A 72,089-nucleotide genomic window follows, 5' to 3' on the forward strand; every position below is an offset into this window, starting at 1 on the left:
GAAATGATTTTATAAAATTGTCTTGAAATTGAATGATGGTTTTGAAAATGGAGTAATTGGAGACTAATTGCTGTGTTACAAATCATGGTTTGAATGAAATGGCTTATGATAATATTGGCATGAATGGTTGAATTGGTAAATGTGCTGAAAATGTACGAACTGTTGATTTGCCTTGAGAGGCTGTAAAACAAAATAATTGCCATGTCATGCTATTGAATTTTATTGAATTGGTGGGTTATAAATTGGTCGCTGCAGTGGACGGGTTCTGTGGACCAGCCTATTAGAGGGGCACGGTAACCCTATTAAATTCATACCTCAGTATGAGAGGCACGGTTGGATAACTCCTGAGGTTAAAACTTTAGAGTTCACTTCATGCTAAACCACCACGTGAGAGTGAACTCAGCCAATGCCAAGGAACGGCTATGCTTTCAAAATAAAAACATAATTTATGCGTACATGACTTTTTAACAGCCTTGGCAGATTCGGTTGGGATAGCCCCAGGCCAAGGTATCCCTGATAACTGAGTATGAGAATGATTTTGGCACAAGCCAAACTTTTCAGGAAATCATAAGCCTCGTTCTTTATTTGGGTGAAATGAATCTACTTTATCTTATTAAAATGAGTTCAAAATGCTGTGAATCATTTTTATGCTAATCTATTTTATCTGTCTCCATTTACTCAGCTTTAGATATTTTAGATGATATTTGTTTACTCACTGGGATTATATAATCTCACCACCTTCCTTTCCACCCCTTTCAGGCTTAGGATAGTCGGTAGATAGCTCATTTTGTTGAGGGCTACAGTTGGACTTGCATACTAAAAAATTGTAGGTTTACGACTTTTGATACTTTTGGTCATTCGTGGGCCCACTTGTCACTGTAAATTAAATCTTATGCTTTGGTTATCTGTATTACAGTATGTATGAATTTATTTAGCTTTTACATTACAAAAATTATTTATCGGTAACTCTATAAATATTGTTTTATAAGAAAATAGAATATTTTTATTATAATCAAATAGGCATAGTTTCACTTTAAATGAATGTTTTAGGTATCTAAACTTATTTTTAATTATGAAATATGTGTTTTCCACTCCTATACTACATTTTTAACTGATTTCGAGATTTTTGAGGAAAAATGACCAAAATGCCCTTGTGAGAAAAAAATTATTTTTCTATTGTTTTGATTTGGAAATAGTTTATAATCTCTCAAAACATGATACTTAACAACTGTTGCTCACAAGGGAGGTGCGAAAATTGATATTAAAGTCTTGCGGGGTTCTGGTTGGCATTCCGACAATGAATGTCTATCAAGACATCGCGACGGTTGTCACGGGCTCGAGGGGAGTATCGGGTCATGACAATTATAGTGGTATCAGAGCTTTTGGTTTTAAAGATCAGAGCTTTTGGGTTTAAAGTTGTTTTAAAGTTATTTTAAAAATTTACAGTGTTAGTGTGGCCTCGAGTTAAGTTAGGTTAGACTAAATAGAATGCATGTATTTGCATATAGAGCCTGAGGTTGTTTAAACTTACCTTATTCCTTCTTATAGATTATCATGCCTCCTCGACGTGAACACCCACCTCTCACTAGATTGGCTGGGAGAGGAAGAGGTCGTTCTCAACATCGTCAGCTAGATCCTATAGAGGGGGAATCGACTGCGTCTACTATTCGGGCAGCACCTGCTGCTGAGCAGACCAAGACTCCTCTACATCCTCCACCTCCTCCGCCACCTACTAGTATTCCTGCCATGCCTCCTGAGGCAGTTTAGGCATTGGCAACGTTCTTTACTACTATTGTTGGTCAGGCTCAGGCTGGTCAAGCTCTTCTTACAGTTCCTCCAGCTACTCCTTCAGTACCACCACCCCCACCTCCTGTCCCACCACCAGTGCTAGATGTTTCTATTTCTAAGAAGCTTAAAGAGGCCAGGCAACATGGTTGTGTTTCTTTTATGGGTGAGTCGGACGCAATCGTAGCTAAAGCGGTGGTGCAAATGGCTTTAAGAGCTGATAAGCTTGCGAATGAAAATAGGAGAATGCGAGCTGAGTTAGCAAAAAGAGGAAATTTGAGCGTATATTCTAGTTAGCCACCAAAAAGGGGCAAAGACTCATCTATTTCAGGAAGTACTATTACTGTTTCAGTAACATCTTCCCGACCTCCATTTTCACAGACACAGCAGAGACCTCCGAGATTTAACAGATCTGCGATGACTATTTTTGGGACGAGTTTCGGAGGTTCTGATAGATGCAAAAATTGTGGGATATATCATGTCGGGCCATGTAGAGGGCCAGTACGATGTTTTTATTGTGGTTAGCCGGGTCATATTAGGAGAGATTGCCCACAGTTAGGACAGGCTACGATAGTTGCTCCATCTCCACCAGCTCGTACGGATATGCAGAGGAGAGATTCCTCTAGATTACAACCGAGACAGGGATGATTTTGACATACCACCAAGGGTAGATTAAATATGTTGAAATTAGTGTTCTAATAAAGTACATATGATAGAAAGCTAGTTTTGTAAATTGTAGTTTCCATGATCATGAAACTCTTGAACTAATAATAAGATAAGCATAAGATGTTGATTCAGGTGGATTAATTTCATGATGATTTTAAGTTGAAGTGATTGAACTATATGAGTTGTAAGACAAAGAAGACCAGTAGTTGTGAATACTAAGGAATTGTGGAACACTAGAAAACAACGAATAATTATGTGTGTGGTGTCATACGTATATGGTGAAGTCACTATACAATATGGAAAGAGTATTGTCAAGTGGGATTTATTGACTGATGATAAGTGATGTGCAACTTGAGATACATGTAGCTATGAATAAATTTGGAGATTTTTGCTTAAGCAATCTCGTACTAAATGTTATGGTAAAGATATATGAATGTTAATGGCAAAATAAATACGTTAAATCAATGTTCTGATCACGCACTTGTGATAGAAAGTTAGTCTTGCTAATTGTGGTATAGACTCAGAGGGAAGCCACACGATTGTGAATAATTGAGGTAGTAGCTTTAAAGGTAGAAGAGTTGTTGGGATAAAGTGAATTCAAACAGTTGCAATGCCACAGTACTGACTATTAAACGCTGTCGTGTTAAAAACCCCTAATGGCTAGGAAGCATGAGCAAACTGTGAACGGCATAAAGATTGGACTCACGAGTTGGAAAATGGTCATTGGTTTTGATGTCGAGTTTCGTTATTGGGAGTCTTAAATGCATTGGGGGAGTGTTAAGATGAATAATATGTTGACTAAAGTCAAATCTTAAGAAATAAAGTAAACCTTGTAAAAGGTTAAAGAGGAAGTGAAGGAAAAGGCAGATGAATGTATGAGATATTGATAAGAGATGTCAATACCAAGTGATAAAAGTGTGAATGAAGATTTCAATAATGATATAGCAAATGAGTTTATATAGAATATTGTTATGAGAATATACTAATCTTGTCTTGACTTTGTTGAACGGAAAGAATTAGTAACAACACAAGTAAACTAGGTGACATGCTTGAAACCCTTGAAGATAAATTGAAGCATGAGTAGTTGGGCATGCCTTTATGAAAATGATATGCTCGGAGTATGAAAGAGTAAATAAGTGATTAAGTGTTTCAAGAATGTTTAAACGCCTTTGAAAAAGAATTATAAGTTATACGTGATGAGCATAAGATGCGTGACTTTGAAACTTGCTAAGGAGCCAAACGGCTAAGTTTTGGGTTAAGTGAACACATGCTGTGAGACATAAGTTTAAAATAGATATCCCCAAGGAAATACTAAAGAGAAGTTCTACCATGGGTCTCGTGAAAGCAAACACTAAGTTATGTGGTTATAAAAAAGGAAGTTGTAAGCTGAGAGTGATATTAGTATTAATATTGAAAAGTACTTGAGGAGAATCTAGTTTCAAGTCTTGCAATTTCAAGTACAATTTGTAAATTGGTTAAAGAAGAATGATGTTGTCAAGCCCAGCTCTACAATACGTTTATTATGCCATTCTTATATAAGAATGCATGTTTGCTTACTTGGGTATCTCAAAAATCGTTAAAGGACGACAATGTACCAAATGGTACAATTAAGTTGAATTAAGCCTTGAACTAGTCCAAATAGAGATTTTAAGATGAAATTGAGAATTTTAAAACCCCAAAATGACTTAAAATGGTGATTCGGAGTTCGAGGACCGATTTAGAGTCAAATTGGAATTTTCATGACTTAGGGGCAAAATGGTCATTTTGCCACCCGAGATTAAAATTGGAATGTTGGAAGAAGTTTTTGATCAAGATTGACTATTTAGAACATAATTTGAGTTTGAGAAGTGAAAATTTTTAATTCTAACATTTTTCCGAGCATTAGGGCAAAAGAGTCATTTTGCTATCCAGGGGCAAAATTGTAATTTTACACCACCCAACACTTGTCCAGCACATGGATTTTACCCAATATTATCATGGATAATTGAGAAAATTTAAGTGGTGGAGAGAGATTGCTTAATGGCTAAGTATGACACATGGACCAATGGAATGGTGACATGTGTCAAAATCTCATCCATTTATTATTTTCCTTATAAATTAGCACAAAATCAGCCTATTTGTCAAACCCTGTTCTATAAAATAATTACGACGTCATTTACATGCTCAATAGAATGGTTGCATATTTAGAAAGTTTGAGAAATCGTTAAAAGATGATATTGCCCCTAATGGTATCATTAAGTCGATTAAGCCTCGAACTAGTTCAAATAGGAATTTTAAGGTGAAATTGAGAGTTTCACGGTCTAGGGATGACTCAAAATGGTAATTCGGAGTTCGAGGATCAATTTAGAGTCAAACCGAAATTTTCACTATCTAGGGGCAAAATGGTCATTTTTCTCCTGGGGACAAAATGGAAATTTTAGAAAAAAATTTTTTGGCCCCATCTGACTTATTGGAGTATGATTTGAGTATTGGAGTATGATTTGAGGTTTAGAAGTGAAAAGATTTAATTCTGGTATAATTTTGAGTATAGGAGTAAAATGGTAATTTTGCCACCCTAGGGGCAAAATTATAATTTTCCAGCACTAGGACATTTGTCCAGCACATGGTCTTTCCTTATCCTTATTTTGACTTTTGACTAATCATGTGGTGGAGATAAAAGGTTTAAAATTTTTAAAGTTTTAAAAATGGACCAATAAGAAAATGACAAGTGTCAAGCTTAGGATATTTTATTATTTAACTTAAAAATCAGCATAAATCAGCCCATTATCTCTCCAAATATTCGGCCAAGCAAGGAAGAGAGGGAAAGAAAGGAAAAACAAACCCTAGGTGAAGACTTTCAAGAGAAAAAGTGTGGAAAATCAAGAAAAACAAGTGAAAAAGGTAGGATTTTTCAACTTAAGCTTGAAATCTATTTTCCTTAAGCATTTCTCCTTATTTTTCATGTTTAAATTACATGTTTTCATGATGAATTCATGGCTGGTCAAAATGGGTAAGGAGAGAGAAACATGTTAGATTGATTTGATTCTAAGTTATGTTAGTGTTTTTAGTTAGTTAAGCATGTTTAGAAACAAAACAACAAGAAAAGAATCCATTTTCCCCATGAACCTTCAATGGCGGAACCCTATGTGAAGTGTAGAAGTAATGAATTGATTTTGTGATCAAGTGAATTGGTTGAAAAATTGATGAAATGATGATTTATGGTGAGAAAATGGAATGGGAAAATTTTTAGTGATAGTGTACCACGATGGCTGAAATTTTCAAGAAGAATTGTGAGGGTTGTTAGGCTGAATTTTAGATTATTGGAATTGTATTTAGTGAATTGAAATATTAGAAATGAAATGGAGCAATTTGGAGCCAAATCGGACACAATTGTCATTTAATCAGGTAATAGGTCGAATTAGGTCAACATCGCATTTAAGCGGTAGTCGGATAAGTTGCATATCGTATCATGCATATACACCGAGCCTGAATTGATTTTATAATGGTCAAGCATTAATGTGGTGAATTATGTATTGTACATTGTGGATAGGTGGTGAGTAAATTACACTAGTAAAAGTACAGAGATTGTGTTTAAAGATTGGGATTAGGAGTACATCGACTCCTAGAACTGTGAGTAAACTTATTATCGTTTTAATTATCTAGAGTAGTTTTATTCAATTGTTGGATTTTATAGAAAATGGGTTTAAATGGTAAATTGCTATGTTTTAGGAGAAATTATGATTTTATAAAATGATTTTATAAATTTTATGGAAAATTGAATACTGGTTTTAAAAATAGAGTAATTGGAGACTGCCTACTTGTATTATAAATTGTGTTTTAAATTATATGGCTTATAGTAGTGTGTGAGCATGAATGGCAAAGTCGGTATTTGTATCAAAATTGTATATACTATGTATTCAGCCTTGAGAGGCTAGATTACGATAAATTGCTATGTCATGCAGATAAAGATTTTATAAATCAGGTGGTAGATAAAATAATCCATAGTCACTGCAGTGGTGGGGGTTTTCGTGGACTGCCTATGAGAGGGGCACGGTAGCCCAATTATATATTTACCTACGGGGGGAGATGTTGGATGAAGTATCTCTTGAGGTAAGGATTTGAGTGCACTTCACGTGGACCACCGCGTGGGAGTGAGACTCAGCCAACGCCAAGGCATGGCTAAAATTTCATATGTAAAGATATTTAACCACCTTGGTGGTCTCGGTCAGATGCCTAGGCCAAGGCATCCCCAGGAATGATTTTGGCAGGAGCTAAGTTTTGTGAGATATATAAGCCATGTTGATTAATTGAGTAAATTGAATATTCATGTTATGAAACATGTATTGGAAAAGAATATTTTAATTCGTCTCCATTTACTCGCCTTTAAATAGTTTAGATGGTGTCTGTTTACTAACTAGGATTTTATAATCTCATCACCCTCATTTCCTCACATTTCAAGCTCAAGGAATTCCATAGTTAGCTAACTTTGACAAGGACCTTCATTTGAACTTGAATCGGCAAAAGCTGTAGGTTTTTAGCTTTCGATGCATTGTGGTTAGATGTGGGCCCACGTGTCACTGTAAAAGTAATTTTATGTTTTGGTTATTTACTTTATAGTATATATGAATATAATTAACTTTTACACTACAAAAATTATCTACGTATAACTCTAAAAATATTATTTAATAAGAAAATAGAATATTTTACTTAATATTTGTTTTATTTTCTTATTATATCCAAAAAATCATAATTTCGTTTTAAATGGAGGTTTTAGACTTTTAAACTTATTTTTAATCATGAATTATGAAATACCCCATACTTTGATATGGTGATAAATAAAGTTGATCGAATGCAAATTGAGGTCAATTAAAATGTTTAGAAGTGATAAAAGACGAAAGGAGTAGTTTACGATAAAATGTTTCGCAAGTGAGAAAATAATAATAATTTTATCAGAGGAGAATTTGTGAGATAAAAGGCGATTTGGAAGTCAAGTGAGGCATAATAAGGTATTTTGGGTACCAAGGAGACAAGATAAAATTTTTAGAATAAAATAATATTTTATTAATAAAGTATTATTAAAATATTAATATTTAGCCGAATGTCGAAGTCAATCAAGAAGAAAGATCATATGGTTGATCCAGGTGGGGGAGAAGATGACAAGCTCGACTCTATAAAATAATTTATCATGACATACATGTGATGGATAGCATGTTTGCATGCTAGGAGAGTTCCAAAAAATTTACAAAAGTCGGTATTGTACCTAGAGGTACAATAAAGTTGATTTAAGCCTCGACTAGATCAAATAGAGAATTTACGATGAAATTAAGAATTTTAAAGTCTCATAATGGTTTAATATGGTGATTCGGAATTCGAGGATCAATTTGGAGTCAAACCAGAATTTTCACTATCTAGGGGCAAAATGGTCATTTGCCACTTGGGGACAAAATGAGAATTTTAGAAAAGATTTTTTTGGCCCCATTTGACTTATTGGAGTATAATTTGACTCATTGGAGTAAGATTTGAGGTTTAAAAGTGAAAAATTTTAATTACGGTATAATTTGGAGTAAAAGGGTAAAATGGTAATTTTACCATTCGAAATCGAAAATTTAATTTTTTGAAAGGATTTTGATCAAATTTAATTATTTGGAGTGTGAAATGAGTATGAGGAGTGAAAATTATGCATTATGGAAAATTTTCAATTTTTGGGGTAAAAATGTAATTTTTGAAAAGTTCAGGGGCAAAAGTGTAATTTTGAAAAATTTGCTCCACCAAAACTTTGGAAAAATCTGGGAATTTCACTTAAGACTTGGATAAGTCAAAGGGAATGCATGGTGAAAAAAAATAGGACAAGTGGATGGCTAGAAAAAAGAAATGAATTAATAAAATATTTAAAATATGAATAAAATAATATTATTTCATTAAACAATAAAAAGGCATAAAAAAAATCAGCCCACCCATTCTTCTTCTTCAACATTCGGCCAAGCAAAAAACAAGAGAGAGAAAGGAGAAAACAAAACCTTAGAGAGAGAAAATCAAAGAAAAAGTGTGAATTTTCAAGGAAATTAAGTGAAAAAGGTGAGATTTTTTCTATTAAGCTTGAGTTTTCTTATTCCCAAGCATTTCTCTTTATTTTCCATGATTAAATTACATGTTTTCATGATGAATTCAATTTTGAAAAAAATGGGTTAGGAGAGAGAAAGTTGTTGGATTTATTTGATTTTAATTTATGGTAGTGTTTTTAGTTAGTTTAGCATATTTAGAAACAAAACAACAAGAAAAGAATTTATTTTCTCCTCCAACCATTAATGGCTGAATTTACCATGTAGTGAGTGAGGATGAGTTTGATTTTATTCTAGGAGAATTGGTTAAGGAATAATGAATTATGAGCCTAGAAAAATAATGGGAATTTTCGGAGCAAAAATACGAATTTTTACCCACTAGGGGTATTTTCGTAATTTACTGTTGGGACTGATAATTTGCATCACACTGAGGGACATTAAGTTAATTTGGGTGCAATTGAGGTATAGAAACTGAAAAGAATTAAATTGGAGTTTAAACGAACCCGTTAGGAATTTAATCGGGTGATAAGACGAATTAGGCTAATACCGGATTTAGATAGTTACCAGTGCATTTTTGCATTCCATATCATGCATTGGTAGTTCAAATTAGTTTAATTTTGATTTAGTACCAACTTAGTGAAATTCTCGATTTTGTACTGTGTCAAGGTGGTGAGTCCTCCAATAAAGGCAAGGAAATTGCATTCGAGGACCAGTAGACAGAGTGCTTCGAAAGTCTGCATTCTAGACATTGTGAGTAAACTTATTATCGTCTTAATTATCTAGAGTAGTTTTATACAACTATGTGATTTTATGAAAAATGGGTTTAAATGGTAAATTGTTATGTTTTAAGGGAAATTGTGATTTTATAAAATGATTTTATAAATTTTCTGAAAAATTGAATATTGGTTTTGAAAATAAAGTAATTGGAGACTGCTAGTTTGTGTTGCAAATTTATGGTTCTGAATTGAATGGCTTATGACAATAAATGAGCGTGAATGGCTAAACTGATTTTGGTGTTATAATTATTTATACTGTGTATTCAGCCTTGAGAGGCTAGGTTGTGATAAATTGCCATGACATGCTAGAATGAATTTTATTGATTGGTAGATTATATATTAATTATTTACTGCAGAGGGGGTTCCGTGGACCAGCCTATTAGAGGGGCACGGTAAACTCCATTATATTATTACCTCGAACGGAGAGGCGCGTAGGGTATCTCCTGGGGTATAGCTTAGGGTTCACTTCACGCCAAACCACCACGTGAAGGGGAACTCAGCCAACGTCAAGGAACGGCTGTATTTTTTTGAAACAAAAATATATTTTAAGTGTACACAAAATTTTAACAACCTTGGCGGACTCGGTTAGATGCCCTGCGCAAGGTATCACCGAGTATGAGTTTTGGCACGAGCCAAAGTTTTAAGAAATTCATAAGCCAAGTTGATTACTCGATTTTTATGGATTGATTCTATTTGGTTGAAATGAGTTGAATGGTAATGAAATTACAGTATGATGATTTATTTTAATTATCTCCATTTACTCGACTTTAGATAGTTTAGATGGTATCTGTTTACTCACTGGGATTTTATAATCTCACCACCCTCATTTCCTCACATTTCAGGCTCAGGGAATTCCGTAGTTAGCTTACTTGAACAAGGACCTTCATTTGGACTCGAATCGGTAAAAGCTGTAGGTTTCCAGCTTCCGATGCATTTTGGATAGATATGGGCCCACGTGTCACTGTAAAAGAAATTTTATGCTTTGGTTATTTGCTTTATAGTATATATGAATATAATTATCTTTTACGCTATAAGAATTATGTACCGATAGTTTTATGAAAATTATTTTACAAGAAAATAGTTTATTTTATTGAATATTTTTATCATATTCAAATGGTCAAATTTTCACTTCAAATGAACGTTTTAGATACTTAATTTTTTTTATCATTAAATATATATTTTCGGCTTACCTACTACATTTTTAGCAAGTTTGGAGGTTTTCGACAAAAATGACGAAAATGTCCCTGTGAGCCAAAAAAAAAAACATGTTATGTTATGATTTGGAAACGATTTGTAATCCTTCGTATTTTGATTATTTGATAACTATTGCTCACCGGGGAAGTGCGAAAGCTGATACGAGAGCCTTGCGAGGTTTCGATCGACATTCGGGGTGAAGAATGTTTGTCGAGGCTTCGCGGCGGTTGTCACGGGCTCGATGGGGAGTTCCGGGTCGTGACAAATTATGTGTTTTGTACTTGTATTCTATATTTTAGCTGGTTTCGAAATTTTTGAAAAAAAATGACCAAAATACCGTTGTGGAAAAAAATTATTATTTTATTTGTTCTAAGTTGGAAATAGTTTAAAATCTTTTAGAACATGATATTTGGCAACGGTTGCTCATAGGGGAAATGAGAAACTGATATTAAGCCTTGCAGGGTTTCGGGTTGACATTCCGAGTAATGAGTGTCTACCGGGACATCGCGACGGTTGTCACGGGCTCGAGGGAGTACCGGGTCGTGGCACTATTTCTCTTCATATGGTCGGCCAAAGCAAGAAAAAAGGAAGAAAAAGGAAGAACAAGAACCCTAGGGTGAAAATTCAAGAGAAAATTGGTGGATTTTAAGTAATCAAGCAATCAAAGGTAAAATTTCTTGATTTTGACTTGTGATCTACCTTTCCCATGCATTATTTTGCATTTTTCATGGTTGAATCACAAGATATCATGAAGGATAGTGTGCTGATCAAACCCTAGGAGAGAGATTTTGATGCTTGATTTCGTTAGATTTCAATGTATTTTAGTGTTTTTAGTTGATTGGTGATGTGTAGCATGAAAATCAAGCAAGAAAAATTCATGTTCTCCCATCACCCATCATTGGCTAAATTCTCCATGTGGAATATTGAGGATGATTTTGATTTTATTTCAAGTGATTTGATTAGGAATTTGTCACGACCCCGAACTCCCCTCGAGCCCGTGACAACCTCGTGGTGCCCCGATGGGCACTCATCTCCCAAAATGCCAAACGGAACCCCGCAAGGCTTAATATCAGTTTCTCATTTCCCTCGGTGAGTAACCATTGCCAAATTTTATGTTCTAAAGGATTTTGAGCTATTTCCAACTTAAAACTGATAAAATAAAAAAAATTTTCTCATAGGGGCATTTTGGTCATTTTTCATTGAAAATTTCGAAACCAGTTAAAAATGTAGTAAACAAGTACCAATCACATAATTCACAATTAAAAATAAGTTTAGGCATCTAAAACCATTATTTAAAATGAAATTATAATTATTTGAATATAATAAGAAGATAAAACAAAATATTCAATAAAATATTTTATTCTCTTATAAACAGAAATTTTGGAGTTATGCGTAAATACTTTTTGTAACGTAAAAACAAAATAAATTCATTCATACTAAAACGCAATAAACTAGAGTATTTAAATTAATTTAAATTTACAATATCAAGTGGTCCCACAAATAACTAGAAATAAAGAAAACTGTGAACATACAGTGTGGAGGACGCTAATCCACTAGAAGCCCTCGATGGATTTAGCTATCTACAGCCTACTCGAAGCCTGAAATGGGTGGAAAGGAGGGTGGTGAGATTATAAAATTCCAGTGAGTAAACAAACATCATTTAAATAAGCTAAAGCCGAGTAAAATGAGACAATTAAAATATCAAATCATTTTAAGTATTTCACAATTTGAAAATTCATCCCAACCCATGCAAATGATTGTATTTCATTTAATTTCTCATTAAGGCTTATGACTTTCATAAACATTTTGTAAAACCCGACCCTATAAATACATGTCATGACATACATGCACTGAGTAGCATGTTATTATGCTAGGAAAGCACCTAAGAAAAGACGAAACCCGATATCGTACCTAACGGTACACTTGAGTTGATTTAACCTCGAATTAGTTCAAATAGGAATTGTAGGATGAAATTTAATATTTTATAGTCCAGGAATGACTAAAAATGATTGTTCAGAGTTCGAGGGTTCATTGGGATAAAATTGGAAATTTTGATATTCAAGGGCAAAATCGTCATTTTGCCACCTAAGATAATAATTTGATGATGGAGTGAAATTTTTGATCAAGATTAACTATTTGGAGTATAATTTAATGATAGGAAGTGAAAAAGTTTAATTCTGGTGATTTCTGGAGTGTAGGGGAAAAATCGTAATTTTACCACTCACAGACAAAATTTGAGATTTTGAGAGAATTTAGATCAAATTTGACAAATTGGAGAATGGTATGAGTATAAGGGATGAAAAATATGTCTATGGGTAATTTTTCAGTTTTTTGGGCAAAAATGTAATTTTTCACTTTTACGGGGGTAAAAGTGTAAATTTCAAAAATTACTCCACCGAGACTTTGGATAAGTCTGAGAATTTTATCTAAGCTATGGATATGTGAGACAAGTGTATGGTGAAAATTTGGAAACAAATGGATGAAATTTTAAAAATGGGCCAATGGGAAAGTGACACGTGGCATTTTTAAAATAAAATAATATTATTTTAATGAAAAGTCAGCCCATTTAAACCCCATTTTAAGTGCTGGCCGGCCATAAGGAAGAACAAGAGAGGAAATAGAGGGGAAAGGAAGAAAAAAAGAAAAACCAAAAAGAAACAAGAAAATTCAAAGGGAAATTCACGATTTTCGACCGTTTACGCGTCTAACGGTAAGATTTTTCGATTTTAGCTTGATTTCTACCTTTCCTATACCTTTATTTCCATTTAGCATGCTTGAGGAGAGAGATCAAAAAGTGATATCAAGGCCTGGACGAAATTCTAGGGGAGAGAAATTGAAATTTTTAGGTTTTGATTTTTAGTTAAATTGATAGTTTTAGTTAGTTAAATGTGTTTAGAAATTAAATTGGGCAAGAAATCATTAAATTTTCACAATACCCACTCTTGGCTGGATGCTCAATGCTGTACAATGATGATGAATTGATTTTATTCTAAGGAAAATGAAGAGAAAATGATGAAAAACAATTAAACGTGATAGAAAAACAAAATAGAAAATTAACCGAGTTAATGTCCCATTTTTGACTGAATTTTTCAAGGAAGGGAGTGAGCTAATTTTGTTGTTTTTAGAAGGTTATTGGCTGATATTTAATGGTTAGAAATGTTGGAGAGAGAATGGGATGATTTAGAGCTAAAATGGAGCGCGTTAGCACTTTATCGGGCAAAGTGCCAAAAATAGGTTAATACCGCGTTTAAGTCGTTTTAGGCTATTGCATTTCATACCATGCATTAGTGTAGGATTTAAGTTAATTATATAGTGATTTAGCATCAATGTGATGAATTGTGTAAATTTTTGTAATGTGTTTAGGAGGAGAGCCTTTCGGAAAAGGCAAAGAAGTCGTACCCGACGAGTAGTGATCGGGGCGCTTAGAAAGCTTTTAGTTTGTACAAACGGTGAGTAAACTTATTATTATTGTAAATTATCTAGAGTTTATTTTTAAATACCCTTTATGTATTTTATGAAATGAGAACGAGATTAAAACGAGATTTTTGATGTTTTAGGAATAAATGTGACAAATAAAAATATATTGTATTGATTATGAAATTGAGTAATTGGAGGCTGCAAATTGACTTGAAAAATATATATTTTCTTAGGAATGGCTTATGAGAAATGAGTATATGTGGCTATCTTTTGTGAGTGCATTGAAAAATTTATGTAAGTTGTTTTTACTATGCAGGCTGGATAAATAAATAAAAGCCACGTTATACTGTCCAAATTTTATTAAAATTGGTGGGTTAGTCACTGCATTGACGGGTTTTCATGGACTGCCTATTAGAGGGGCACGGTAAACCTAGTTATATAATTACTCCGGTTGTAGAGGCGAGGAGGGTAACTCCCGGGGTAGTATTAGAGCTCACTTCACGTCGAACCCCCACGTGACTGTGTAACTCAGCCAACGTCGAGGAACGACTGGTTCTTTTAAAAAAAAATGTGTTTCACGTGTGAATATTTTAACACCCTTGGCGGACTCGGTTAGATGCCTAGGCCAAGGTATCCCCGAGGATTAGTTTTGGCTTGAGCCTTGTTTTAATAAAAGACATAAGCCTTAACAACTGTTTTGGTAGATTACAAATATTTTATGGTTTAAGAAATAAATTGAAAACATTATGAAATGGGTTGAAATTTGTTGTTTAAACTTGCCTCCATTTTACTTGCCTTTAGATATTTATGATAATGTCTATTTACTCATTGGGATTGCAAAATCTCACCCAACTCCTTTCCACCCATTTCAGGTTCAGTATAGACTGTAGATAGCTGATCTCATCGAGGATTACCATTGGATCTACATTTCCAAACCGTAGGTTCACAGTCCTCTTTACTTTTGTTTATTTGGGGGCCCTTTGTTATTGTAAATTAAATTAAATATTTTGGCTTACTGTATTTCAGTATGTATAAATTTATTTAGCTTTTACGCTATAAAAATTATTCACATATAACTCTATAAATATTGTTTTATAAGAAAATAGAATATTTCCCTTAATATTTCTTTTATTTTCTTATTATATTCAAATAACCGTAATTTCATTTTAAATGAAGATTTTAGACTTTTAAACTCATTTTGAATATGAATTATGTGTTTTGTACTTGTATATTACGTTATAGCCAGTTTCGAAATTTTTGAAAAAAAAATGACCAAAATACCCCTGTGTGGTGAAAATTTTATTTTGATTGTTTTTTATCTAAAATAGTGTATATTCTCTAAAAACTCGATATCTAACAACGATTGCTCACAGGAAAGGAAAGAAATTGATATGTAAGCCTTGCGGGGCTCCGGTTGGCATTCTGGATAATGAGTGTCAATCGGGGACGTCGCGGCGATTGTCATGGGCCTGAGGGAAGTTCCGGGTCGTGACACATTTGGCTCATGCCATCAAATAGTACTCGATGATACCTTGATCAGAGACGTACACTCGAGCCCGCCAAGGCTGTTAAAATTTCGTATACACGTAAAACATATATTTAGTTTGAGAAAAACACAGCCGTTCCTTGACATTCGCGAAGTTCATCATCACAAGGTGGTTCGACGTGATGTGAACTCTGTCCATACCTTAGGAGATACCCTACGCGCCTCTCCGACCGATGTACATATATATATATCCGGATTCTGTGCCCCTCTAATAGGCTAGTCCACAGAATCCGCCCACTGCAGCAAGCTAAACCCACCATAAAATAAAATTCAATAACATGATATGGCAATTGTTGTAATTCACAGCCTTTCAAGGCTAAATACATATTTCATACATTTCAACACCAATATCAATTCAGCTATTCATGCAAATATTATCATAAGCCATTTGATTTCAAATCACAAATTTACAACATAATAAGTGGTCTCCGATTACTCTATTTTTCAAAATCATATTCAATTTCAAGACAATTTATAAAATCCTTTCATGTAAATACATTTTGTTTGTAAAACACAAAGATTTACCATTGAAACTCATTTTCATAAAATTTCACCAAAACCGAATAAAAACATACTTTAGATAATAAAAATGATAGTAAGGTTACTCACCTCACAATAGCAGGATTTCTACGTCGCTATTGATTCGTATACGAGTATAATTATACTTAGTTGCCCGTCACCTACTTCGTTCAACACGCTTTCCTAGCAACCATTTAAATTCAATACATTTAGTGAATCAATTCTATTTTTCTCTCTCTCATTCTATTATAAATTCGCTCACCTAATTCATATCTTAATATATTTTTACTATAATTAATTACATCATTCGTTCACGTAATTCTTTAGATTATTAAACACCGGTAACTTATTTATGGTATTAAGTGCCTATTTCAACCTTCTAAGCAACTTAAATTTACTTCATATCACCAACTAACTAATGCATAATTAAATAAAATAAACTAGCCTCCATATAGTCCAATTTTAAAATAAATCATGGTGAAGAGTAAAGAAATTTTTACCCAATTAAACTAGGTTGGCCCAAATCTCCACCTTCCTTTTCTTTTGGATTTTTCTTCCTTTGGTGTTTTTGGACTCTTATTCATGGACTTCTCCCATTTCTTTTTTTTTTAATTGGGTCATGCCCATTCTTCCTTTATTGAGCCATGTCAAATTTTCTATCTTGTTATTTTCTTTTCCTTTCTTTTCTTTTCTTTTCTTTCTTTCCCACCGTCCAGCAACCCTTGTTGTCTTCCTTTTTCTTCTCTTCACATGCACAAACCGTCCCACTTTCTTCCTCTCTCTCCCTCTCACCACCGGTTACCCTTTCTTGCCTTTCAACTTTTAATTTTTCAGCAACTAAGGCTGCTTATTTTTGGCTCCAAAATCAGCAGCTATGCTGCTCTGTTTTTCCTCAAAAATTCAGTAGCTAAGCTGCACTTTAACCTAAAAAAATTTGTAGCCAAAACAACAAAAATTAACCATCAAAACAGCACCTCAAAACCTTTAATTTTCTGCTGCAAAATTTTGCACTTTTTGGCCTCCAAAACTAGCAAAAAAATGGCACTTTCCAACCTCCAAAACCAGTAGAAAATGACACTTTTCAGCCTCCAAAACCAATCCCTAAATGGCTCTCTTTTCCTTCTTGAATGGTAGCAAAAACAGCCCCCAACTCAGCTCTTTCCTTCCTCTCACTTTCTTTCTCATGCATGATTTTCTCTTTGTTTTTCTTTCTTTTCATTTCTTCTTTGTTATTTGGTTTCTCTTTTACACTCCCTCAAACGACCTTTCTCTTCTTCTTGGTCTTCTTCACTTAGCTTGGTCAATTACACATATATATATATATTTTTTTTCTTGAATGTTCCACAAACTTCCAACCGGCCACTTCACAATTTTTTTTCTTTTCTTCCTTTACTTGTTGCTTCACATTGCCGGCCCCCCCCTCCAATTCACCAAGTAAAGAGTCTTTGACTCTTTTATTGACCACATGGGCGGCTGCCCATGTTGGTCTTCTAATATTTTTTTTATATATACTATTATTATTTTACTCTATGTTCATTTTATTTCTATCATTAATTCCACTACATATCCTTTAACTTGTATATGTTAAATTTGATCCTTTTAATACGTCTAAAAATTTCAATTTTCATCTAGCTTCCTTCCTCGATGTGTGTACCACTGAAATAGAAAAATTGCACCTCAACGCAGTATTACCACAATATTTAAATATTTACTTATCCGCGTTGGTTCGACTTAACAAAACACACGTATTTCACTTTTGTCGCTTATTTCTACAAAAATTTACTTGTATTTCTTCCCCCACTTGGATTGACCATATGATCCTTCTTCATGACTGATTTCGACATCTGACTAAATATTAATATTGTAATATTATTTTATTCTAAAAATTTTATTTTGTCTCCTTGGTACCTAAAATACCTTATTATGCCTCACTTGACTTCCAAATCGCCTTTTATCTCACAAATTCTCCTCCGATAAAATTATTATTATTTTTTCGTGTGCGAAATATTTTATCCTAAACTACTCCTTTCATCTTTTATCACGTTTAAACATTATAATTAGCCTTGATTAACATCTGATAATCATTATTTATCACCATATCAAAGTATGGGGTATTTCATAATTAGTGATTTATGGTTTGAGAATCAAGTAGCAAAAATTGTAGTGTTGATGCACTCACCAAGGCCGAATTTTTCAAGAGAAAATGTGAGGATGATTTTGCCATATTTCAAGTTATTTAATTTGTGTTTGATGATTTGGAGTATTGGGAGAAAAATGAAATTATTTGGAGTTGAATTGGACGCATTGGCCAATTAATCGAGTGATAGATTAAATTAGGCCAATACCATTTAATTTAGGTACACAATTGAATTTGTGTAGAACACCGTGTTTAGACAATAATCCGAACAATTTGCATCCCATTTCATAAATTAGTATAAAGCCTGAATTTGTTTTATAACAATTTAGCACAAATGTAGTAAATGGCTTATTGTGCATTATGTCTAGGTGGTGAGCATTTTGGCAAAAGTAAAGAGATAGTACCTGAGGATCAAGAATCAGAGTACTTGGAATTCGACTCCCGAAATAGTGAGTAACCTTACTATCGTCTTAATTATCTAAAGTATGTTTTATTCGATTTTGTGAATTTTATGGAAAATGAATTAAATGATTAATTTTTCGGTTTTATACACAAAATGTGATTTTATGAAAATGATTTTATAAAATGGTTCTAAAATTGAATGATGGTTTGAAAATAGAGTAATTGGAGACTATTTTTGTGTGTTGTAAATTCATGATTCTAATTGATTGGCTTATGGCAATATTGGCATGAGTGGTTGATTTGATAAATGTGTTGGAAATGTATAAATTGTTGATTTGCCTTGAAAGGCTGTAAAACAAAATAAAATAATTGCCATGTCATGCTATTGCAAATTTTATTATATGGTGGGTTTAACTTGCTACAATGGGCGGGTTTTCTATGGACCAGCCTATTAGAGGGGTACGAAATTCCTTTATATTTTACCTCAGTTGGAGAGGCGAGTAGGGTAACTCCCGAGGTATAACTTTATAGTTCACTTCACGCCAAACTACCTCGTGATGATGAACTCCACTAACTCCAAGGAACGAGTATGTTTTTAAAATAAAAACATGATTTATGCGTACATAACTTTTTAACAACCTTGGCGGACTCGGTTAGGATAACCCTCGATCAAGGTATCCCTGATAACTAGGTATGAGAATGATTTTGGCATGAGCCAAAGTTTTAAGAAATTCATAAGCCATGTTGATTACTCGATTTATATGAATTGATTTTATTTGGTTGAAACAAGTTGAAAAGTGATGAATTACAGTATGTTAAACTATTTTATCTGTCTCCATTTACTCGGATTTAGATATTTTAGATGGTTTTTGTTTACTCACTGGGATTATATAATCTCACCACCCTCCTTTCCACCCATTTCAGGCTCAGGATAGTCTATAGATAGCTGATTTCATCGAGGCTACCATTGGATTTGTATCCTCCAAACTGTAGGTTCACAATCTTTCTTACTTTTGGTTATTCGAGGGCCCACTTATTACTGTAAATTAAATTAAATACTCCGGCTTACTGTATTACGATATATATGAATTTATTTTGCTTTTACGCTGTAAAAATTATTTATGCAGTATTCTAAAAATATTATTTTATGAGAAAATTGAATATTTTATTCAATATTTTATTTTATTCTAATAGTCATAATTTCATTTTAAACGAATGTTTTAGACATCCAAATTTATTTTTGATTATGAATTATGTGTTTTGTACTCGCATACTACATTTTTAGCAGATTTCGAGATTTTTGAGGAAAAATGACCAAAATGCCCTTGTGAGAAAAAAATTGTTTTTCTATTGTTTTGATTTGGAAATAGTTTATAATCTCTCAAAACATAATTTAGTGACTAATACTCACAGGGGAAGCGAGAAAAACTAATGTTAAGCCTTGCGAGGTTTTGATTGACATTCCGGGTAATGAATGTCTATCGGGGATGTCGCGGCGATTGTCATGGGCTCGATGGGAGTTCCAGGTCGTGACAGATTTTATATTCGTATGAAAGAGTGGAACAAAGGATGATAGAAGTTGACCTTGATAATGAAGTCAGATAATGAAACTTTCCTAATATATTATGGAAATTGGAATTCGAAATGCTTGAGGCATACATGATTCAAATGAGTCTGAGTTTTATGTGACAAATCAATATCGGAATGCAAGAAGGATACAAGGTAATGTAGAGGCATGAAGGATAATCGAGGAAAAAGGATGACTCTTAGGAATTGTGGTATTGCATAAGATGCAATGATCAAGTTAAGATAAATCTTTAAAGCATCAATGGGATTATAAAGCATACACGCATAATAGATTATAATTCAATGGAGATGACATTGTGATGCAATGATATATAGTACAAGGAAACTTAAGCATATAATTGGAAATGATAAGAAGAGAGTATAAGTATGTAAATGATGTGGAATTATGCACAAGCATGATGAGAATTTGTATGAATTATGAAGATTATTCTATTGAATCTTGGTTATGGATGGGAATGAACAAAGAGAAATTAGTCTGAAGGCATTTGAAAACAGAGACCCCGTATACATAATGAGGAATATGGACATTTGAATGTGCGTGTATACGTATGTGTGGAGTTAGTGATGTACCCAACTAAAATGAAGAATGGTTTTAGTGGTCCGAGATTTAAACTTAATATATTTGATGAGTTGTATAGATAATGTAACAATCAAGAATCTTATCAGAAGTCGATTTATAGCGACCTAAGGAATTTTGGGAAAATAGTTAAGGAAATGTAATCTATAGTGCAATTAAGGCATATGAGATGAATTAATAAGATTAAGAAGATTGAAATTTCCTAAATGCAAGGTAAACATGAAGTATGTGGAAATAATTGAAGCCATTAATCTTCCCTAACGCTGAGAATATGTACATGAATGAGTATGGCATGTTAATGATGCCGTAAACTACACAATAGTGTATAAGGATAGGATGAATGAATGAAAGTTGAGAAATTTGATATGGAATGAAGTAATAAGATAGTGATTGGTATACCTAAATAAGTATAAAATGCAATCGAAATTGATATGATTGAGATGGAGTTATGGTTCAAGTTTAATGATAGTAATAAAAACATGCTTGGTGTCTCGATATAAGAGATCATAATTGTGAAGGTTACTGTTGATCTGATGTTAAAGGATAATAATAGACATAAGTGAAGTACTCGAGTTGAATTGGAGGTAAATGAGGTGAACAAATTGAAATTCCCTATAAATGGGAGGACATAAGAAGTCGAGCATTAGATGAGAAAACAATGCCCTCACATTTTCTCTGAGTTCAGTAAATGAATTTTTGAGGTTAAAATTTTATTTTAAGGGGGGTAGTGCTGTCAAGCCCAACTCTACAATATGTTTATTATGCCATTCTTACATAAGAATGCATGTTTGCTTACTTGGGTACCTCGAAAATTGTTAAAGGATGATAATGTACTAAATGGTACAATTAAGTTGAATTAAGTTAAAGGATGGTAGTGGACGGGTTCCGTGGACCAGCCTATTAAAGGGGCACAGTAACCCTATTATATTCATATCTCAATATAAGAGGCACGGTTGGATAACTCCTGAGGTTAAAACTTTAGAGTTCACTTCATGCCAAACCACCACGTGAGGGTGAACTCAGCCAACGCTAAGGAACGGCTATGCTTTAAAAAAAAAACATGATTTATGTGTACATGACTTTTTAACAGCCTTGGCGGACTCGGTTGGAATAGCCCCAGACCAAGGTATCCCTGATAACTGAGTATGAGAATGATTTTGGCACGAGCTAAACTTTTCAGGAAATCATAAGCCTCGTTGTTTATTTAGGTGAAATGAATCTATTTTATCTTATTAAAATGAGTTTGAAATACTGTGAATCATTTTTATGCTAATCTATTTTATCTATCTCCATTTACTCGATTTTAGATATTTTAGATGATATTTGTTTACTCACTGGGATTATATAATCTCACCACCCTCCTTTCCACCCCTTTCAGGCTCAGCATAGTCGGTAGATAGCTCATTTCGTTGAAGGCTACAGTTGGACTTGCATCCTCAAAAATTGTAGGTTTACCGCTTTTGATTTTTTTGGTCGTTTGTGGGCCCACGTGTCACTGTAAATTAAATCTTATGCTTTGGTTATCTGTATTACAGTATGTATGAATTTATTTAGCTTTTAAGCTATAAAAATTATTTACCGGTAACTCTATAAATATTGTTTTATAAAAAAATAGAATATTTTTATTATAATCAAATAGGTATAGTTTCACTTTAAATGAATGTTTTAGATATCTAAACTTATTTTTAATTATGAAATATGTGTTTTCCACTCGCATACTACATTTTTAGTTGGTTTTGAGATTTTTGAGGAAAAATGACCAAAATGCCCTTGTGAGAAAAAAATTATTTTTCTATTGTTTTGATTTGGAAATAGTTTATAATCTCTCAAAACATGATACTTAACAACTGTTGCTCATAGAGGAGGTGCGAAAACTGATATTAAAGCCTTGCGGGGTTTCGGTTGACATTCAGACAATGAATGTCTATCGGGACATCACGGCGGTTGTCACGGGCTCGAGGGGAGTACCGGGTCGTGACATATGTAGTTTCTATCAATGTTTGATCATGCATTGACAAAGAATTTTGTTGATGCTTTGGGCTACAACCTAGCTTTGTCTTTTGTTTGATCTTTGCAAACACTAGAGAGATATATTTTGTTGTAAAAAGTAGATGTATAGACCACCATTATAATGGTTGGGTAATGGTGATTTATTTTAGATGTGAACTCTCGTTGATAATATCATTACGTCAATTTTTTAGTAAATGTTTTTCTTCTAATAATACACTACTATACCAATTTTCCTCATTAACTATTTACTAAACTTAACTTTCCATTTAATTCTTTTATACATGCAGAGGATCCTCCAGGCCAACTCATACACCAAAGAACACCCTTCCTAAAGCGTTTTTAGGTGCCCTTTGATGCTAAGAAATTCATATATAATATAATCTTGTAAATTTTGTAAAGGTAATTTTGTAAATTTATATTACATTCCCAGTAAAGTGTTTTCAAACCAAACACTACAATATAATCTTCCCAATAGTCGCATTCCCTGCAATAACCACTTTTCCATGTTATACCAAACGGTGCAAAGTTATTTTACCAACAGTTACATTCCCAATAATCATATTTCCTGCAAGATACCAAATGCCACCTGAGTCAGTTTACGAGTAGAGGCAATGGACTCCCAATTATTATTATTTTCTATCATACAAAAATATATTTACTAAAATGAAAATAAAACAAATTAAACTTTGAAGTTGATCCTACTAGAAGATATGGAAGGGTAAGTAATTTGTTAGCTTTATTAGTTTTAAAAATATTAGAGTTTTAAAATGATAAAAATGGTCAAAATTTTTTGTTTGAGTAATCCTTGGTTACTTTTGAAGTGCCTTAGTGTTTTCTTACTTAAATGATCTTTGAAGTTGTTGTTTGAAGTTGTTTGTAAAAAGAAAGAAAATCTTTTGAATAGTTTAAATCTCAAGTTCCAACTATAAAGAATCAACTCTTTGAAAAAGGAAACATTGATTCTTGAAGATACAAAAGCCACTAAAAGAGTAAGAATCGACATCTCAAGCATCAAGTAATCGATTCTAGAAACTACAAAAAGAGAGAAATAAAAAACTTAGCGAAGGAGAAAAGGTTGGAAAATGGACAAGGATGAAGTAGGCAAAAGCAAATTTGAATTTTGAGTTTGACATCCAAAGTGAAAACAGAATTGACTTCTAGAGAGGCAAAGATCAATTATTAGAAAATTTGGGATGAGAAGAATAATGCCTTAAGAATGTATTAACTGATTCTCAAAAATAGAATGCTCTAGAGATAAAAAGAATTGGCTACTTAGGAATGCGATGATCAATTCTCGACAAATAAAAAGCTCCAAACCAAGAAGAATCGATATCTCAAGAAGAGAAAGTAGATTCGCAGACTCTAGAAGTAGTCATTGACACGAAAAGAGAAGAAAAATAGTTAGTTGCTCCACTAAATCATCCTCAATGACTCTAAACTTTTTTCAAGCATAAAAAGGACTTCTCCAACACATTTTAGAAGTGAAAAGAGTAGATAAGAACATGATTTGATCAAGAAGCAAGCAACATGAAGAAAAAGAAGAAAAAGAGAGAGAAACCGAGTTAGAGCAAACAATTCACATTCTTTCACCTAGCTTTTAAGCTTTCTTTGAGCTCCAAATTTTTTGTGCTACCACTCCTGTTCTTTGTACACATCTTTGTATTAATGATACTCTATCTTCATTGTTCTTAGAAAAACCCACTTTCTGGAAGTATCCTTGTTACTCAAAATTATAAAAAAGGAACAAAGTTATACCTTAGCTTTTAAAAAGTAGTGTTTAGAGGTTATGCTTAATCCTTGAAAGGTAGAGAGGTTATACCGTACCCTTTAAAAGGTAGTGTTTAGAGGTTGTGCTTGAACCTTGAAAAGGCAATAGTTATGCTTGATCTTTGAAAGGCAATGGTTATGCTTAATCCTTGAAAAGGCAATAGTTATGCTTGAACCTATAAAAGTCATTGTATTGAATTTATTCAATAGTGGATTTAAATTCCTTAACTTGGTAAGGGAAAGGATGTAGGCACCTAAAGAGATGGCCAAACCTCTATAAATTCTGTGTCTTTTCTCTCTTCTTTTTAATCTTTGAAATTGTGCATTTGATCTTGAAAATGTTTTAGAAATTTACAGCTCACTATTAAATTTTACACTTGTGCATTTTACCTTGAAGAGTTTTGAAAATTTGTTTTTAACTTATGTGTTCATTAATTTGCTTACTAAATTACTTTTGGTATGTTTTAAAGTGAAAACAAATTTGAAAAATTATCTTCAAGCTTGCCTTCATTAAATTTTTAATTCATTGAAAAGAATTTTTATAAATCCAATTTACCCCCACTCTTAGATATTTCCTTATTATTATTGAGCTAATATTCCTAACAAAATTAAATAACTAAACATCCTTTTTTGCAAATGTTTGGTTTTTGCTTTCTACATTTACTTTTCTTCATTGTTTTTTCTAAGAATTTAAAGTTTTGATTTTGATGATTTTTTTATTGCAATATAATGAAATTCTTGACAAAGGTGCCTCAAAGATTGTATGAATTCTCTTTTACTTCACTTTCTTGCAAAGTCACATTTTAATATTTAGATGTTGTTGGTTAATTGAATGGTGTGCATTGGTTTGCTTAATTTTCCAGTTATAAGGCTTTTGATGAGTATGAAGAAATTGAGGAAGCTTGGAATCAAGGGAAGCTTCATGATTTCTTGGAAAGTTCTAAAGATCTTGAGAGTTTGTACTGTGAAATTTACCTTTTCAAAACCTTGAAACATGAAAACATCATGAAGTTCTACATTTCTTAGGTTAACACTCTTAACGAAAACATCAACTTTGTGACAGAAATGTTCACCTTTAGTACTCCCAAACAATAAGCATTATGCCATGTTAGCAAATAATGCGTCATCATTTCTGGCAACATAATCATTCTTTGCCATGCTGGCACAAAACCTATTATCAATCTTGTCAATGTCACATCAACATGGTCAATGCCATGTTAACTTGGCCAAATGTCTAATCAACATACTTGACTGTGAAATTTTAACAATGTTAGGATTCAAACTAACATAAACAAATTTAAAAGGTGTAAGGACTCAATTTTAAAAAATTATTACACAAGGACTAAATCTATTTTTTTTATAGAGTAAATGGACTAAAAACACAATTTGACATTTTAAAAAGCTTTTAAACTATTGAAGAATATTTAAATAAATTCTTATTTTTTTATTGGGTTCAATCAAGCTCTTGCATTTTTATTTTGGGTCAAATAGGCTTTTATGACTAAAGATTGATTACTTGTCATTAATCAAAATGTTACTTGTTAATTATATCCCATGTGACATTGATATGGCATGACCATGTTGTTTGTATAAGCCCTTCAAGCCAATCTGTGGTTGTATGGGAACTGCAATTTTGAGATATTCATGTATGACATTTTGTTATTCATAATAACATTGAGGTAGTTCTTTATCCATAAGTTTGTAACTTAATTACTTTTTGTACTTATGTAGATAAAGCCCATGGAACTATATATGCCTTGCAAATGAATTGTATTGGGATACAATTATGAGATACTTATGCATTAAAGTATTATTCCTAAAAGTTCCTGATCATTATATTATTGAGACAGGGCATCAATAATGCTCAAAGATTGGCACATGATAGGTTCCTTACTTGTGAAGTAAGCAATTGTTTTCATAGGTTGAAGTATAGAGATACTAGAAACTAGCATGTGGGTGCTTGCCATAGGATAACGAGTTCACTGAACATGACCCGCCATGAGAAGTGCATTTGATATTTCACTAAAGTGTCTATGCAATACTTCCCATGTGTCAGTTGTGTAACTACTCCCTAGACTTGAGACATCAGGTTGTTTTGTATGTGGAGTACTATGCTTTGATTTCATCCTTATGGGTGCCTAATCAAGGATGCCAAAACAGGATGTTTTTGAGTATAGTATAAAACATATGAAGGCAAATGAGTGGTCAAGATAGGAATCATCACCCTAAGTGATTCAAGGGGAAATATCTCATTAGTTCTGGGTTGATATTAGCTTAATCAAATCCTTGGCCAAGGTGATTAAGAGATTATGAAATGAGTTTCATAAGTCTCTATAAAACTAATGATCTAACTGCAAGAACAAATATGGAGATCAATAAGAATAGGCATTGCATCGAGCTTTTATCATCTTTTGGATATATGATGAGGGAATGAATTGCACTGAAAAATTATACATTGAAAGGTTGTCAAAGAATCCTTTGACTTTCCTAACAATTGGGTGACCATGATGCATTGCTAGATGCCAATCATAGCCTATGGAATTGAATTAGTTAATTTAAAATTGAATATGATTTATTTAAATTAATTAATTAATAATATTATAATTCAATTCCATTGCCAACATGTTAGGAACCTAATGGGTCACATACAAAGGTTGCAATTTGGATTAAATTGAGAGTGTGATGATTTAAGTTAGACTTAAATCAAATTCTAGGTTTTAACTACTAAGGACCTAATTAAAAGAGTTTAATTAGGTATTGGTTAAATATTATAATTGTTATAATATTAAGGACTTATTATGCAAATTTCAATAAGTTAAACCTAGTTAGAAATATCACATTATAGCCATTCTTTTTTAAAGAGAAAAAAAAAAAGAGAATTTTCTCTTGAGTGTTGCCACTCTTGAGAAGTTTATTTTCTTTTGAAAACTTCTCCTTGATTCTTTGCTGGAAATCAAAGAAGAAAAGACGACAAATCATTGTCCACTTGATAGCACTAGCCCATGGCATAAAGCTCTCTCCTTGAAAAGGATCCGTTGTAATCGTGTGTGCACCATTGGACGCTAAGCGATTGAGTGACTGGGATTCTTTCACACAAAAGGTGTTCACGTTTTGTCAACAAAAGGAATCCATTTGATTACGATATCATTTGGAAAGGTAAAACTTTTTTTTTGATTTTATGTGATGCTTAACTTTGCATTAAACAACCAAGGTGATCCAAAGGTAGGAGGCATGGGTTTTATTTTATTTCAATTTTTTTATTTATTCTGCTGCGTTGATGCTCTAATCATGCCGTTCCTAGTAGTGGTATCAGAGCCTCCCTTGGCTCGTTTTAATGCAAAGGTATTATAATACTCTATACTTTTATATGGTGACTAATAAAGATTATCGGATGCCAATTGAGGTTAATTATAATGTTTAAAAGTGATGAAAGATGAAAAAAAAAGTTCGGGATAAAATATTTCGCACACGAGAAAATAATAATAAAATAATAATATTTTTATCAGAGAAGAATTTGGCGAGATAAAAAGTGATTCGGAAGTCAATTGAGGCATAATAAGGTATTTTGGGTACCAAGGGGACAAGAGGAGACAAGAGGAAATTTTTAAAATAAAATAATATTTTATTAATAAAATAATATTAAAATATTAATATTTTATCAGGTGTCAAAATTTTCTATGAAGGAGTATATGGTCAATCTAAGTGGCGGAGAAGAAGAATGAGAGAATTTTGGAGAAAAATGACGTTAATGGGGCCTCGTGTCTTTATTAAGTAAAGATAGCGCAAGCAAACAAATATTTTAAATATTATGGAGACACCGCGTTGGAGTACAAACTTCATACTTTGTTTGTACATGTGTAGAAGAAGGTAACAGAAGGAAATTGGAGTTAAATGAGTGTTGGGAGGACTAAATTAAAATGGAAGGAAACAAAAAGGGTAAAACGGTAATTTTATGTGAAGTTTGGTCAAAGCTTCTAAAAGAAGCTTTCACTTTGATTTTTTTAGGCTAAGACCGACCTTGTCCTTTTCCCCACCAGATTTTTCTTCTTCTTCATCCATGCTCCACGCCATTCTTGAAGCTTCCATGCCATTTTCTCTTTATCCACCATGAAATCAAGTTTTCTTCACTTTCCTTTCCATGTTTTCTTTTCCTTTCTTCTCTAAACTTCTTGAGCACTAAATTTACAACCTTTAACCCCAATTTCCAGCACATCTAAACCTTAGGAGGAGAAGAAAGAAAAAGAGAGAAAGGAAGAAAAAAGCTTGGTTTTGGTGATTCAAGCAAGGAACGGTAAGAATTCTTGTTCTTGGCTTGAGTAGTCTTTGAAATGAGTTAGTGACTTAGAGAAATGTCTTGTGGAAGCAAAGATTGGTTTGATTGGAGAAAAATTGATAACATGTAAGCCAATAAACCCATGGGTACATGAAGGTGTTGGTCCCAATAATATGTGCTAGAGAGGGGGTAAATAGCATAAATCAGCTCTTGATAAGATGAGGAACTAATTTTTGGAACTTAAGAAATAAAAATAGAGTAGACAATGCACAACAATTTAGAGTGGTTCGGTCCAAGACCTACATCCACTACCTTGATTGTTCAACCAAGGATTTTCCAAACCAAATCACTAAAAACAGTGGAATTCACAAGCTTTCACCTAGCTCTTACAATGGCTTTTCGCAAGCTCAGCCACAACCTTTAGCAATGGTTTTTCACAAGATCAACCAAAATCCAAAGTGGTTTTTCAAGGCTCAACCATAACCTTTTACACTAGTTTTTCACGGGCTAAACTAAAACCCAAGGTGGTTTTTCCAAGGCTCAATCACAACCTACAACAATTGTTTTTACTAGGATCAACCAAAACCCAACAACCAATTTTTCTAGGCTAAGTTGGAACTTTTACACTCAATCAAGCAATCCAAGCTTGAATAAATCCCTTAGAGTGACTCGCTTACCCTAAGTGTACAAGAAGAGAAGAAATAAAGAAGTACCTATGATCACTTACTTGATCTAGATGGTACAAGATGAAGTGCTGAACTGTATTACAAAGATTGGCGTTTAAGTGCAATAAGGTGCAGAGAGGATTTTCTGGTTTTTCAATTTTATATCACTTGGAAGCCTTCAATTCTCTCCAAAACTGATTTCTAACCATTGGAAGACCCTTTTATACTTAAAGAAGCAACTTTGATGGCAATTTGATAGTTTATGACCGTTGAAAATAGTTGAGGATGAGTTTTAGTCGTTAATCTGTCTTGTAGTGCTCTTGTCACGACCCGATACTCCCCTCGAGCCCTTGACAACCGTCGCGGTGTCTCGATCGACACTCATTACCCGAAATATCAACCGAAACCCCGTAAGGCTTTAATATCAGTTTTTCGCACCTCCCTTGTGAGCAACAGTTGTTAAGTATCATGTTTTGAGAGATTATAAACTATTTCGAAGTCAAAACAATAGAAAAATAATTTTTTTCTCATAGGGGTATTTTGGTAATTTTTTCTCAAAAATCTAGAAACCAGCTAAAAATGTAGTATGCGAGTTGAAAACACATATTTCACAATAAAAAATAAGTTTAGATGTCTAAAACATTCATTTGAAATGAAATTATGACTATTTGAATATAATAAAAATATTCAATTATAAAACAATATTTATAGAGTTACCGATAAATAAGTTTTGTAGCATAAAAGCTAAATAAATTCATACATACTGTAATATAGATAACCAAAGTATAAAATTTAATTTACAGTGACACGTGGGCCCACGAACGACCAAAAGTATCAAAAGTGGTAAACCTACAATTTTTGAGGATGCAAGTCCAACTGTAGCCCTCAATAAAGTGTGCTATCTACCGACTATCTTGAGCTTGAAAAGGGTGGAAATGAGGGTGGTGAGATTATATAATCCCAGTGAGTAAATAAATACCATCTAAAATATCTAAAGCTGAGTAAATTAAGATAGATAAAATAGTTTAACATACTATAATTCATCACCTTTCAACTCATTTCAACCAAATAAAATCAATTCATATAAATCGAGTAATCAACATGGCTTATGAATTTCTTAAAACTTTGGCTCGTGCCAAAATCATTCTCATACTCAGTTATCAGGGATACCTTGGCTGAGGGCTATCCCAACCGAGACCGCTAAGGCTGTTGAAAAGTTATGTACGCATAAATCATGTTTTTATTTTGAAAGCATAGTTGTTCCTTGGCATCGGTTTAGTTCACCCTCACGTGGTGGTTTGGTGTGAAGTGAACTCTAAAGTTTGAACCTTAGGAGTTATCCAACCGCGCCTCTCATACTGAGGTATGAATATAATAGGGTTACCGTACCCCTTTAATAGGCTGGTCCATGGAACCTGTCCACTACAATGACCAATATATAACCCACCAATTCAATAAAATTCAACAGCATGACATGGCAATTATTTTATTTTACAGCCTCTCAAGGCAAATTACCTGTTCATCCATTTTCAACACAAATACCAATTCAGCCATTCATGCAAATATTATCATAAGCCATTCAATTCAAACCATGATTTATAACACACAATTAGTCTCCAATTACTCCATTTTCAAAATCATCTTTCAATTTCAAGACAATTTTATAAAATCATTTTCATTTAATCACATTTTGCTTATAAAACATAAAGATTTACCATTTAAACTCATTTTCCATAAAATCACAAAATCGGATAAAAACCACTTTAGATAATTAAGACGATAATAAGGTTACTCAGTATTTCGGGAGTCGAATTTCGAGTACTCCAATTCTTGATCCTCGGGTACTATCTCTTTACTTTTGTCAGAATGCTCACAACCTAGACATAATGCACAATAAGCCATTTACTACATTTATGCTAAATTGTTATAAAACCAATTCAGGCTCTATACTAATGCATGAAATGGAATGCAAATTGTTTGGATTATCGTCTAAACACGGTGTTCTACACAAATTCAATTGTGTACCTAAATAAAATAGTATTGGCCTAATTTGATCTATCACTCGATTAATTGGCTAATATGTCCAATTTAACTCCAAATAATTTCATTTTTCTCCTAATACTCCAAATCATCAAACACAAATTAAATAACTTGAAATATGGTAAAATCATCCTCACATTTTCTCTTGGAAAATTCGGCCATGGTGGGTGCATCAACATTATAATTTTTCAAGCTTGATTCTCACACCATAAATCACTAATTCCTAACCAAATCACTTGAAATAAAATCAAAATCATCATCAATATTCTACATGGAGAATTCGGCCAATGATGGGTGATGGGAGAAAATGAATTTTTCTTGTTGGTTTTTCATGCTACACATCACTAACTAACTAAGAACACTAAAATAAATTGAAATCTAACCAAATCAAGCATCAAAATCTCTCTCTAAGTGTTCGGCCAGCAAGATACCCATCATGAAATCATGTGATTCAACCATAGAAAATAAGAAAAAATGCTTAAGAAAGAGAGATCTCAAGCTTAATTGAAAAATCTTACCTTTTTTTCACTTGTTTCCTTGAATTTTCACACTTGTCCCTTGAATTTTTCCACCTAGGTTTTTGTTCTTCCTTTTCTTCCTTTGTTCTAGCTTTGGCCAGCCATATGAAGAGAAATGGGTTGATTTTGTGCTGATTTATAAAACGCTACGTGAATAATTTTTACAGTGTAAAAGCAAAATAAATTCATATATACGATAACACAGATAACTAGAGTATGTAATTTAATTTACAATGACGTGTGGGTCCCCGAATGACCAAAGGTAACAAAGGCTGTGGACCTACAATTTATGAGGAGGTGAGTCCAATAATAACCCGCGACGCAATCAGCTATTTATTGACTATCCTGAGCCTGGAATGAGTGGAAAGAAGGGTGGTGAGTTTATATAAACTCAGTGAGTAAACAAACATCATCTAAAATATCTAAAGTCGAGTAAATAGAGACAACTTAAAATAGTTCATCGTACTATGATTCATAACATTTCAAACTCATTTCAACTAAATAAAATAAATTCATTTCACTCAAACAATCAACATGGCTTATGAATTTCTTAAAAACTTAGCTCGTGTCAAAACTCATTCTTGGAGATACCTTGATCAAAGGCATCCAACTGAGTCCTCCAAGGCTGTTAAAGAAAAGACATATATCCATAAATCATATTTGTACGTTTTAAAACATAGCCGTTCCTTGGCATTGGCTAAGTTCACTCTCACGTGGTGGTTCGAAGTGAAGTAAACTCTAAAGATTTACCTCAAGAGATACCATCCGCGCCTCTCGTATTGAGGAAAAATATAACCGAGTTTATAATGCCCCTCTCTAATAGGCTGGTCCACGGAAACCCACCACTGCAGTGACTAATCAATATCCCATAAAATCAATAAAAATTTCAATAGCATGACATGGCAATTATATTACTACCCAGCCTGTTAAGGCAAAACAAACAGTTCATACAATTTCAACACAATTTCCAATTCAACCATTCATGCCAATATCACTATAAGCCATTCAATTCAAACCATAAATTTACAATACAATCAAACAGTCTCCAATTACTCAATTTCTAAAATCATCATTCAATTTCAAAATGATTTATAAAACTCATTTCATTTAATCACATTTTACTTATAAAACATAAGGATTTACCATTTAAACTCATTTTCTTGTAAAATCACAAAAACTAATAAAAACTACTTTAGATAATTAAGACGATAATAAGGTTACTTACAATATCGAGAATTGAGGTACTCTTAATCTCGATCTTCGGGTATAATCTCCTTACCCTTATTGGAAGTTTCACTACCTAGACATAATGCACAACAAGCAATTTACTATATTTGTGCTAAACCGTTATACAACTAATTTAGGCTCTATATGAATGCATGAAATGGGATGTGAAATGTTCAGATTATTATCTAAATACGATGTTCTACGTAGGTTCAATTCTGTATAGGGCTGAAATGGTATTGACCTAATTCACACTATATGCTGGTTAATTGGCCAAAATATCCAATTCAACTCCAAATAAATTCATTTCACTTCCAATACTCCAAATCATCAAATATAAGCTAGATAACATGAATTATAGCAAAATCATCCTCAACATTTTCTCTTGGAAAAATTCAGCCATAAAGGGTTCATAAATAATATGTGGTTTTTCATGCTTGATTTTTTTTACACTTTACATCATAAAAGAACTAAAAATACCTAAATAGCATGAAATTCATCAAAGTCCATTTTCCAATTTCTCTCTTGAAAAATTTAGCCAATGGGTGTGGGTGAAGGGCATGAAATTTCTTGCTTGTTTTCCATGCTAAAAATCACCAAACAACTAAAAACACTAGAATAACATGAAATCTAGCTAAATCCAAGATCAAAACCCCTCCCCCCATGTCCGGCCAGCAAAGGTATCTTCATGCAAACTTGATTCTCAACCATGGAAAATGAAAAAGAATGCATAGGAAAGGTAGATCACAAGCTAAAATCAAGAAATTTTACCTTTACTTGCTTAATTCCTTGAAATCCACCAATTTTCCCTTGAATTTTTGCTCACTAGGGTTTGTTCTCTTTTTTTTTCTCTTTGTTCTTGTCTTAGCCGACCATAAAGAATGAAATAAGAGAGGTGTGTGCTTGTTTTTTTTTTTAAAGGAAATATTAAAATAACTAAAGCTTGCCATGTGTTACCTTTTAATTGGTCCATTTTTAAACTTAATAATTAAGCATTCTCCCACCACCACATCAAATATCTCAATCATCCAAAGTATAATAGGTAAAATTCAAGGGCTTGACAAGTGTCATGGTGGTGCAAAATTTCAAAAATTCCAATTTTGCCCCCATAGACACATAAAATGACCGTTTTGCCCTTATGCTCAAAAAAATGTCAGAATTAAAATTTTTCACTTCTCAAGCTCAAATTATGTTCCAATAGTCAAACTTGATCAAAATTTCATCGACCATTCCAATTTTACCCTCGAGTGGCAAAATGACCATTTTACCCATATGTTATGAAAATTCTAATTTAACTCTAAATCAATCCTCGAACTCCAAATCACCATATTAAGTCATTCTAAGGTTCAATAACTCTCGAATGCATCTTAAAATCTCTATTTGGACTAGTTCGAGACTTAAATCAACTTAATTGTACCATTAGGTACAATATCGTCTTTTAACGATTTTTGAGGCATTCAAGTATGCAGACATTCTATCAAGTACCTATACAATATGGCAAATATATTATAGAGCTGGGCTTGACACTACGGTTAGTTGATTATTGTGAGGAATTATGGCTGTGGAAAGGATCTATTTGCATAAGCTAGTTGAAAATTGTTAAGATTGTATGGCATGTTGTTTGAAAGAAATGAAAAAGGAATATTGTGGATGGAGGATTGGGAAACAAAGTATTGAAAGTTCGATAGATAACGATGCATGTAAACTAGGAAATAATTGAGTGAAAGTGAGAATGATTGTTGCTGCCATATATGTGGATTATGTGTGGAAATATAAGATGGATATAGGCGAAAAATATTTAGAAAGGTTGAAGTAGGCACGTGACATCATAAATAAGTTACCGGAGATATAAAATAAGGAATTACGTACGCAACTGATATAAGTAATTTTAGTAAAAATGTATTAAGATGTGAGTTAATTAAAGATGGTTTCATGATATGGTGAAAAATATAAATTTAAGTAAGGATTAATTGATTGAAGTGCTACCCCGTTTACGTATGTAATTAAATATATTGAGTTGGTATTATTGCTAGGAAGTGCAAAGGCAAGGTTAGAGTACTGTGGTGGTGTGCCAGAGTAAATAACGAGTGACCGGCCAGTGAAAATAGTTAGAGACACCTCTGAACAAATAACGACTTAATATTTTGTTGTTACAAGGTGAGTGAACTTGCATTTCAAAATTTCTTTGGGAAATATAATTGTATTTGGATGAAACATTTGAATGATTTTATCCAACTTTTCTTTAAAAATGTGTGCCCGGGAACAAGCCCTTGATAAAATGTTTTGATGTTGTGAAAATGTGAAATGTGCGAAAGGATGAATCCATGTGCTCCTGTATTATGTTGGTATGTATATATATGAATATATATTGTGCATTGATGAATAATGTTTTATGATGATGATGACCTTGCTATGTACGAGTAGGGAGTGTGCATAAGCTGATGATGACTTGGGTATGTGCGAGTAGGGAGTGCGCATAAGTTGATGATGACCCAGCTATGTGCGAGTAGGGAGTGCACATGAGCTGATGATGATGACCGGGCTATGTGTGAGTAGGGAGTGCACATGACGATGAATGAAGTGGGGGTGGTGGACGTGTTTATATATGTTTATATAGGTATATGTGATAGAAAGTTTATGATTCTAATATGTGATTGAAATGAATAACGAGAAACATTCTGTTTATACTGCCTTGCTTGGTTAATTGTTGGAAATTTCCTTTCTTTCCAATTTCATGTTGAATACGGTTCCTTCATCATTAAATGATTTTACAACCAAGTGTTTAATAGATGGATTTTAATAAGAACTTGAACTAAATGGCATTGTTTTCAAATAAGTGCATCATGTTTCCTAAACCATTCCTTGTCATTGCTTGTTCCCTTCCTATGCTCACTCACTGAGTTTGTACTCATGTTTTCAAAATTCATGTTTTAGGTTTCCTGAGTCAAAGGTGATTGGATCCTAGGACGAGGTGTTCCTCCCTATCCATTGCTCGGTAGGTTTACCATGACATTAAATGTTAGCAACCGTGTCCAGAGTCACTCCGCTGATGGTCAAGTTCTAATTAAGTGTATATGAATACTTGTTGTGAAATGATGAGGTTCATTTGTCAAACTATATATGTGTATTATGGTTGATGATGCCATTCTGATTGCATAGTTGGGGTTTATGAATTGTTTTCAAAGAAATTATACTTGAACGCTACAAATTTTAAATTTTAAAAGAGTATGGATTAATGTATAAGATTCTATAAAGAGGCTTGCTTGGGCTTAGTGGGCTGAGCCCATTGGGCCCTTGCACCGGTCATGGCTCGAAAATTGGGATGTGACAGGTATGTCTTGTTATTGTTTAATTTCAATTCTAATTGGATGTGAGGTATTTGGAAGAGAGCAAGTAAGTGTTAAATTTCGATTATGTTTTAAAGTAGTTTATCACATATTAGAGTTTTGATTTTTAATACTTATTTGTTTCAGCAACTAATCTTGTTTAAGTGTCTCAATTTTGTAGAACAATATGTGCATGAGATGCACAAAAGAGCTTGGCAAGAAAAGGATTCGAATTCATGGGAAACAAGATGCGGTTTGGTGATAGAATTTGATTCTGTCCTGATTTGCATATGGTTTGATTTTCAGTTTTTAACAGGGGTCTAAAAGCCTCCAAAAATTCTGAAAAAATTTGAAAGTAATATGCATTGAAATTGTTTTAATATGATTAATTACCAGCTGAAAATGGTGAAGGAAATGCTAGGAAATCATGGCTGAAACCATTGCTGCCAGAAGTAGTTTTAGGTCACGATTTTCCTGAGAAAGTCATCTTCAAAGAGTCCTAAAATTGTGCAATTGTTGTCCCTTTTTGGATAAATTATGAAGTTTGAATATGTTCAAAAGATGCCTGGAAAGATCACTAAAATTAAGGGATTTAATCCCTTGATTTATGCCATCATAATGCCACATATGCAACCCAAAAACTGCAGCTATGTACAGGATACATAGGCTGCGTTTTTTTGGAGTTTTGACCAGCTAAATCAAGTCCAAAAATTATGAAATTTTAATATGGAAAGGTTCCATATGTTAGCTGACCATGGTTAAAATTTTGGAATTAAATTTCCTGATTTGATGCCGCATCAAGCCATAAAACTGTGACTGGTACACTGCTGGCAGAATTTTGTAAAGTCATGGTTTTTGGGATTTTTGTGTCCATATTTTCAGCCTAAATTGGTGCAATTAAAAACTCTAATTTACTAAACAACATCTTATATAAAAGTTCTAGAAAGATAAATTTTGATATATTTAAATTAGGGAATTTGATTTATTAAAATAAGGATATCAGGATTTAATTAATCACATCCATAAATTTAGGAATTTGATTCCTACAAATATGGGAGTGTGATAAATATGGACAAGATAAATATCATGAATTAATTTCCTTCTTTAAAAATAATGTTGTCTTAAATATTACATTTAAATTATCAAATGAGATTAGATAATTGAAGACACATAATCTTTAATTTAAAAGGATTAGTAAAAGTTACTTAAAACGTTTAAAGATTGCAAATTAAAAATGTTTTAATTTGTAATAATATTTTAATTCTAATCCTAATGAGATTAGGAACGGATAATATTGCTAATACTGATTAGTAAAGACTTTCCATATATGGAAAACTGTTTCGATACATGGAATTAAAAAATGAACTCGAAATTAGATGTACACTAATTTCGGATGCCTCATATGATAAACAATTAGAATAAAACATAGTTTTAATTTTATGTTCATGTGGATGGATGAATGTGGATGATTATGGACTAGGCCCAACATGATTGTGGATGTATGGTTAAATTGTATCATGGTATTTATTTATTACATAGGGTTTGCGCACCCTGCCTTTCTCTTGATTTTCAAAGATTGTAAAATTCTTTGCTCACTTAGTTTAGGATTAGTTTTAATTCTATCTACCGACTATCCTGAGTGTAAAATTTCATTTCATTTCATACATACTGTAATACAGAAAACCGAAATATAAAATTTAATTTATAGTGACATGTGGGCCCACGAACGACCAAAAGTATCAAAAGCTGTAAACCTACAGTTTTTGAGGATGCAAGTCCAAATGTAGCCCTCAACAAAGTGAGCTATCTACCGACTATCCTGAGCCTGAAAGGGGTGGAAAGGCAGGTGGTGAGATTATATAATGCCAGTGAGTAAACAAATACCATCTAAAATATCTAAAGCTGAGTAAATGGAGACAGATAAAATAGTTTAGCATACTGTAATTCATCACCTTTCAACTCATTTCAACCAAATAAAATCAATTCATATAAATCGAGTAATCAACATGGCTTATGAATTTCTTAAAACTTTGGCTCGTGCCAAAATCATTCTCATACTCAGTTATAAGGGATACCTTGGCCGAGGGCTATCCCAACCGAGACCGCCAAGGCTGTTAAAAAGTTATGTACGCATAAATCATGTTTTTATTTTGAAAGCATAGCCGTTCTTTGGTATTGGCTGAGTTCACCCTAACGTGGTGGTTTGGCGTGAAGTGAACTCTAAAGTTTTAACCTCAGGAGTTATCCAACCGCGCCTTTCATACTGAGGTATGAATATAATAGGGTTACCGTGCCCCTCTAATAGGCTGATCCACGGAACCTGTCCACTGCAGCGACCAATATATAACCCACCAATTCAATAAAATGCAACAGCATGACATGGCAATTATTTTATTTTACAGCCTCTCAAGGCAAATTAACAGTTCATACATTTTTAACACAAATACCAATTCAGCCATTCATGCAAATATTATCATAAGCCATTCAATTCAAACCATGATTTATAACACAGCAATTAGTCTCCAATTACTCCATTTTCAAAACCGTCTTTCAATTTCAAGACAATTTTATAAAATCATTTTCATTTAATCACATTTTGCTTATAAAACATAAAGATTTACCATTTAAACTCATTTTCCATAAAATCACAAAATCGAATAAAAACTACTTTAGATAATTAAGACGATAATAAGGTTACTCACTATTTCGGGAGTCGAATTTTGATTACTCCGATTCTTGATCCTCGGGTACTATTTCTTTACTTTTGCCAGAATGCTCACCACCTAGACATAATGCACAATAAGCCATTTACTACATTTGTGCTAAATTGTTATAAAACCAATTCATGCTCTATACTAATGCATGAAATGGGATGTGAAATACTCGGGTAACTATCTAAATACGGTGTTCAATATAAATTCAATTATGTACCTAAATAAAATGGTATTGGCCTAATTCAATCTATCACCCGACTAATTGGCCAATACGTCCAATTCAACTCCAAATAATTCCATTTTTCTCCCAATACTCCAAATCATCAAACACAAATTAAATAACTTGAAATATGGCAAAATCATCCTCACATTTCCTTCTTGAGAATTTCGGCCATGGTGAGTGCATCAACACTATGATTTTTCCTACTTGATTTTCTCACCATAATTTATCATTTCCTAACCAATTTACTTGAAATAAAAGTAAAATCATCATGAATATTCCACATGGAGAGTTCGGCCAATGATGGGTGATGGAAGAACATGAATTTTTCTTGCTTGATTTTCATGCTACACATCACCAATCAACTAAAACCACTAAAATACATTGAAATCTAACCAAATCAATCATCAAAACCTCTCTCTAAGTGTTCAGCTAGCAAGATACCCATCATGAAATCATGTGATTCAACCATGGAAAATGCAAAAGAATGTATGGAAAAGGTAGATCACAAGTCAAAATCAAGAAATTTTACCTTTAATTGCTTGATTACTTGGAAATCCACCAATTTTCTCTTGAATTTTCACCCTAGGGTTCTTGTTCTTTCTTTTCTTCCTTTGTTCTTGCTTTGGCCAGCCATAATGAAGAGAAATGGGCTGATTTTATGCTGATTTTTAAGCCAAATAATAAATGGATATAAATTTGACACATGTCACCATTCCATTGGTCCATGTGTCATACTTACCCTTTAAGCAATCTCTCTCCACCACTTAAATTTCCTTAATTATCCATGATAATAATGGGTAAAATCCATGTGCTGGACAAGTGTTGGGTGGTGTAAAATTACAATTTTACCCCTGGGGTGGCAAAATGACTATTTTACCCCTATACTCGAAAAAATGTCAAAATTAAAATTTTTCATTTCTCAAACTCAAATTATGTTCTAAATAGTCAATCTTGATCAAAAACTTCTTCCAACACTCCAATTTTTAACCTTGGGTGGCAATATGACCATTTTGCCCTTAAGTTATGAAAATTCCAATTTGACTCCAAATCAGTCATCGAGCTCCAAATCACCATTTTAAGTCATTCTGGGGTTTTAAAATTCTCAATTTCATCTTAAAATCTCTATTTGGACTAGTTCGAGGCTTAATTCAACTTAATTGTACCATTTGGTACATTGCCGTCCTTTAACGATTTTCAAGGTACCAAAGTAAGCAAACATGCATTCTTATGTAAGAATGGCATAATAAACATGTTGTAGAGTTGGGCTTGATAGAAGCTCACTTTGATTAATGAACTATGTGACTTGGATTTTGAAAGCTCTATACTAGGATCTCATTAAACCTAGTATAGAAATATCAACAATTAAAAAGGGTAAAATACTCTTACCTCCTTAACTTTTAGCCGTAATTTCACGTGAGTCTATTAGTTTTCAAAATGGATAGTCTAACCCAAAAGAATATCTTTTGTTGGACACATAAGTCCAGCCATTAGTTAACCCGTTAATGTTTCTATTAATTTGATGACGTGACAATATTGAAAAGATAATTTTACCTTTCATTAATTTTAAAAATTACTACTATATAAATTATAATTTTTTCTTTTTTAAAATTTTTCTCTCTTCTTAAAAAAATAATTCTCTTAAGTCACCCCACGACCAGCGTTATTCAGTGTTCTTCAAGGGAAAAGAGCATTGATTTGGTGCTTCTAATGGAAGAGAGCACTATATTAGTGCTCCCAAGAGAGAGGAGCACTGATCTAAAGGAGGGGAGCATCGATCTAGTGCTCCCAAGGGAATGGAGCACGAAGATCTGTGCCCCTAAGGGAAGAAAGGATCAATTTTGTGCTCCCAAGGGATGGGAGCACTAGATCAGTGCTCCTAAGGGAAAAGAGCTCCTTTAGGAGCACAGATCTAGTGCTCCCCACCCTTAAGAGCACCGAAAGGGGAGCACTAAATTGGGGAACACCAAATTGATGCTCCTTTACCTTGGAAGGACCATATTAATACTCCCTTCCTCTCATTTGGGGAGCACTTGCTGTAGGGTGTTCGATAGACAAACGAGAGTGCCGCCAGCCGACCATATTGTTTAAGAGGAAAAAAATAAAAAAGAAAGAAAAAAGGCATTTTAGTCCTTTCATATTTTTTCTTAACAATATTTGCACTTTTAGGTCTTGTTGTCATTTTAAAAATTAATGGACCTGCATGGAGTTATGACTAAAAGTTAGAGGGTAAGAGTATTTTACCTCTTTAAAAAAATATTGTGTATTTAAATATAATGTCTTATATGTCTCAAATTTATTTGATTAAATCAAAATGAGTATCTCAATTCTCTCTATAAGTATACTTTCAATCTTTTATTTTTCCTATTGTAACTTCCATTCAATTATGTTAGAACTCTCAAAAGTGACATAATAGAGTGATCTTGGATATAATCCATAAATGCAATATCAAATAATTTTCTCTTCGTCCTTGTTCCATTTAGTTTTAAAAAGACTGGTCTCTTAGTAATATCTTTATAACCAAATCATCCATTGTGTTTTTAACATGCCAAAGTAATAAACGACCATTCCTCACCTTATGATAGTAATTAAAATCACAAAAGATGTTAGCCTTAAGTTATATTATTTTTTGATTTGACAAAAATTACATGATATCTTAATTTTAATGTCAAGCATTTGAAATTGTCTTAATCATATTTTTCATCCCCTAAAGTCGCATAATTGTTTAAAAAGCCATGCATGATTAGAAAACAAAACATAAGCTTTCAAACAATGAATTTTCAGCTAAGTAAATATAAAGTAAACATGCCTTGAATTAATATTTGATTACAAGAAAGAGGCAAGGAGGAAGTAGCTGAAGAAAGGCATTAAAAAGTCAAGAAATCTTGAAGACACAAGGAAAGAGTTGAACCTAGAGAAGCTCAAGTTGATCTAGTGATGAAATGAGTGGAGAACTTGAAAAACACAAAGCCATAGTCGACCTTGAGGGACATATAGTCAACCTTGAGGCAGAAAGCTCGTGGAAATGAAGTTTTTCAAAGCCATAGTCAACCTTGGCATCCATATATTTGACCATGAGGAATTTGATGCTAAAAAATGAGGATTTTTGAAAGCCATAGTTGACCCTCAAGCTACCATAGTCAACTACCTAAGCTTGGATTTGAAAAATGCAAGCTTTTGAGAATTGGATCTAGTAGAAAAAGCTTATACTTAACTATGGAACCCTAATTTGAGATTTTTAAAGAACATAGTTAACCCTAAGAGCGTTGTAATCAATCCTCAAGCTTTTACAATGGTCAGATTCAATTCAAACTTGTGTTTAACGGCTTCAAACATCCTTGTGACTATAAAAGCGACCATTGAGTCATCTCGAATCATTGAGTCACTTGCAAACCCTAGAGAGACTCTAAAGCTTATCCTTTCTCTCTAACCTTCATTTTTGTCTTCCATCAAGCTTAGCAAAGTTCTAGACTTGCTTCATTTGAGTTGATAATTCTTCTTTTCACACTGAAGCAAAAACTTCTAACACCCAGCCTTTGTAAAGGCATTCTTGCTATACTTCATACTCATTTTGTAAAGGTTCTAGCTTAACCTTAAAAAGCTATTTTAAGGGTTGTGCTTACTCTAGTGAAAAGGAATGTTGAGGGTTGTGCTTGCTCTCATGAAAAACATTGTTGTGGGTTGTGCCTACTCTCGTTAAAAGGTATTGTTAAAGGTTCTGCTTGCTCTTGTTAAAAAGCATTGTTGAGGGTTTTGCCTGCTCCCATGAAAAAGCATTGTAAGGGTTGATCATGTAAAAAACACATTTCTTTGAGTGGATTTGAAATTCTTGAGTTTTTAAAAGAGTGGATGTAGACACTAGATGTCACAGCCCAAATCCCGAGCCATGACCGGAGCATGGGCCCAATAGGCATAGCCCACTAAGCCTAAGCAAGCCTTATTATGCAATCCCGATCATCATTCCCAACCATCATTTCTAAAACCACATATTGTAATTCTCTACTAAAATATTTCAGTAACATTTTATAGTGACCCAATACTTACAATTTTATTATGTCAAAAAAATGTCACCCGTTTGCCAACTCCTAGTGGCATCAGCAATCAAATATACATATTTGACTTATAACATAGATAGTAGCGGATTTCATTACATATGCGTGTTCACAGGCAACAGACCCTTGACCGTCAGCCGAGTGATCGTAGGTGAAGGTACAGCTACTGAGATGCCATAGTAACTATCAAGAAGGTGAGCATACGTGGACAACTCAATCTAGGTCCCAACTACCTCTAAATCTGAAAACATGAAGTTTAAAAACGTAAGTATAAAACAAAGTGAGTGAACATAAGAAGGGAACAAGCAATCAATAAGGAGAACTTGGAAATCATGATGCACTTGTTTCAAAAACAATGCAATTGATTTAATTTCTTACTAAAAACCCCTCATTTCAAACTTTGATTAATAACCTCATAGTGTTTCAAAAACCCATGATCAATCCATGAAATTAAATGGGTGAAAAATATGTCAAGCTTAAGCAAGGTAGCAAGCAGGACAGCAAGTTTCTCGCTGCAATTGACCTAATTTTTAAACCATTCGAAGTCTAAGAGGCTGGGATACAACTTTTATGTTTACCACTTTGCCCAGTTCTAACTAGAATGTGGTCAAAATTGCTGTCAAAGTGGAAGCACTGCACCAGGAATTTAGAACTACTCGAGAGTTTCTAGCTACAGCGAGAAACAAGGCTGGTTTGTGCCCCCACCACCCCAGAGTTTATCGATGCAGCAAGATTCAGGGCATATGACAATTAAGGGGTTTTCACATGCCACAAAATCCATTCCTACCATATTGCACATCAAAGTGAACACATTGACAATAATCAAGTTTCTCATTATTCATTTCAATCACATATTATAATCATAAACTTTCTATCACATATACATATATAAACATATATAAACACGTACACCACCCCATCTTACCCAGCTCATGTGCATCCCCCCACATCATGCACATAGCCAGAGTCATCGCATGCATCCCCCCACATCGTGCACAATTAATACCATCGTGTACACCCCCCCACATCGTGCACGCGGGCAATATCACCATCCATCTCCCTCACCACCATCATCACCGGTAGGTGCACACTCACCCCGTACATGCACGATTGCATTTGTCACGCAATGGTACCATTTATGACATAGTATATATATATATATATATATATCAACATTATACAGAAATATATGGATTTGTCACACTATCCATTTTCACAACATCCAAACATTTTATCAAGGGCTTGTTCCCATGCATAATTTAATGAAAACCAAGTAAAATCATTTAAATGCTTCATCCCAACACATATATAATTCCCAAAAACATTTTGATGCAAGTTCACTCACCGATATTTCTTGAATCTTTAATTGACTCTAACTTCGATTATTGCTTCAAACGGATATGTGAGGCCTCGTTGGAACCTATCACACACAATATAACTATAAAAAATATAATAGCCCACAATTCTAATTATTAGCCATCTCTAACCACATAAAATGAACCCTAACTCATCTCTCACCTTAGTGGACTTATAGTTGAACTCCTTTTCAAGAGTTTTCAAGCTACTATGGCAAGTCTCTCTTTCTCTCTCTAAAATTTCCAATTAGTGAGAGAAAATGCTGAACAAAGACTTTTTAAGGGTTTTAAGGTGAGAGTGAAAGAGCATAAAAGGTTCTATGAAGAAGTGCTCAAAAGCATGAAAATTGAAGCTAGAGAGAGAATGTTATGGAAGCTTTAAGGGAGGCTTCCATGGAAGATGAAGAAATGTGAGATGGGAGGAAGAAGAATAAGAAGCTGCTGAAAAATGAGGAAGTTGTTGGAGAAATGAGATATTTATAGCCTAAGCTTATCCAAACTTCACTTAAATTACGAAAAATGCCCTTAACAAGTTGGCTTTGTCTTCCTCCAATCCTTTATGCAATCTTTTTACTCTTTTAACACTAAGATAAAGTCCATAATAGTCTAGAAATACTCGGGTTCACGAAAACTTAAAAATGTCGACTCGAGATGAAAAATGACCATATTGCCTCTACCTTGGAAATCATCATTATTTCAATTTCCTTTATCATTTTATCCTTATTTTCATCATTCATTTATGTCTTAGGCCTAATTAGGCCTAAATAATATTAGAAAACCCACTTTTGAGAGCTCGCCAGGAAAATGACCAAACTACCCCTACTCCACATCATAGGGTTTACCTTCGCTACATGTTTGTGAAGGTTGAGGTCTCACATTCTCCCCCACTAGAAGAAATTCAATCCCCGAATTTGAATCAAACTATAAGATAATGCATCTATATGCATTGAAGAGGTATGGATACTTTGTCCGCATCTCCTCTTCGACCTCTCACGTTACCTCTTCACTAGTGTGGTTTCGCCATAATACTTTCACAGAGGCTACATCCTTTGAGCAAAGCTTTTGACTTGTCTATCAAGAATAGCAACTGGTTGCTTCTCATATGTTGAATCATTATTAACAAAGTTAAGTTTCATCTTCTGAATCAATTCCTCCAATTGCTCGCATTAGGGTACTATCATCGTTTATTCTCCATCTATGGCACTAGTGCTTCTTAGAAGTCTAATTTAACTATGATATAACACTTTGTTAATCCTTACATCTTAATCATATTAATCCATTGGTATGGCTCAACCATGACATAGATTCCAATTCCTTAATATTCTTTTTCGCTCCTTTGCTCTCGAATTCTCCTTTATTCACATAGCTCAATTTCTAATGGTAATTCTCATCATCGTGTCATCTATACAACTCATTAAACATGTCAAATTCAAAAATCAAATCACTATAAATAATTCTTCACTTTAATTAATCACATAATCATCTCCATATATATATGTATGTACATACACATTTAAGAATCATCATTCATCACTATATGTAGGAACCCTTGTCAATTACTTTGAAGTAAATTTCCTTTATTCATTCTAATCCATAACCAAGGTCCATCATCATATTCTTATAGCTCATGTTTCCCTTTTTACTTTCCCATTTCATTCCCATAGGTCAAGTTTAATCCATGAATATTAGGGTATAATCAACTTCAGATTACCCCTTCGAATGTTTAAATCACTATTTACTTTACATCCTACCATAAATTGGTTCTTATGTAATCCACACAGATTCTCATTGTGCTTATGCTAACTTCACATAATTTGCATGCTTATACTCTTTTCTTATCATTTTTAATCAGATGTGTAAGCTTCATCTTATCGCTCATCCTTGCGCCACATTGTCATAATCATGCCACAATCACTAATTATAATTTTCATCAAATTACCCTCTAGTATCCATATATGCCTTACTATTTTGTTGATCTTTCAAATTTATCTTTGCTTGATCATTACATTTATGCTATACCATAATCCTTAAAAGTCTTCTTTACTTCTTAATTGTCTTTCGTACTTCCAACATATATGTTATATTCTTATGTCATCTCGACATTACTTAGTCCTGATTCATATTTTTGTTTCCTGACTCTAAATCATGGCTTATTACCAAAATTTTTACTCGTACATTCTTACTTGAAATATCAAATCATCATCTATTTCCCAAGTAGATCTCAACTAATCCCGTTGTGTACTGCTATTCCTCACCAAGGGTAATATCGATTAACTAGAGCATATCGCCATTATTCACTAAGCATTTAAAAGCATAGTTCAATCCTTGCTTACCCTTATCAGGTACTCTACTTTGATAATTACTCAAAATGAAATAACACATGTGAGGGAAACACTTTTTTTTCCATTGTATGCTCTGCCTCCACAAACGTATCAATACCATAGCATTATCGGGTCTACATATTGGCAAGACAATCATTGTCTCAAACCAACATTTCCAAACATTCTTGACTTGTAGGGTACCTTGTACTACGTGACATATTAGTCACGAACACCAATGTCACTATATAACTATTAGCTCCTTGAGCTTTAATGTTTTCACATTGCGAGAACTCTTTCGAATTATTTCACCAAAGTATTCACAAAGTGGATACAAGCCCATAACTTATGGTTCATTGCCTAAAGTAGTGAGCGCTATCCCATCATTAAAGTTTTTACTCTTATCTACCAATCATAGCTCCCTTGCACATTTACCTATACATTGCCTGGTTACTCATGAGCCTCTCATGGCCATACCATTTCGATCTTTTTATGGCAAGTTAACTAATGTATTCTCTTATGCTTTTCAATACACTTCCAAAACACTTAAACACATACTTTGGTGGAATTCAGTTGAGGACTTAAACAATCAAGAGCTTACCTTCAAAACCACTCATAACTTTAACAATCCAATGTATGCCTAATGACATTCCACCTCATCGGTTCCAACGGACATTATTTTCAAATCTCCTAAGGCGTCCTTGTCCTTAATTTGGACCACACAACTATCTTAGTATACTTGCATTGATTATTCTTAAAATTCTTATGTTCATCATAGCAGCATCCATATTTCTCCCATTATTTACCTTACTTTTCATTCACTCTTTCCTTAGCCTTTAACAAGGCTTAATCTCTTGTCTCATTTACCTACATGTCAATATATAAGGCAATAAAGAAACTTTCCAATTCATTCATATAAATACTTTTCCAAAACCTTAAAACTCTAATTAATGAATCTTAACATCAAGTCCAATGACCATAATTCAGCTTGTAAATTCAACTTCATGCCCTTTTCATCTTATTCATGCGTCCTAGACATATGGTGCTCCTAGCATTGTGGCGCGGTGGCTACTGGAGTTTACTTAATCAACGTTATTCATCTACATTTAAGGTTACTACATTGATTGTGAGACCTTGACCTTTATAGACTCGTAAAGGGAAGTATACGCGATATCCTTGATCAGGGGTAATTTCGTCATTTCCTTAGTAAGCCCATAAAAGTAATATTTTTAAACAATATTATGACCTAAGTAGGCCTAAGGCATAAATGGATGGTGAAATTAGGGGTAAAATAGGAAGGAAACCAAAATTTTGATGATTTTCATGGTAGGGGCAAAATGGTCATTTTTTACCTCGGGTTAAAATTTTAAGTATTCATGAACCTGAGCATGTCTAGACCATTATGGATCTTGTCCCGGTGTCAAGGAGTAAAAAGATTGCACAAAGGGCTGCATGAGAACAAGCTAACTAGTCAAGGGCAGGTTAGTAATTTTAAGGAAATGGATAAGTTTGGCCTATAAATACTTTCTTACAGTAGCTTCTTCTCCCATTTTCCAGCAGCTTGTCTTCTTCTTATTCTTCTCTTTCACTTTGCTTCAAAACCTCCATGGAAGCTTGATATGTAGCTTACAAAATTTTCTCTTTCTAGCTCTAGTTTTCATAATTTTGAGCCCTTTTGACTAGAACCCTTGTATTCTTTCACTCTTTCACTTCAAAACCCTTGGTAAAGCTTAGTTCCATACTTTCTCTCACTAGTTGGGCATTCTAGAGAGAGAAAAAAAGAATTACCCCATTGATTTAGAAGCAATTGGAAGAGAATATGACTACAAAAGAGCCCTAGGGTAAGTGATGAATTAAGCTTGGTTTTTAGCTGTGAATAATGGCTGGTAATTGGGAGTATGAGCTATTTTATTGTTGAGTACATTCATTGCTTTTTAGTAATTAAGATAGTGAACATAGATAGCTATTTAATGTGGCAATTGAAAGCTAGCTAAAAGATAGCTTTTAGGGTTCATAGTGTGTGAATTGACCTATTGCTTATGCCAATGTGATCCTAGGTTATAATGAAGTCCCATCATTCCAATTGGATCATTAAGGGAATTAGAGTCAACTAAAGGCTCAACAATAAATCGGTGAGTGGACTGCTTATCAAAATTATTTTGGGAATGTGACTGTTTTGTACAAAGTGTTTGAATGAATTTATACAAATTTTCTAAAAAATGAATGCCTTGCGAACAAGCTTTTGAGAAATGGTTTATGTTATGATTTGTTGTTATTATGGATTTCTATGCAGTTGCATTATGTTGATATACATATATGTTTGAATATAATGTTGTGTAATTATATTGACTCTGCTATGTGCGAGTAGGGAGTGTGCATAAGTCGAGGATGACCCGGTTATGTGCGAGTAGGGAGTGCGCATAACTCGGTGATGACCCAGCCATGTGCGAGTAGGGAGTGCGCAGCTGGTGATGATGATGATGGGATGGTGTGCATGATGATGATGGGTATATACATATACATATATACATATGTAAATATGTGTGTTATAGGAAATTAATGAATAATGGTTTATGGTTGTAATGCATGTGAAACTTGACATGTTAAACCTTGGGAAATTGTTATGTGTTTCATGTTGGTTTGGACATTTCAGCAGGGTGGTTTTTCCTTTGGAAGAAGGGCAAATTTTACATTGGTGCCCTGTTTGTCACTGCAGCAAAAAACTCTTAGGTTTTGGAGGGGTAGGCTGGCCGAAAACTCGCTGGAGAGAGGATGCATTTTTGCTGCAGTGAGAATGACACAGTAGCTTCTCGCTGCAGCGAAAAACTTTCTGTTTCTAGGTTACAATTTCGCTGCAACCAGAAACATTCTGTTTCTGGGTCACAATTTCACTGAATCTCGTTGCAGCGAAAATTTCTATTTTTGTCTCTTATCTTGTCCAATTGCTACCCTATTTTTCACTTATTTGCTACCATATCGGAGCATGGACTTCCAACATTAAGGACTAAATGAGTTAGGTTTAAAATGAGGAGGTTTAGTGAGAAACCCTCGGCCAGTTGAGAAACCCTCGTTCGGCTAATAACTTAATCCCAATGTCGCTACAACGAAGATTCGTTGTCATATTTGACTTGCTTGCGTTTTATTAAAGCTTTCATTCTTTAAATGGTTCGTTATGTATGGGTTCATGATTATCAAATGATTAATCATTTAAGGGCTTGATGAAAGGTTTTTAATAAGAACAGAAACAAATTGCATTGTTTAGAAAAAGAATGCATCATGATTTCGTTAAAGATTCCTTATGGTATGTTTGTTCCCTTCCTTGTTCACTCACTGGGTTTGTACTCACCATTTTCAACTTCATGTTTTCAGATTACGAGGCAGCCGGTAACTAGGACGAGGTGTCCTTGTAGACTTGTATCCATCTTTTGGTAGGTGTCTCGGCATTTAGTAGCTATACATTCATCCAAGTCCCTCCGCTGGAAGTCAAGTATTATTTTGTTGTGTATAGACGAACCTAATGTAAATTGTTAAGATACATGTTGTAGACAATGTATATACACTTGTTTGGTATGCCAGTATGAGATGGCAATGTGTAGTATTATTTTTGATTCTAAGTTATGAAATGTGACTTAGCAGTTTACGATGGAATGATAAACATGTCAGATTAAGAGGGTTGCTTGGGTTTAGTGGATTACGTCCATCGGGCCCATGCGCCGGTCATGGCCCGAAATTTGGGTCGTGACAAAGTTGGTATCAAAGCTCTAGGTTTGCTAGGTCTTAGAACTTCCTTTTGTTGGTCCAGCGGAGAGTCGGGTCTTTATGTGGGAACTTTGGTTATGAATTGTGAACCACGACACATTTTACAACCAAGCGACTGCATAGATTCCCTATCTTAGAAACCACCTTTTGCCTTAAGTATGATTATGAAATGTGTTTAATAACAGGTGTTTGCTCTTGTCTAGGTAAGAATGCCGCCTAAGACACGAGCCGCCTCAAGACGGATGGGGGAGTAAGATGCTCCTATTGAGATGGCAAGTAGGCCACGAGCATCCACCAAGAGAGGCCGAGGTAGACATGGCAGGGCCACTAGGCCGGTGAAGGCGGATATGCCTGTGAGTAGGCAAGAGGAGGGACAGTCCTCAGGTGATGTAGATAGACACCCAACTGGGGGTATTACCATCAAGGATTTGGCGGCAGGCCTACAGGGAGTCAATGGGTTGTAGAAATGATGGCGACCCGTATGGAGGATATACAGAGGGTAGTAGAGGGGAGACCTACAGTACAAGAATTCCCTAGCTCCCAAGGACAGGCCAATCTCCAACATCATGAGGTTGAGAAGGGACTTCTAGATATTTCTCTTCCTGATTTTCTCAAGCGTAAGCGTCCATCATTTTCAGGGTCTGATGCATCAGAGAAACCCCAGGTTTTCTTGGATAAAATGGAGAAAATTTGTAAAGCTTTGGGATGTTCTAGTGTTCAATCAGTTGAGCTAGCCGCCTTCCGATTAGAGGATGTGGTGCAAGAGTGGTATAGCTCTTTGTGTAGATGCAGACCGACAGATGCAACACCGTTGGCTTGGAACGAGTTCAGTGCAACCTTCTTGGATCGATTCCTACCACTCAGTGTACGTAATGCCAAAGCCAGAGAGTTTGAGACTTTTTTACAGACTTCGAGCATGACGGTGTCAGAGTATGACATCAAGTTAAAGTTCACGCAGCTGGCTCGTTATGCACCCTATCTCGTTTCTACCAAGGAGATAAAGATTCAGAGGTTTATGGATGGGTTAGTGGAGCCATTATTTAGGGCTGTGGCATCCCGAGATTTCACTACCTATTCTGCAACAGTGGATTGTGCTCAGCGCATCGAGATGAGGACCAATGAGAGTAGGGCTGCGAGGGATAGAGCAAAAAGGGTCAGGACAGAGGGTCATCAAGGCCGTAGAGATTTCAGTAGTGGGATGTCATCTTCTAGCCATTCGGGTCCACAAAAGGACTCACGATTGCCCTAGAGGGGGAGTGACTTGCCTGGCGTTAATGTTGGGACAAGACAAAGAACTTTCAGTTCTAGGAGGCAGCAAGATTCTAGACAAAGTAGTCAAGTCACTAACTCTTGTGATACTTGTGGGAGACGACATAGTGGACGATGCTTCCTTACTACAAGAACTTGTTACGGGTGCGGTCAACCTGTGCATATTAGGAGGGATTGTCTGATGGCACATCAATCACCAGATTCTACTCGTGGCTCTACCTAGCTAGTTTCATCTGCTCTTTCTGTTGCTGCTCCATCGGGTCAAGAGGCTAGTGGATCTAGAGGTAGAGGTGCTGGTACTTCCTCTCAGGGTAGGCCATCTGGATCCGTATGTCAGAGTTTTACCGGTAGGGGCCAAGCAAGGGTGTTTGCTTTAACACAGCAGGAGGCCCAAACATCCAATGCAGTGGTCTCAAGTATTCTCTCAGTTTGTAATATGAATACTCGAGTCTTATTTGATACTGGTGCTACCCACTCTTTTATCTCTCCGTATTTTGCATCTCGGTTGAGTATAGATCGTGTTAGGAGAGAGGAACAATTAGTGGTGTCTACTCCTTTAAAGGAGGTAGTTGTGGCCGAATGGGAATATGAGTCCTGTGCTGTGCTAGTCAAAGACAAGGATACTTTGGTGAATCTAGTGGTGTTAGAGACCTTAGACTTTGATGTGATCTTGGGGATGGATTGGTTATCACCCTGCCATGCTAGTGTGGACTGTTATCATAAATTGGTTAGATTTGATTTCCCTGGTGAACTATCATTTAGTATTCAGGGGGATAACAGTGACGCTCCAACCAATTTGACATCGGCCATATCTGCCCGAAGATTATTACGATAGGGTTGTATAGGTTACTTGACTGTTGTAAGGGATACTCAGGCGAAGGTTGGAGATGTAAGTCAAGTGTCGGTGGTGAAGGAGTTCGTGGATGTATTTCCCGAGGAGCTACCAGGTTTGCCTCTCGAATGGGGGATTGAGTTTTGCATAAATTTGATTCTCTACGCTAGACCTATATCCATACCCCCATATAGAATGGCACTTGTAGAGCTTAAAGAGCTTAAGGATCAATTAGAAGATTTATTGGATAAAGGTTTCATCCGTCCTAGTGTATCCCCATGGGGAGCACCGGTGCTATTTGTGAAAAAGAAAAATGGGTCACTTAGGCTGTGCATTGACTACCGACAGCTTAATAAAGTGACAGTGAAGAATAAGTATCCTCTTCCAAGGATAGATGATTTATTTGATCAACTACAAGGAGCACAATGTTTCTCTAAGATAGATCTGCAATATAAGTACCATCAATTGAGGATCCGGAATGAAGATATACCCAAGACTGCATTTCGAACAAGGTATGGGCACTATGAGTTCTTGGTGATGTCATTTGGACTCACGAATACTCCTGCAGCCTTTATGGATTTGATGAACCGAGTGTTCAAGCCTTATTTGGACAAATTCGTGGTAGTGTTTATTGATGATATCTTGATCTACTCGAGGAGTAGGGAGGAGCATGAGCAGCATCTTAAGATAGTGCTCTAAATTTTGAGAGAACATCGATTATATGCCAAGTTCTCCAAGTGTGAGTTCTGCCTTGAAAGCGTTGCATTCAGCATGTGGTATCTAAGGATGGGATACAAGTTGATTCAAATAAAGTTGAGGCAATGGAAAAATGGCCAAGGCTAACATCAGTCACGCAGATTAGAAGCTTTGTGGGTTTGGCTAGCTATTATCATCGCTTTGTGAAGGACTTCTCCAAAATAGTCACCCCTCTGACTAAGCTGACATGTAAGGATACAAAATTTGAGTGGTTTGAGGCTTGTGAGGATAGCTTTGAGAAGCTTAAGGCATGTCTCACCACAGCTCCAGTGTTAAGCCTACCTCAAGGCACGGGGGGTTATACGATATTTTGTGATGTATCGCGGGTTGGTTTAGGGTGTGTATTAATGCAGCATGGGAAGGTGATTGCGTATGCATCAAGGCAACTTAAAAGGCATGAGCAGAATTGCTCCGCACATGATTTGAAAATGGCAGCAATCGTGTTTGCCTTGAAAATTTGGAGACATTATTTGTTGGTGAGACTTGTGAGATATATACGGACCACAAAAGTTTGAAGTATATATTTTAGCAGAGGGATCTTTACTTGCAGCAATGTAGATGGATGGAGTTGCTAAAGGATTATGATTGCACTATTCTCTACCATCCCGGTAAGGCAAATGTAGTGGCGGATGCTTTAAGTCGAAAATCGATGGGAAGCTTGGCACATATTTCTACAGATAGGAGATCCTTGATTAAGGAGATTCATAGCTTAGGAGACATGAGAGTGCATTTGGATGTTTCAGAGGCGAATGCATTGCTAGCACATTTTAAAGTGAGGCCTATCTTAATAGACCGGATCAAAGAAGCACAAAGTAAAGATGATTTTGTGGTTAAGGCCTTAGAGGATCCTCAGGGATAGAAAGGAAAAATGTTTACCAAAGGCACAGATGGAGTGTTGAGGTATGGAACCAGACTTTATGTGCCTGATGGTGACGGGTTGAGGAGAGAAATATTGGAGAAAGCTCACATAGTGACCTATGTGGTACATCCAAGGGCTACAAAGATGTATCAAGATTTGAAGGAGGTGTATTGGTGGGAAAGATTCAAGAGAGATGTAGCTGAGTTTGTATCCAAGTGCCTAGTATGTCAGCAAGTTAAGGCCGAGCATCAAAGGCCCGTGGGACTACTACAGCCATTACTAGTGCCCGAGTGGAAGTGGGAGCATATTGCCATGGACTTTGTAACTGGTTTGCCTCGAACTAGTGGGGGCTACGACTTGATTTGGATCATAGTAGATTGGTTAACGAAGTTAGCCCATTTTCTTTCGATTAAGACTACTTACGGGGCTGCCCAATATGCTCGAGTTTATGTGGATGAGAAAGTATGACTGCATGGTATCCCCATTTCTATAGTATCTGATAGAGGAGTTCAGTTCACCAGTAGGTTATGGGGAAAGTTGCAGGAAACATTGGGCACTAAGTTGGATTTCAGCACAACTTTCCACCCTCAGACTGATGTACAGTCTAAACAGACCATACAAACATTGGAGGATATGTTGAGGGCTTGTGTGATAGACCTTGGGGTCAGGTGGGATCAATATCTACCCTTAGTGGAATTGCCTACAACAACAGTTTCCAATCTAGCATCCAAATGGCACCATTTGAGGCATTATATGGACGGAGGTGCAGGACACCCATTGGATGGCTAGAGGTGGGAGAAAGAAAACTTTTGGGGCCTAAGTTGGTGCAGGATGGAATCTAGAAAATACGCATGATTCGATAGCGGATGTTGTCAGCATAAAGTAGACAAAAGTCATATGTTGATAATAGATGGAGAGACTTAGAGTTTCAAGTGGGAGATCACGTATTCTTGAAAGTCTTTCCAACTAAAGGGGTAATGAGGTTTGGCAAGAAAGGAAAATTAAGCCCTCGGTATATAGGACCCTTCGAGATCTTAGAAAGGGTTGGAGCGGTGGCTTATCGTTTGGCGCTACCACCAGACCTCTCGAATATTCACCTCGTGTTTCATGTGTCCATGCTTAGGAAGTACAACCCGGATCCATCACATGTATTACGGCATGAAACCATTCAGTTGCAAGATGATCTAAACTATGAGGAGCAACCGGTAGCTATCCTTGATAACCAAGTTAAAAAGCTCCATTCAAAAGATGTAGCCTCAGTAAAAGTGTTATGGTGAAACCACATTAGTGAGGAGGTAACGTGGGAAACTGAGGAGGAAATGCGAACAAAGTATCCCCATCTCTTTGATACTTAGAGGTACGTCACCTTATAGTTTAATTTAAATTCGGGGATCGAATTTCTTTAAGTGGGGGAGAATGTGAGACCTTGACCTTTATAGACTCATAAAGGGAAGTATACACGATATCCCTGATTAGGGGTAATTTCATCATTTTCTTAGTAAGCCCATAAAAGTAAGATTTTTAAACAATATTATGAACTAAGTAGGCCTAAGGTATAAATGGATGGTGAAATTAGGGGTAAAATGGAAAAGAAACCAAAATTTTGATGATTTTCACAATAGGGGCAAAATGGTCATTTTTTACCTCGACTTAAAATTTTAAGTTTTCATGAACCCGAGCATGTCTAGACCATTATGGATCTTCTCCCGGTGTCAAAGGAGTAAAAAGATTGCACAAAGGGCTACATTAGAAGAAGCTAACTAATCAAGGGCATTTTAGTAATTTTAAGGGAATGGATAAGTTTGGCCTATGAATACTTTCTTCCAGTAGCTTCTTCTCCCATTTTCCAGCGACTTGTCTTCTTTTTCTTCTTCTTCTCTTTCATGTTGCTTCAAAACCTCCATGGAAGCTTGATATGTAGCTTGCAAAATTTTCTCTTTCTAGCTTTAGTTTTCATAATTTTGAGCCCTTTTGACTAGAACCCTTGTATTCTTTCACTCTCTCACTTAAAAACCCTTGGAAAAGCTTATTTCCATACTTTCTCTCACTAGTTGGGCTTTCTAGAGAGAGAAAGAGAGAATTACCCCATTGATTTGGAAGCAATTAGAAGAGAATATGACTACAAAGGAGTTAGGGTAAGTGATGAATTAAGCTTAGTTTTTAGCTGTGAATAATGGCTGGTAATTGGGAGTATGAGTTGTTTTATTGTTGAGTATGTTCATTACTTTTTAGTGATTAAGATAGTGAACATAGATAGCCATTTAAAGTGGCAATCGAAAGCTAGCTAGGAGATAGCTTTTAGGGGTCATAGTGTGTGAATTGACCTATTGCTTATGTTAATGTGATCCTAGGTTATAATGAAGTTCCATCCTTCCAATTGGATCATTAGGGGTATTAGAGTCAACTAAAGGCTCAATAATAAATCGGTGAGTGGACTGCCTATGAAAACTATTTTGGGAATGTGATTGTTTTGTACAAAGTGTTTGAATGAATTTATACAACTTTTCTAAAAAATGAATGCCTTGGGAACAAGCTCTTGAAAAATGGTTTATGTTATGATATGTGGTTATTATGGATTTCTATGCGGCTGCATTATGTTGATATACATATATGTTTGAAAATAGTGTTGTGTAATTATATTGACTCGGCTGTGTGCGAGTAGAGAGTGCGCATAAACAAGGGATGACCCGATTATGTGCGAGTAGGGAGTGCGCATAACCCTGTGATGACCCAGCCATGTGCGAGTAGGGAGTGCACATGAGCTAGTGATGATGATGATGGGATGGTGTGTATGATGATGATGGGTATATATGTATACATATATACATATGTAAATATGTGTGTTATAGGAAATTAATGGATAATGGTTTATGGTTGTAATGCATGTGAAACTTGACATGTTAAACCTTGGGAAATTGTTATGTGTTTCATGTTGGTTTGGACATTTTAGTAGGGTGGTTTTTCCTTTGGAAGAAGGGCAAATTTTGCATTGGTACCCTGTTTCTCGCTGCAGCGAAAATCATTCTCGCTGCAGCGAGAAACTCTCAAGTTTTGGAGAGGTAGGCTAGTTGGAAACTCGCTGCAGCGAGGATGCATTTTCGCTGCAGCGAGAATGACACTGTAGCTTCTCGCTGCAGCGAGAAACATTTTGTTTTTGGTTTACAATTTCGCTACAGCGAGAAACATTATGTTTTTGGGTCATAATTTTGCTGCAGCGAGATTCAATCTCATTGTAGCGAAAAACCTTTTGTTTTTGTCTCCTATCTTGTCCAATTGCTGCCCTATTTTTCACTTCTTTGCTACCATATCGTATTTGACTTGCTTGCGTATTATTAAAGCTTTCATTCTTCAAATGGTTCGTTATGTATGGGTTCATGATTTTCAAATGATTAATCATTTAAGGACTTGATGAGGGGTTTTTAATAAGAACAGAAACAAATTGCATTGTTTTGAAAAAGAATGCATCATGATTTCGTTAAAGATTTCTTATGGTATGCTTGTTCCCTTCCTTGTTCACTCACTGGGTTTATACACACCATTTTCAACTTCATGTTTTCAGATCACGAAGCAGTCGGTAACTAGGATGAGGTTTTTTTGTGTACTTGTATCCATCTTTTGGTAGGTGTCTCGGCATTCAGTAGCTGTACATTCATCCAAATCCCTCCGCTGGAAGTCAAGTGTTATTTTGTTGTGTATAGACAAACCTAACGTAAATTGTTAAGATACATGTTGTAGACAATGTATATACACTTGTTTGGTATGCCTGTATGAGATGGCAATGTGCTGTATTATTTTGATTCTAAGTTATGAAATGTGACTTAGCAGTTTACGATGGAATGATAAACATGTCAGATTCATAGGCTTGCTTGGGCTTAGTGGATTACGTCCATTGGGCCCATGCACCGGTCATGGCCCGAAATTTGGGTCATGACATTGATCATCCTTAACCGTTTGGTTTTCCTCTAGGTTTACGTCAAGGTTTCCATAACCATTTATATTCTCTTATGTTTATCACATACAATAGGCCAAGCCAATATTTTCAAGTCCATCTTATTCCTTAACACTTATCACAAATCAATAAATCCCACCTTAGAACATCTTTCTTTATTGTATAATGAATTCACCATGTACGTATAACACCACACATATAATTATTCACTACTTCTAGTGTTCCATAATTCCTTAGTATTCGCAACTAGTTGTCTTTCTTATCTTATAACTCAAATAGTTTAACCACTTCAACTTAGTATCATCATGAATTGTGTCTATCTTGATCATTCTACTTATGCTCACATCATTACTTCAAAATTCTAGAATTTATTTATCCCCCATTTTCATAATTATTTCCAATAGCGTATATTATGTTAATTTAGTATCTTATAATACCACCTATGTGTGATGACCCAAATTTCGAGCCATGACCGGCGCAAGAGCCCAATAGACGTAGTCCATTAAGCCCAAGCAAGCCTATTTATTTATCCTACTCCTTATTCCATCAAATATTGCTAAGTCACAAATTATAACTTTAAATCAAAATAGTAATAGACGTTGCCAACTCGTATTGACATTACTCATTTATTATATACATACATTGTCTATAACATGTATTCCAATAATTTACATTAGGTTCGTCTAAACACAACAAAAGAATACTCGACTTCCAACGGAGGGACTCAGATGAATGTACAGCTACTGAATGCTGAGACACCTACCAAAAGATGGATACAAGTCTACAAGGACGCCCTGTCCTAGTTACCGGCTACCTCATGATCTGAAAACATGAAGTTGAAAACGGTGAGTATAAACCCAGTGAGTGAACAAGGAAGGGAACAAGCATAACATAAAGAATCTTTAATGAAATCATGATGCATTCTTTTTCAAAACAATGCAATTTATTTCTATTCTTACTAAAAACCCCTCATCAAGCCCTTAATTGATTGATCATTTGAAAATCATGAATCCATACACAATGAACCATTTGAAGAATGAAAGCTTAAATGATACATAAGCAAGTCAAATATGACAACGAATCTTCGCCATCTGTGCCTTTGGTAAACATTTTTCCTTTCCTTCCCTGAGGATCCTCTAAGGCCTTAGCTACGAAATCATCTTTACTTTGTGCTTTTTTGATTCGATCTATTAAGATAGGCCTCATTCTAAAATGTGCTAGCAATGCATTTGTCTCCGCAACTTCCAAATGCACTCCCATGTCTCCCAAACTATGGATCTCCCTAACCAAGGATCTCCTATCTGTAGAAATATGTGCCAAGCTTCCCATTGATTTTCAACTCAAGGCATCCGCCACTACATTGGCCTTACCGGGATGATAAAGAATAGTACAATCATAATCCTTTAGTAACTACATCCATCTACGTTGCCATAAGTTAAGATCCTTTTGCTGAAATATATACTTCAAGCTTTTGTGGTCTATATATATCTCACAAGTCTCACCATACAAGTAATGTCTCCAAATTTTCAAGGCAAACACGATTACTGCCATTTCCAAATCGTGTGCGGGGTAATTTTGCTCATGCTTTTTAAGTTGTCTGGATGCATACGCAATCACCTTCCCATGATGCATTAATACACACCCTAAACCAACCCGCAATGCATTACAAAATACCGTATAACCCCCCATGCCTTGAGGTAAGCTTAACACTGGAGCTGTGGTGAGACATGCTTTAAGCTTCTCAAAGCTATCCTCATAAGCATCAGACCACTCAAATTTTGTATCTTTACGTGTCAGCTTAGTCAGAGGGGCGACTATTTTAGAGAAGTCCTTTACAAAGCGACGATAATAGCCGGCCAAACCCACAAAACTTCTAATCTCCATAACAGATGTTAGCCTTAGCCATTTTTCCACTGCCTTAACTTTCTTTGAATCAACTTGTACCCCATCCTTAGATACCACATGTCCCAAAAATGCAACACTTTCAAGCCAAAACTCACACTTAGAGAACTTGGCATACAATCGATGTTCTCTCAAAATTTGGAGCACTATCTTAAGATGCTGCTCATGCTCCTCCCTACTCCTCGAGTAGATCAGGATGTCATCGATGAACACCACCATAAATTTGTCCAAATAAGGCTTGAACACTCGGTTCATCAAATCCATAAAGGCTGCAGGAGCATTCGTGAGCCCAAATGGCATCACCAAGAATTCATAGTGCCCATACCTTGTTCAAAATGCGGTCTTGGGTATATCTTCATTCCGGATCCTCAATTGATGGTACCCAGATTGCAAATCTATTTTAGAGAAACATTGTGCTCCTTACAGTTGATCAAATAAATCATTTATCCTTGGAAGAGGATACTTATTCTTCACTGTCACTTTATTAAGCTGTCGATAATCAATGCACAGCCTAAGTGACCCATCTTTTTTCTTCACAAATAGCATCGGTGCTCCCTATAGGGATACACTAGGACGGATGAACCCTTTGTCCAACAAATCCTCCAACTGATCCTTAAGCTCTTTAAGCTCTGCAGGTGCCATTCTATATGGGGGTATGGATATAGGTCTAGTGTCGGGAATCAAATCTATGCAAAACTCAATCTCCAGTTCAAGAGGCAAACTTGGTAGCTCCTCAGGAAATACATCCACGAACTCCTTCACCACCAACACTTGAGTTACATCTCCAATCTTCGCCTGAGTATCCTTTACAACAGCCAAGTAGCCTATACAACCCTGTCGTAATAATCTTTTGGCAGAAATGGCCGATATCAAATTAGTTGGGACATTACTCCTATCCCTTTGAATACTAAATGATGGTTCACCGGGGAAATCAAATGTAACCAATTTATGATAGCAGTCCACACTAGCATGGCAGGGTGATAACCAATCCATCTCCAAGATTACATCAAAGTCTAAGGTGTTTAACACCACTAGATTCACCGAAGTGTCTTTGTCCTTGACTCGTACTACACAGGACTCATATTCCCACTCGGCCATAAATACCTCCTTTAAAGGAGTAGACACCACTAATTGTTCCTCTCTCCTAACACAATCTCTACCCAAACGAGATGCAAAACATGGAGAGATAAAAGAGTGGGTAGCACCAGGATCAAATAAGTCTCGAGCATTCATATCACAAACTGAAAAAATACTTGAGACCACGACATTGGATGTCTGGGCCTCTTGCTGTGTTAAAGCAAACACCCTCGCTTGGCCTCTACCAACAAAACTCTGATGTCCGGACCTAGATGGTCTGCCCTGAGAGGAAGTACCAGGACCTCTACCTCTCTATCCATTAGCCTCCCGACCAGATGAGGCAGCAACTGAAAGAGCAGACGAAGCTGGCTAGGTGGAACCACTAGCAAAATCTTGAAATTGATAAGCCCTCGGACAATTCCTCCTAATGTGTCCAGGTTGACCACACCCATAACAAACTAGCACCATATGGAAGCATCGTCTACTATGTCTTCTCCCACAAGTATTGCAAGGGTGAATAACTTGACTACTCTGTCTCGAATCTTGTTACCTCCTAGCATTGTAAGTTCTCTGTCCTGCCCCAACACTAGCACTAGGCAAGTCACTCCCCTGTTGGGATAATCATGAGTTCTTCTGTGGACCCTGACGATTTGAAGACGAACCACCATTGTTGAAATCTCTACGGCTCTGATAACCCTCTATTCTGACCCTCTTTACTCTATCTTTCGCAGCCCTATTCTCACTGGTCCTTATCTCGTTGCATTGAGCACGATTCACTGCTACAGAATAGGTAGTGAAATCTCGGGATGCCACAGCCGTAAATAATGGCTCCACTAACCCATCCACAAACCTCTGAATCTTCATCTGCTCAGTAGAAACAAGATACGATGCATAACGAGCTAGCTGCGTGAACTTGATGTCATACTCGAACACTGTCATGCTTGAAGTCTGTACCAAAGTCTCAAACTCTCTGGCTCTGGCATTAAGTACATTGAGTGGTAGGAACCGATCCAAGAAAGCTGCACTAAATTCATTCCAAGCCAACGGTGTTGCATCCGTCGGTCTACCTCTACATAAAGAGCTATACCACTCTTGCGCCACATCCTCTAATTGGAAGGCGATTAGCTCAACTGACCGAACACTAGAACATCCCAAAGCTTTACAAATCTTCCCCATCTTATCCAAGAAAACCTGGGGTTTCTCCAATGCATCAGACCTTGAAAATGACGGAGGCTTAAGCTTGAGAAAGTCAGGAAGAGAAATATCTAGAAGTCCCCTCTCAACCTCATGATGTTGGCGATTGGCCTGTCCTTGGGAGCTAGGGGATTCTTGTACTGTGGGTCTCCCCTCTACTACCCTCTGTATATCCTACATACGGGTCGCCATCATCTCTACAACCCAATTGACTCTCTGTAGGCCTGTCGCTAAATCCTCGATGGTAATACCCCCAGTTGGGTGCCTATCTACATCACTTGAGGACGGTCCTTCATCTCACCTACTCACAGACATATCCGCCCTCACCGGCCTAGTGGCCCTACTACGTCTACCTCCGCCCCCTTCGGGTGGATGCTCGTGGCCTACCTACCATCTCAATAGGAGCATCTTGCTCCCCCATCCGTCTTGAGGCGACTTGTGTCTTAGGCGGCATTCTTACCTATACAAGAGCAAACACTTGTTATTAAACACATTTCATAATCATACTTAAGGCAAAATGTGGTTTCTAAGATAGGGAATCTATGCAGTCACTTGGTTGTAAAATGTATCGCGGTTCACACTTCACAAATGGAGTTCTCACATAAAGACCTGACTCTTTGCTAGACCAACAAAAGGAAGTTCTAAGACCTAGATAAACTTAGAGCTCTGATACCAACATTGTCACGACCCAAATTTCGGGCCATGACCGGCGCAAGAGCCCAATAGACGTAGTCCATTAAGCCCAAGCAAGCCTATTTATTTATCCTACTCCTTATGCCATCAAATATTGCTAAGTCACAAATTATAACTTTAAATCAAAATAGTAATAGACGCTGCCAACTCGTATTGACATTACTCATTTATTATATACATACATTGTCTACAACATGTATTCCAATAATTTACATTAGGTTCATCTAAACACAAAAAAAGAATACTCGACTTCCAACAGAGGGACTTGGATGAATGTACAGCTACTGAATGCCGAGACACCTACCAAAAGATGGATACAAGTCTACAATGACACCTCGTCCTAGTTATCGACTACCTCGTGATCTGAAAACATGAAGTTGAAAACAGTGAGTATAAACCTGGTGAGTGAACAAGGAAGGGAACAAGCATACCATAAAGAATCTTTAATGAAATCATGATGCATTCTTTTTCAAAACAATGCAATTTATTTCTATTCTTACTAAAAACCCCTCATCAAGCCCTTAATTGATTGATCTTTTGAAAATCATGAATCCATACACAACGAACCATTTGAAGAATGAAAACTTCAATGATACATAAGCAAGTCAAATATGACAACGAATCTTCACAACAGCGGAAAGGCATTCTCATTAAACCATTTGAAGAATGAGTTTTCATTACAGCGATGTTGGGATTAAGTTATTAACCGAACGAGGGTTTTTCAACTGGCCGAGGATTTCTCATTAAACCTCCTCCTTTTAAACTTAACTCATTTAATCCTTAATGTAGGAAGTCCATGCTCTGATATGGTAGTAAAGAAGTGAAAGATAAGGCAGCAATTGGACAAGATAGGAGACCAAAATAGAAGGTTTTTCGCTGCAGCGAAATTGTAACCCTGAAACAGAAGGTTTCTCGCTGCAGCGAAATTCAGCTGATGAAACAGAGAGTTTTTCGCTGTAGCAAGATTCCTTTTTCATTGCAGCAAGAGGCTACGGTGACTATCTCACTACAGTGAAATACATTCTCGCTGCAGCGAGAACCAGTTTTGGTGAAGGTTCTCAAACCCGAGAGTTTATCGCTGCAGCGAGAATGAATTTCGCTACAGCGAAAATAGAGCAACAAGAGAAAAGTTTCCCCTCACCCAACAAAAAGGCCATCCTGCTAAACCAACAAAATCAACATACAGCACATGAAAGTTCCCAAAGTGCAATGTATCAAATTTCTCATATATGTCAATCATATATCACATTCATAAGTTTTCATTTCATAAGTCTAGATATGCATAATTACATAGATAAACATCAACATCATCATAAACACACTTGGCTCATGTACATCCCCCTACATCGTGCACAATCAGTGCCATCGTGTACATCCCCCCACATTGTGCATACGGGCACTATCATCATCCACCTCTCACGCCACCATCATCACCAGCATGTGCATCCCCCCACATCGTGCACACACATGGTTACAGTCATTATACACAATATCATTCATCATGCACAACACAAACATTTATATATCATCATACCACAATATTGCATGAATCCATAGCAATCACATATCACCACATAAAACCATTTTGCAAAAGCTTGTTCTCAAGGCACTTGTCTTTATAAAAAACTTGATAATTCATTCAAATGGGTGGCAAATACATTATTTTTCCCAAAACAAGTTTTGAGGGCAGTCCACTCACCAATTGATTGTAGAGCCTTTAGATGACTCCAATTCCCCTAATTGTCCAAATGAGATGATGGGGCTTCCTTAGAACCTAGGATTACATTAGCATAAGTAATAGGTTAATTTACACACTATGAACCTTAAAAGCTATCTCTTAACTAGCTTCTAATTGCCACATTAAATGGCTATCTATGTTCACTATCTTAATCACTAAAAAGTAATGAACATAGTCAACAACAAAACAACTCATAAATCTCAATTACTAGCCATTTTCTGCAGCTAAAAATTGAGCTTAGTTAATCACTTACCCTATGGCTCTTTTGTAGTCAAATTCTCTCATAATAGCTTCTAAATAAATGGTGTAATTCTCTTTTTCTCTCTCTAAAATGTCCAACTAGTGAGAGAAAGTATGAAAATCAGATTTTTGAAGGGTTTTAAAGTGAGAGGATGAAAGAGCATAAGGGTTTATGGAAGAGCACACTAAAAGCATAAAAATTAGAGCTAGAGAGAGAAAGTTATGGAAGCTTGAAGAAAACTCCCATGGCGGAATTGAAGAAACGTGAGAGAGGAGAAGGGAAGAAGAAGACAGCTGCTGGAATTTCAAGAAGCTGCTGGAATTTCAAGATATTTATAGGCCAATTTTATCCATTCCCTTAAAATTACCAATTTACCCCTCCACCAATTTACTTATTCTCCTTCAATCTTTTACGCAATCTTTTTGCTCTTTTAACACTAGGACAATATCCATAATGGTCTAGACATGTTCGGGTTTATGAAAACTTAAAATTTTAACCTGAGGTGAAAAATGACCATTTTGCCCCTGTCGTGAAAATCGTCAAAATTTTGGTTTCCTTTCCATTTTACCCCTAATTTCACCATCCATTTATACCTTAGGCCTACTTAGGCCATAATATTGTTTAAAACTTACTTTGGGAGCTTATTAGAGAAAATGACGAAACTACTCTTGGCTCGTATTATTACATCTATTCTTGGTTACAAGCCTATAAAGGTTGGGGTCTCACACTATGCAACCCATCAAGCATATTGTGTTCAAATCTTAAATTGCTAAGAACAATTCTTTGTTGCTACCAATGATGTGAGTAACTCCACATATACATATACACATCCATTTAAATGTCAACATCCATTACCATATGTAAGAACCCTTTTCTTACTTTCCTCAATTTCGACATGTTTACTTCACATTTCACCCTTTTGTAGTATGCCAAGATCATCCTTTAGGCATATTTTACTACTAACAATTGTATACCTTTACCATAACATTTTAATGCAACTTGATTAGACAATTGTTTCCAAATAACTGTTAAATACCTAAACATCAAGTTGTACACCACTTAGTGTTAAGATCTTAACTTTACTCACCAATCCTTAACCAATTAAATTTATAACGTAAATAATTTACTTAACTGTTGCATTTCGCCCTTACGGCTATAAAATCAAAATTCTTAAACTTAGGATGTAGAAACTCCCTCTTAGAACTTATCCAAAATTTGATATTTCCTAAATCCTTTACCTCTGTTAAGATCACATTCGAAACTGATCATTTTTATCATAGATTACATACTAAACCCAATAGACTTTTAAATTGATCATTAAAGCAATTCGTATATCAAACTCAAATATTGAACTCCATATGGCATTTAGACTAGATTCGACATCTCTTAGTCACTTAAGTTGAAGCTATCAAATCCATAACTAGTCCTTTAATCCTTTGACCTCATGCACAACATAACAAGGCTCATGCTCCTCCTTAGAGAAAATTTGTTTACTAACCTTTCACTTGATGACCACAGATGAATTATAATAGTCATTGAATTTCACCCTTAAGCTAATTCGTATACTTATAACTATAAACCATAATAGTTCAAATCGAACCTTGGGATCTTGCAATTACTTAATTGAAATCGAAACCAACTCCATGTAAGCTGCTATGCACGTAGTTGACACTTTTATGCTTACAAAATATTTCAAAAGCCCACACCATTTCTATAGGGGCATGACAAGCTCCTTTAACATAGTGCACATACCTTCGTGCACATAAACATCAGTTTATACCTTTCTCAATACTTAGATCTATACACTCCAAGTAAATTATAACAATCACTATTCATTCCAGTAAAAGTGTGCCCCTTATTACCATTATTGTACGTGTTCCTTTATATTGACCTCAATAATGATCCAATGTCATCCAATTTCTTCCCATTAACAATTATGGGCTTAAATTATAACTCCACTAAATGAATAAGTCATTACGGACCTATTAGTCCAGCTCTAAATTCCTCTATCTTTAATCGGAGGGATTTGTTATTACATTAACCTTTCATTAGGAGCATTTGCTTAAAATCTTTCCAACAACAGTTCGTGTCTTGGGTGGCATCTCAAACCTAGACAACGACACCACTTATGACCTTTGCATAATGTTAGCAAGAAGGTAGGTTACTAGGAATAGGAGTTCATATAGCCTCTTATTTAAGAATTGTGCTACAGTCACAAACCATAAACAAGACTCTACATGAACTCCGATAACTCCACTGACTGACACGAGAATCCCTAGGACTCGACTAAACCTAGAGCTCTAATACTACCTTTGTCACAGCCCAAATCTCGAGCCATGACCGGCGCATGGGCCCAATGGGCATAGCCCACTAAGCCCAAGCAAGCCTTTTTATGCAATCCCGATCATCATTCCCAACCATCATTTCTAAAACCACATATTGTAATTCTCTACTAAAATATTTCAGTAACATTTTATAGTGACCCAATACTTACAATTTTATTATGTCAAAATAATGTCACCCGTCTGCCAACTCCTAGTGGAATTAGTAATCAAATATACATATTTGAGTTATAACATGGATACTAGCGGATTTTATTACATATGTGTATTCACATGTAACAGACCGTTGACCGTTAGCGGAGTGACTGCGGGTGAAGGTACAGCTATTGAGATGCCATAGTACCTACCAAGAAGGCGAGCATACATGGACAACTCAATCTAGGTCCCAACTGCCTCCAAATCTGAAAACATGAAGTTTAAAAATGTGAGTATAAAACTTAGTGAGTGAACATAAGAAGGGAACAAGCAATCGATAAGGAGAACTTGGAAATCATGATGCATTTGTTTCAAAACAATGCAATTGATTTAATTTCTTACTAAAAACCCCTCATTTCAAACTTTGATTAATAACCTCATAGTGTTGCAAAAACCTATGATCAATCTATGAAGTTAAATGGGTGAAAAATATATCAAAATCAAGCAAGGTAGCAAGCAGGACAGTAAGTTTCTCGTTGCAGCGAGAAATAGTCTTAGTTTGCATATGTTTCAGTTTTTCCAGAATATCTCCCACTACAGAAGTCCAATTGACTTTATTTTTAGACCATTCGAAAGCTAAGTCTGGGTTACAACTTTTATGTTTACCACTTTGCCCAGTTCTAACTAAAATGTGGTCAAAATCGTTGTCAAATTGGAATCACTGCACTAGGAATTTAGAACTACCCGAGAGTTTCTCGCTGCAGCGAGAATCCATTTTCGCTGCAATGAAATTCCTCATTGCAGCGAGAAACAGGGCTGGTTTGTGCCCCCACCACCCGAGAGTTTCTTGCTATAGTGAGATTCAGGGCATATGACAATTAAGGGGTTTTCACACGCCACAAAATCCATTCCTACCATATTGCACATCAAAGTGAACACATTGACAATAATCAAGTTTCTCATTATTCATTTCAATCACATATTATAATCATAAACTTTCTATCACATATACATATATAAACATATATAAACACGTACACCACCCCATCTCACCCAGCTCATGTGCGTCCCCCCACATCGTGCACATAGCCAAAGTCATCGCGTGCATCCCCTTACATCGTGCACAGTTAATGCCATCGTGTACATCCCCCCACATCGTGCACATGGGCAATATCACCATCCATCTCTCTCACCACCGTTATCACCAACAGGTGCACACTCACCCCGCACATGCACAATTGCATTTGTCATGCAATGGTACCATTTATGACATAGTATATATATATATCAACATTATCCAGAAACATATGGATTTATCACACTATCCATTTTCACAACATCAAAACATTTTATCAAGGGCTTGTTCCCATTCATAATTTAATGAAAACCAAGTAAAATCATTTAAATGTTTCATCCCAACACATATGTAATTCCCAAAAACACTTTGATGCAAGTTCACTCACCCATATTTCTTCAATCTTTAATTGACTCTAACCTCGATTATTGCTTCAAACAAACATGTAAGGCCTCGTTGGAACCTATCACACACAATATAACCATAAAAAATATAATAGCCCACAATTCTAATTATTAGCCATCTCCAACCACCTAAAATCAACCCTAACTCATTTCTCACCTTAGTGGACTTATAGTTGAACTCCTTTTCAACAGTTTTCAAACTACTATGGCAAGTCTCTCTTTCTCTCTCTAAAATTTCCAACTAGTGAAAAAACGTGCTGAACAAAGACTTTTTAAGGGTTTTAAGGTGAGAGTGAAAGAGCATAAAAGGTTCTATGAAGAAGTGCTCAAAAGCATGAAAATTGAAGCTAGAGAGAGAACGTTATGGAAGCTTTAAGGGAGGCTTCCATGGAAGATGAAGAAACGTGAGATGGGAGGATGAAGAACAAGAAGTTGCTGGAAAATGAAGAAGTTGTTGGAGAAATGAGATATTTATAGCCTAAGCTTATCCAAACTTCACTTAAATTACGAAAATGCCCTTAACAAGTTGGCTTTGTCTTCCTCCAATCCTTTATACAATCTTTTTACTCTTTTTACACTGAGATAAAGTCCATAATAGTCTAAAAATACTCGGGTTCACGAAAACTTAAAAATATCGACTCGAGATGAAAAATGATCATTTTTCCCTTATCTTGGAAATCATCATTATTTTTGTTTCCTTTTTCATTTTATCCTTATTTTCATCATTCATTTATGTCTTAGGCCTAATTAGGCCTTAATGATATTAAAAAACCCACTTTTAGGAGCTCATCAAGAAAGTGACCAAACTACCCTTGCTCCACATCATAGGGTCTACCTCCTCTACATGTCTGTGAAGGTTGAGGTCTCACACTAGAGAAAGTCGAACCACTATAAAATTCTTGTATCTTAATTTACCTTTATGCTTTGTGATTTATTGTTGCATACTTGTTTTAGAAATATCACACACTTATTTTTTGACACAAGAGGAAATTTTGGTTGCAAAAGATTTGATGTTTACACTTGGGGTCCGTTTGGTAATCCTAAAATAAGTTGCTAAGGGAAAATCTTTTTTGTGTAAAATATTTTACAAGAAAATTTAATGTTTTATGTTGTTTGCATAAACTATTGAAAACATTTTCCATTGTTTAAATCATCTTTTGGAAAATATTTTCCCCATCACTAAATTTATAAAAATCATACAAATACCAATTCTCTAACATCTTTAGAGGTTTAAAAATATTAATATTCATTAATTGTATATAACGATCTAAAACTTAATTTTCAACATTAAAAATATGATATAATAATAAAATACCCTAAAATCTATGCATCAATCAAAATTAATAATCCTGCATAATAAAAACATTTTACATTAATAATAAAACATATCATTAATCATCCTACAAATTCATGCTACATATATAATTAAAAACATTTTACATATATTATCCAAAATAATTAAACCTACTAGTAATACAATTAATCATCTTACATAAACTTATCGGCGATATAATTAATCATCCTTCATAAAACTTACTAGGAATATAATTAATCATCCTACATTACGGTTCCTATGTATATAATTAAGCATCTTACAAATATCCAACATACATCTTGCAAACTAGAAAATTTAGTTGTCAGCCCCACAAAACAAGAAATTGTTTGGCCAAGCTTTTTTCAGATTGTTTTTTCTTACCATGAATACCCTTGCTTCTCATGCTCCATTAAATAATCAAATGTAGAGATAAAAGTGCTAATCGTACCCATCCATGCTCATCACATGAGCATAAAGAAGACTATTATCAACTTTATCATCACATAGCTTTTTGATAATAGATGCAATCTCTCTCAAATGTTTTGACAAGAATATTAAGCTGTCATCTTCAGAAAACTGACTGTGTGATCTTTTGCGTCGAAATAATGGTAGTGAAGATCCCATTGATGAAGATGATTGCCTCTGCCTCATCTCCTCATCAACATCCTTGTCCAAGTTTACAGGCATTGCATCAGGTTTGGTATTACTCTCAAAATCTATATCAGTAAATGATTTGGTGAAGCTCCCAGTTGCCATATATTTTTAAACAACTAATGCCATTTCATTATACATGTCAAATTTCTTGTTGATGAAAGGTTCATGCTTAGGATGTGCATGCAATTATGTAAAAAAAAAAGAATTAACTTTCTAATATGCAATATGAAAAGTGTATAATAAAACTTGAACAAAAAGAATTAAGAAAAATATATACAAACCATGACTTCTTCCTCGTACACTTGTCTATTTACAAAGATCATCTTGAGGTTGTCATCCCATCCAAATCCACTCTTGGCTAAAATTTTTTGAATAGTATTCCATGTATTTTCATTTTCTTAAGATGATTTTCCACATGGTTGTCTCACATTGAATATTGAATTTTTCATTTATAGCTTGCATTACTTGAGTGTATGAAGAGGCATTAAAGACATTGGAAGGTTTATTTCCTTTTTGAGCCTTCTCAATAAGGATCTCAAGCAACATACGCTTTATAGGTTTTGTCCACTAAAATTGCTTTGGCTTTATAATCTCTACCATAATGATTTATATTAAAAACAAATAAGTCACGAAAAAATAAAATAAATAATTATACATATACATATATAGTAAATAAACAATAAAGAAAAAAGTACATTACATGTTCAGTACAACAATTTCAAACAAGTAAAAACATATATAATGTAAACCTTAGCAACATATCAATGTT

This window comes from Theobroma cacao, chromosome 4 (genome assembly GCF_053813885.1).
Source record: "Theobroma cacao isolate CCN51 chromosome 4, ASM5381388v1, whole genome shotgun sequence".
NCBI classification, from domain to species: domain Eukaryota; kingdom Viridiplantae; phylum Streptophyta; class Magnoliopsida; order Malvales; family Malvaceae; genus Theobroma; species Theobroma cacao.